The sequence below is a fragment of the Silurus meridionalis genome, chromosome 17, assembly GCF_014805685.1.
Source record: "Silurus meridionalis isolate SWU-2019-XX chromosome 17, ASM1480568v1, whole genome shotgun sequence".
NCBI lineage: Eukaryota > Metazoa > Chordata > Actinopteri > Siluriformes > Siluridae > Silurus > Silurus meridionalis.
Genome location: NC_060900.1, coordinates 19,439,830 through 19,511,918, shown reverse-complemented (window position 1 = coordinate 19,511,918; position 72,089 = coordinate 19,439,830). Strand labels below are relative to the sequence as shown.

At 38.1% G+C, this 72,089-nt stretch overlaps 2 protein-coding genes across 2 annotated transcripts in view; both read left to right on the top strand.

The window, feature by feature from the left end:
* Window positions 1-1,445, top strand: part of wnt2bb (wingless-type MMTV integration site family, member 2Bb) — a 14,498-nt gene extending 13,053 nt beyond the window's left edge. Inside the window, exon 5 of the mRNA XM_046872430.1 lies at window positions 278-1,445. Coding sequence (XP_046728386.1) covers window positions 278-507 — 230 coding nt within the window. The 3' untranslated portion in view covers window positions 508-1,445. The remainder of the gene's footprint in view (window positions 1-277) is intronic.
* Window positions 1,446-41,030: 39,585 nt separating this feature from the next.
* mov10b.2 (Moloney leukemia virus 10b, tandem duplicate 2) lies at window positions 41,031-70,656 on the top strand. The gene is given in 23 exon segments (XM_046872135.1): window positions 41,031-41,248; window positions 44,076-44,178; window positions 48,367-48,563; window positions 50,658-50,896; window positions 50,990-51,239; window positions 51,404-51,529; window positions 52,359-52,521; window positions 53,532-53,686; window positions 58,694-58,867; window positions 59,072-59,219; window positions 59,587-59,748; window positions 62,998-63,095; window positions 63,215-63,312; window positions 63,408-63,506; window positions 63,630-63,732; window positions 63,821-63,938; window positions 66,805-66,958; window positions 66,961-66,995; window positions 67,296-67,370; window positions 67,481-67,606; window positions 67,688-67,776; window positions 68,555-68,673; window positions 70,167-70,656. Coding segments are annotated over 23 exon segments (3,024 nt in total). The 5' UTR covers window positions 41,031-41,117; the 3' UTR covers window positions 70,229-70,656.
* Window positions 70,657-72,089: the final 1,433 nt, after the last annotated feature.

Sequence of the window (72,089 nt, the reverse complement as noted above, 5' to 3'; positions counted from 1 at the left end):
CAGGGAACAGGGTGACTCCAGTGACACTGATTCTTTTAGTGCAGGAGCTTCACTGTCCAGTGCCTGTTTAACCCTAAAACTCAATGAACACATAAAGCACACCCTTTTACCTGAGAGTCAGTGTAGAGGTAGAATTTAATAAAGGCAAACAACTGCACAATACTCTAAAGAGTTTGGCATGAATGATTTGTATCTTACAATGAATTACTTTGTACTCTTTTACAGATATTAAACATTTTAACTATGACATTTACTAATATTTTGTTTTATTGTGAAGGTTCTTTAGGCACGGCTGGCCGTGTGTGCAACAAATCATCTCGAGGGACAGATGGCTGTGAGGTGATGTGCTGTGGCCGGGGCTACGATACCACACGTGTGAAGCGCATCACCAAGTGCGAATGTAAGTTCAAATGGTGCTGTGCTGTTGAGTGTAAAGACTGCGAGGAGGCTGTGGATATACACACCTGCAAAGCTCCGAAACGAGCCGAGTGGCTGGACCAGACCTGAGACTCTGCCAAGTTCGGTCTTCCCCCGTCTTTTCAAGATCTCCTGTGAACGATGGTATTCTGGGATATAAAGTCCATCCTTCATGGCTCCTGACCCTGATTCCTATTCCTTGTTGCATGGCTTTATTATAACTCTCCGTGAAAGCACTACAACTAAAAAAAAACTCTGCATTTCCCATGAGCGTCTTGCACACTATGTCCAACCCGGCACATTACTCTGCCTCTCTCTTACTCTTTATTTTATGGTATTCATTTGGGCAGGAGACACGAAGAGTGTAAGAATGAGCTGTGTTGCAACTGTGAACTTTTTTTGTTGGTGTTTTTTCTATGTCTTGGTTCCTGTGAATTTCCAAAGATATGCTGTTCCTCGAGTAGTGTTTTGTGCTGCATTTAAAATGCTTTAAGGACTTTATAAAAGAACTCAAGGCCTCACTATAATACCACTTACCTGTTACTAAGAACACATCTATGTGCTTTGTACCAGTCATACCCCTATAACTTTGTCTGGCGTTGACTGATACAAATGTGAATGGAGGCAGCAGCGTGAAGAGAAGAAATCGCCTAGCGCTTTGCACACTTTTCCACTCACAAAGTGGCCAGATTTTGGACAGAAGACTTCAAAGGATTTTACAGAACTTTGTAAAAGATGAGGAGAAAGAGAGACCCGAAGTTTTTAAAGGATCGAAATCTAAAGATGAGCCTGCACTAAGAACACTATCTAACCAAAAATGTAAATATTAAAGCGTAAATCTACAATTAAAGAAATGCGTAATTGTATGAACTTTAATACTAAACATGTGGTCCAAAACATCTGTTCAAATTATAATTGGAATTAATTATAATGTGTCAGATAAATGCTGATGTTTTGGATCTTCTGTATAACTTCTGTATTCTGCATTATATTTAAACAAAAGTTCACATAAAATTATGAAGTATTAAGCTGTTGCGGTGTCTTAATGACAAAACATATCGTCTATAATGACACATAATGAAGCTATTAGTAAGCGTATTCTGTGTGTGTGTGTGTGTGTGTGTGTGTGTGTGTGTGTTTGTGTGTAAAGATTACAGGGTATCCCTCAGGACAGGGATATTCTGATTAACTAATATCCAGCTGATTATCTTAATAGCGGGAGAGCAGGACATAGTGACAGCTCTAAATTTTCGTCTCACAGTAGGGCTTGTGTTTGTGTGAATGTGTATCCTTTTTTTCTATGTATTTCAAAGCCAAGCATATCAAAGCACATAGTATTCAGCTATCCTCCCTGTCTTTCCTCCCTGTTATTAGATATAATGCTTCATTTTGTTGGAATAATTGTTCATAATGAAAAAGCTTTTACAGGCAATAATCTTAACTCAAGTGACTGAGAGGGATGAGATTTTGGGTGCTGATTTAGGCTTACCTAATTATAAAGTGCATTAACAAAAGTACTCTTATACATCGAACAGAAAAAAATGCTGAAAATACAGTATTCTTTCAGTAGTAAAGCTTAAAGTATTTAAATGGTAAATATTTTCTAATAACTTAAATTCACTTATATTTGTCTTTTTAAGTTGCATAGACTAAGCATAACTCTCTCTCTCTCTCTCTCTCTCTCTCTCTCTCTCTCTCTCTCTCTCTCTCTCTCTCTCTCTCTCTCTCTATATATATATATATATATATATATATATATATATATATATATATATATATATAAAATAGAATACCCATCTATTAGGGTTTGCACCCTGTCAAAATGTCAGTGTTCTTGGATAATACTTTGCTATGAGCGGTTGTCTCTTTACATAACACGTGAAAATACTATCTAAGCAAGCTATGTATTCATGTGCGCAGCAGGTGTTGGGCTTCAGAAACAGTGGTGCACGCAATAGATATAGTCATACATCATCGTAAATTAAAAATTGTTTATATATCTATATATCCTATCATATCTACAGTATATATCCAAAAGAAAAAGTGTTGGTTGGGAAACTTAAAAAAGACATGTTTTTCATTAGACAATATAAACTTCCAGTCCCTGTCTGTTTTTGTCTTTTTTTAACCAGGCAGTAAATGAACTTTATGCAAGTGTCATGGCGTCAGTGGCTCGTGCACCTTAAGGTGCTTAAAGCTTAAAGTATTTGAACTGTGCATGATTGTGTCTCAAATATTTTCCAATAACTTAAAGTCACTTATATTTGTCTTTTTAAGTTGCATAGACCGAGAGAGCAACCCTTTCATAACTATACATATATATGTGTGTGTGTGTGTGTGTGTGTGTGTGTGTGTGTGTGTGTGTGTGTGTGTGTGTATTTCATTCTTAATTTCTTGGAATTCATTCTAATAAGACATAAAATGGGTGAGATTTATTGGAAAATCACAGTCTAATGAGTGCTCATATGTTTAGAATGATTCATAGGAGGATTAATGAAAGGTTTTTCTTAGTTCATTCACATTTCCTGACCTTTACCATGATTAGAGTAGTAATAATGTGTATGAGAACTATAGGCTACAATGAGGTCACATTGTGTTCATATGCTACATTAACAGGGAAAGTTTTTTTCTATCACACAGAAGAGAACAGTGTTCCGTACTTAAGCCATCTATTTAGATTTCAGGTAGATGTAAATGTGCGGACACAAACAGATATTCAATTACATCAATGTTACAAGCATTAGTGTCACTGAAATTCAGTAACTGTGAGTCAAACAGCAAACCCTTGAGCATTCTGCATTTGCACTGCATCAGTACTTACAGGCCTGTTTTGCATCCTGCCATTACTGTCTGACTTAATGTGCTGGTGTAGGTTTGGTCTCATATGGCAACAATATGTTATCAGACCTTCTAACGATCAGTAACTGCTAAGCCTGGAAATCACTCAAGCTGATCCGGATGCTATGGACCATTCTACCAGCTAATCATTGTCGTTACGTAATAAAGGGAAATTAGAAGCACTCTTTAAAAGCTTGTAATGTGACCCTAGGGACAGGGCTTTGATGAAGGGGCGCGTGACTATACAGAGAGGGAGTCAGACAGAGGCAATGAATCAAACAGAGGCAACGATAGATAGAGGGATAAAAGGAAAGAGAAAGACTGTGTTTACGTCACCAACCAGAAAATAGTCATCCTGGCATTTGGCACATGTGGACTGACCAGTTTGCCATATGCCCTCTCTTTAAACATGATTAATGGAAGAAATCAGGGAGGCTGTGACATGCACAGTACATGTTCAATTCATAGACTTGCAATCGCGGACAGTTCGGAGAACTTATATTTGTCCATGGAACTTGTGTTGAACCAGCAATGTTATTTTATGTTTCTGAACAGAGTCCAATCTAACTGTATTAGGCTTGAACATTTTTCATAAGTTGTTTGTTTCTTTGCTGGCTTGCTCTTTTTATTCATCCAAACCATGCTGAATACTTAAAATGGAAATGGATATCTTTAATGTGATTCACTCTCCATTAATGTCAAAATCTCCGAAGTCCACATTTCAACATGTGGTTAACTAAATATTAGTAAATTCCCAACTTAAACTTTGTAATAACGAAGAAAGAAATAATTTCCTGTTATATAATTTCACTTACCAACATTAACAGAGTGCAATTGTGTTTTGGCAATTTAAAGAATAAAAAAAAAAAATGTACTTGGCACCAAAAACGGCAATTCCCAGCAATATGCTTGCTCATGGCGTGCCACTTCAGCCAACACCCGGACAGTTTCAAATCCCCTCAAATCCATGGATTCTAGCTGATTCCTCCCAAAATGAATCCCACATTCATTCTCATGTTTGTCAGAATACACCCCAATACAACATGGGGTCTGATTTTTAGATATATATTTAATGTGCTAAAGCTGACAGTAAAACCTATTATTGATATAGGACAAACATTTTTGCCAACACAAACATTCAGATGATTGGAGAACATTTTGTGTCATATTTCCTGATTATTATTTGATTGGTATTCATTGATAACTGTCCAACAGGTGGTTAGTTATATTTGATTGAAAATAGGTTAATGCAGCTTCATATGTCTGTAGATTTTCAGCCACCCAGTTCATTAAAAGATCTGATAAAATAAACTTAAAATAAGAGTAATGCATGCATTCTCAAATAAGTCCAACTTATCGTAGTCAATTCACCTACTGCATGTTTTGGGGAGGAACCAGGAAAGGACCTGTTAAAAAACTCCACACAAAAAGAAACCTGAGCTTTGGATTGAACTTGTGTGCAATGGCACATGATCCTCTGTGCCATTGTGCCACACCCATAAGTTTCTCTTATTATTTTTGAAAAATACTTCTACTACATGCATACATAACATGATTTTTTTTTAAAGATTTTTGTAAGATATTTGTATTATATTAATGTCATGTGTAGACCCTTTGGGAAGCCCAGGTTTATGTTTGTATACTTAACAAGCTCGGGGATACCCACAGAATGATGTGTGCAAATATAAATACTATTATGCATTTTTGCTAAAGATAATGACAATGACTAACATCTAAAAGCAGATAAACTGTGTTCTGGGTCATGTCAGGACAGAGCCCCACCAAGAGTGAATAGTGCAAAATGAACTACCTGTTAAATTACTGGAGCTGCATAACATTGTGGTGACACTAAAAGCCCATTACACATAAACTTCATATGAACTTGAGAGAGAATTATTTTTCTATGACATGAGTAACTAAAAAGTAGGGTATTGCTCCTTCCCAATATTTTCTTTCGGCTTCTCTCATTAGTGGTCGCCACAGCGGATCATCCGCATGCTTGATTTGGCACATGTTTTTACGCTGGATGCCCTTCCTAACGCAACCCTCCTCATTTATCGGGTTTGGGAGCGGCACTAAGGCTTGTGCAACCCTAATGGCTGGGGCAGTTCCCTGACCGGGGATCGAACCCGGGCTGCAGCGGTGAGAGCGCCGCATCCTAACCACTAGACCACCAGGGAACCCGGTATTGCTCCTTCCCAATAATTAACATAATTGGTCCAGAATTTCATAGGTAGAAATCCATAGCATTTGCAACTCTATTCATTATTTTGCACGCATACACAAAAAAAAATACATATTTGACTTAAACTACTGTACGGTTGAGCTGATGCATATAATGATAAAGTTGTTTATAGTCTAATTCCCTGAAAGGCATTTTACTTGGAACCTTTTATGTAAAAGAAACATGAATAGTATTTTTTTTTTAATAGAACCATCCAAAATTATATTAGTAGTTTAAGAATGTGTTTATTTGTGTTATGTAAATTAAACTTACAACTTGGTTCAACTTAAGCCCAAGATCTACAGATTTCTAAATGTAGCAGAACATGAACAAGCATTTCTTTGGCCTGGAATACTATAATTGTTTATGCAAATGGGGTTATATGTAATATACACCAATAGAATGAGACTCGCTCAACACCTACTAATAATACCAGGTACTTATATAATGTATCTGTGGCAATTACCAAGGGGTTCATAGAACCACAGTTAAAATTATGACTAGAGATTTATTTTACCCTCCAAGCCACCAGAGATAGTAAGAAGAACAGTTTAGACATAACTAAGGTTAGCAAATCTCACTGTTCACTTAGGACAGTAGATCTGTTTTGGAAATTACAAAGACTACTTAGTCTACCTACCACAGTTGAAAGCATGACTAGAGATTTATTTTACCCTCCAAGCCACCAGAGATAGTAAGAAGAACAGTTTAAACATAACTAAGGATAGCAAATCTCACTGTTCATTTGGGACAGTAGATCTGTTTTGGAAATTACCAAGACTACCTAGTCTACCTAGATGGTTCTGTGCAATGTGGGATCATTGGTCTTTCAAGCTTACTTGAAGGCAATTCCAAGAATCCTTGCCTAGTTGCTGAATTCTGTCTAATGTTGTAAGAATCAGCAGTACTGGAAGAAATGCCTCCCAAACTCTGCCTCAGCTCTAGATTAACACTTCATGGTGTGAAGTGCAGCCACTGTACCATTGGGCTGATCCAGTAAATAAGTTGCCCTCAGTGAGCTTAAGTGTGAATGGGCTCACCCGAAGGGTTCTGTGCAAGAGACACTAAAATGTGGTATGGTGTCTCAGGTTCACTAGTAGGTAAAAAGTCTGTAAGTTTAAAATAGTCAGAAGACACAGTGTTCTAGGGTGATGCGGGGTGTTCCCAGGATGCAGTTATTAGAACCCAGAGAAAATAGTCCAAGAAAGGTAAATCAATGAACCAATAACAGGATCATGGGTAATCAAGGCTAACTGATACATATAGACAGCAAAAGCTAACCCATCTGATCTGATAACATACTGTAGAAGAGCTACTGTAGCACAAATTGCTGAAAAATGAAATGCTGGCTATGATAGTGTCAGAGAACCACCAGCCACGCCTCCCTCCATGGCTCACACTCTCACTCAGCCATTTCCTGCTCTAATCACCTACACCTGTTCCCCATTTACCTATCGCCTTTATAAGGTTTCCATTCCCCCTCACTCACCGATGGATCTACTAGTTGCTACCATAGATCACCTGGACTTCCTACCACTCGTGTTCCCCGTACTTTTATGCTCCTGGCTAAGCTTTGGATGAAGCACTCTTGATAAGTCTGTGTTTGCATGTTGAGTATAAATAAAGACATTTTGTTGTAATCCCGGTTCCTACGCCTAGTCTATCCTTGACAGATAGAAAGGTATAGGAAGACAGTGTATGGCACCCTACTACACATTGGAATAGTAGCTGCAGACCAGGCTGAGTGCCCAAGCTGACTTTTGTCCACTGCTGAAAGCATCTACAATGTGAACTAGACAATGGAGCAATGTGATGTTCTAAGCAATTTGCTGTAATAAAGCTTGGTTCCTGACATTCATGTTGATGTTATTTTGATTTGTACCAGCTACCTAAAGGTGTACCCCTTAATGGCAATAGTATTTCCTAATGACAGTGGCGTCTTTTTAGCATTAAAATGTGCCTTGTGACACTGCAAAACTGTTCAAGAATGGTTTTAATAACATGCCAAAAGTTTAGGGTGTTAACTTGGTATCCAAATTCCCCACCTCACAACTGGATTTAATGTTGTGGCTGATTGGTGTACTCAGGGGATATTTGTTGGTGGTGAAAAGAAAAAATGGAACTATGACTTGTATCTAATATTGTATGTAATACTATATTACAATGTGAGTTTGCTGAAAAAGCATAGTAATACCTATAGCTAACTTTGAAACAAGTAACATTTTTATAAATTGTGTAATCCTCATTATAGTATACCTGATAAAAAACCTTGTAAGCAAAAGAGTTCCAAAAGTGTGTGGCTGCGGGTGATTGAACTATATGCTGTGTGACTAAACTGGAGTGTGTAGGCCACTGAGATGGATGGGAGATAATGATGGAGCCTCAGGGTAGGGGCTGAACAAGACATAACTTGCACAATGCTAGGTAGAGGAGAGGAGAGGAAAAAAAAGAAAGGAGGAGAGGAGAAAAGAAGATAAAGGTAGAGAAGAAAGGAGCAGAGATGAGAGCAGAAAAGAGGACAGAAAAGGAGTAGAGACAAGAGGGAAGCAGAGAGGGATATAGACAACATCAGGGGAACAAGAGAAAATTATCTGGTTGCGGACTGAGGAAAAAAAGGAGAGAGAACAGAGAGGGACGGAGAAAGAGCAGTATAGAGTTACTGAGCAGCCTCACGGGCACATTTATCAGCAGGCATGATCTTAAACTGGGAGGGAAGAACAACTCCTAAAACACACAAACACACACACACACACACACACACACACACACACACACACACACACACACACACACACACATATGCACGCACAAACCAAATTCTCACACACATAAAATGCACGCATTTAGTTACCAATCAAGCCTGAGTGTAACTGAATTTGAATGAACACACACACAAAACACAGGCCATGTGTATGGTGTCATACTTTTGGTCATTTACATTTATATACCCTGAGGCTGGAGATATCTGTATCAAGGACCTCCCATTGTGTGTGACAACAGCCAATCATTTATCTCTCTCAAAGTGCTGGCATGTCAACAGATTTTACTGACATGCCTTTCAATCCTGTGTCTAACTTTCCTCCCTCCCTCTCCTTCACCTCACCCTTAACATTCTCTTCCTTTATCTCTTTTTCTCCTTTGCTTTCTTTTCACTTCATCCATCTCTCCTTTGACCCCTCTCTACTCGTTAACTCTGATCTGTCCCTGTTCTGTCCTTTCTATCTGCCTCTTTCTCCTACTATGTGCTGAGTCTCAGGGTTAATTGCTTGATGGTGGCTTCATTGTGTGTGTGTGTGTGTGTGTGTGTGTGTGTGTGTGTGTGTGTGTGTGTGTGTGTGTGTGTGTGTTTATGTTTGGTTTGGGGTGTCACCGTCAGTATTGATGTTGCCCTGGAGCATTGCTGAGCTCGTCTTTAGGATTTCTGAATGACGCTGAGGTTGAAAAGGTCAGATGGATTCATTATATCACTAGCATTTTGCCCACACACATAAACACAGACATACACACACTCGCACCCCAGAGGGAAAAACACAATGCTTAGACATGGAATGTAGACAGAGATTAAACATACACACAGGTCACCCAGAACACCCCCCCATTTCTTTGTTTCTTTTGTAACAGAGATTACATGTCAGTCTGTATACCTGTCATGTCAGATATTAAACCTATTCGTCTGTCCCATTCTGCTGTCCATCTGACCATCAGGGGCAAACCATAGTAAATTCTATGTCAACGATATATAATATAACAGACTATATTGTGGATCAACAACTTACATGAAGAAAATAGACAATGACAGGATGATGCAACAGATGATGCAACAGATTGTCAGAATGACAGGATGATGCAACAGATTGTTATTGGTAAGCATAAAACTAATAAAATATCCTATTACTCTTATTACTTGTATATCACAGCAGTCTGGCAACTGCCAACAAGCAATAGCTTATTAGCGTATTAATACTATATAAACATGTGATTTGATTTACAGCCGGTGATAGCATCAGAGACGTTCCGCTACAGAAAATAACCATGCATTTATACTAATATACTGTAAGAAATTTTTCTAGCAAAGCCAACAATAGCAATTTAACATGACCAACTAAAATTCCCAGCCAGGTTCTGGACCAGAATCAGACTTCGCTAAATCAGGCTAGTTTTTATCTGTGATAAACGACCCACTATTAAACTGTAATGTAACACATTAGTAAACAAAAGTGTAATTCATTGGCTTGTCATCACCAACAGGTGCTCAGCAGACATTTTAATTATCTTTGTTTTTTTCCATGATCAAATTATGAAGAACTCATAATAAGGCCATCTTTCTTAATTCTACATCTCAGGCTTACAACACCCAGACATGCCAATTGGCCGTACATAAAATGTCTAATCGCATAATGGTTAGGTTAGTACTCAAAAGCGAAGCATCCAGTTTTTGCCTGGAATTATGCAGTTTTTCCACAAATACGGTCCCACCCATTTAAAATAACACATGATTGGATGATTTCCTTGTTACTTTGTAAGTATTTTGGCTGGTAATTAAACATTTGTATCTTTTTGTCCAGCTGGAATTCCTAACAAATGGGTATGATCGGCTGGGTCCGTTTAGAGACCAGGAAACAATTCTGCTTGGGTAATATATTTAGAAACGCTTAATAATCTAAACATCATATCATATCACTTTTCTTTCCTTTTTTTTTTTAATTAAGTACAAGCCATTGTTGGCTGTAATAAATACAGATTATGCAAAATTGGGTGATTGTACAGTGGTTCCAAAAACATCAATCCTCCCATTCATGCATTTATTTGTCTGCTATATCTCTCCTCAATAAGTCTTTTTTTGTCAGCACTTGCTGTATTATTACAACTTTACAGTTTTAAAATTTGTCTTATTTTTGTACTTATTGGCTGATCTATTAATCCAGCATTGCCCTAATATAACATGACTTTTTGGGCTACTCAAGTATTCATAGCAAGATTACCGTTATTTCCAGACTATAAAGCTGAATTTTACAAATATTTTTATTTTTAACATGAATAAGCTGCACCTGTCTATAAGCCTCAGGTGTCTACACTAATGAACTTTACACAGGCTTTAACGAAAGACACGTTACACATGGTGTAACGGGTGAAATATGTTGCGCTTCCTTTAAGAGCATAGCGGTATTTTCATGGTATTTTGCATAGCATGCCACTGCATTTTTCCGCTATTACTGCGTGTGTTCAAGACGAGGATTATGTCCTTATTATTTTCTGATGCTGATTTCTAAGTTTCTTTGACTAACCCTTAACGCTGTTGCCAAGAAAAATAAAAAGGAACAGGTTTTGGAAACCTGTCTGTGCTTATATGATTTCTGTTGCAACTTAAGTTAGCGAGCTATCCCATGACCCAGACTCAACGCGTTACAACGGCTTGTATCTAAACAGTAAATCAAGAAAGTCATTGTTCACTGACTTCCTCCTTCCTTTCACAACAATTTCTTTTGGGAGTTTATCTTTTGGCATCGTCGTGCGTTTAAAAAAAACGTTTTTTTCTCCCAATGCCGTGCAGCTCAGAACACAGGTGAGGTGCATTTTTGTTACCATTCCAAAATGTCATTGGTCTAATGATATGTCGCTCAGTTTTTTGGCTTAAAGTTTGTGAAACCGGGAAAAACCCAGGAAAAATTAATTAATTAGGTGATTCGTTGTTTAAGCCGCAGGGTTCAAAGCGTAGGAAAAAAGTAGCAGCTTATAGTCCGAAAAATACGGTAGAATATATCCTTCCAGATAAAAAGTTAATAGCAACTCTTCTGTGATGCTGGTGATGTGACTGCCACTAATGCTTTCTACTGGAATGTAATATATAATACACTTAAACCTAGGGGCGTATGAAGTACTATTACTCTATAATGCACAATGACACATGTACAGAGGGTGAGGGTGTGTCTCATTATAATGTAGGACTGCAGATTTATAGTTAAACTGTTAATGTGAAAGCACGGGTGTGACCAGTAAACACAACAAATAGTCCATTACTACACCTCCACACCAGAAACAAATATACAACCAGCATATCCACACACCAAATCCCTCTGAGTCACAGGACCACAAAATAGGATGAAGTGTCCTGTCCTGTCCATTCCGGTTCACTCTAATTAAAACATTTCAGCACAAGGTGCTCTGAGTCAAACTGCATCAAAATTCCCCTTTCCAGACCGCAACTGCCATAACATTAGCTCATGCACAGCTCATAAATAATATGCGACGCATCGTTTAGATCAAGTGTAGTATATGCATATGTATGTGACAACAGATTTGTGTAAACAACAATGCTTTGATTAAAGCGAGTGCGATAACCGAAGTGCATGGCAATGTTTTGATAAGTGTATTTTTTTCCTTCTTTCTGTCGTGTTTATGTATGTGCTGCCTCAAGGCCTTCGGGGGTCAAATGCACAACATTCCAGCCCTGTGCAAAGGTGTGACTGAGTGAGCCAGAGACAAGACATTTCGAGATGCACAGAAACAGCAAAATGGACAGAATTTAATTAAAAAAGCATTAGACTCAGATTTAGGGACAGTACTGTAGAACAGACAGTGCTGTCGGAGGACATGGCAGGTGGTTTTGAAATTTTTTACTGATTTTATATTCACAGAGAAACAAATATTGGTAAATAGGAATGGAGGTTAAATTCCAATAAGAATTCCAAGGGTGAATAGTTTAGGATGGAGACAACAGGCAGAAAAAGATGGAGGAGAAGGAGGCACTCAGGGTCATTATACACACGCACACACACACACACACACACACACACACACACACACACACACACAATGAATTACAAAGGTATCTTTTGCAAAGCTTATACAAATGTATAATTAAGCATAAACATTTTAAGCTGTTGTCTTCAATTTTAGTGTTCTGTTGTGGAATGTGTCTCTACCAGAAAATACATATTAAAGATGTAATGAAGTTCTAAAAATGGCAATGATTTATTATATATGTATTTAAAGAAAGAAAAAATAGGTCCCTGACAGGCACACCATTAGGCAGAACGAAGCAAAGGAAGCTCGCTGTGCTAAGAGGAAACAGAGAATGTTAAATGCAAATGGTGCCAGTTTATTGTTAAAACTGGCACACGAACACATTCCGTTTTAAAAGATTCAAGGTAGTATAAAGTATATTCATTAGTTGGAATGGTAGCACACTTTCTAGAATGTTCCATCTCTTAGATAGGTGAACACTGTGTACCTTGTACCTTTAATTATCTTTTAGTGTAATGCTACATGCCCTAGCTGTACATACAATGTAAGTACAAAGTTCAAATACTTAAAATTCAATTTTGTGCCTTTAATTCTTTATAAATGTATAAATATACGTACAGGTACAACATCCACTTAGTGATGACTTTATTTTTAAGAGTGTGCAATGCCATTTTGTTGCATCCAGTGTTGGTACAATAAATTGCATGATAAAGCTGTCATGTTTTCTCATCTGTTTGCCAAAATAATGAGTATTTAAGTGCTATTAAATCCCAGAGAGTACATATTTGTGAGTGTGTGGGTGTGGAAGTGCATGATGTAATGGGCTTTCAGTGCGTTTCTGCTTTTTGTGCAAACTGTAGGTTTGCAGCCAAGGGTGCCTACTAATGCTCGCACAACTCTATCTGTGTTAGACTTCATAAATCAGAGCCACGATTCTAAAACACGCCTAACGTACCTGTACGTGTACACACACGCACACGTTCACCAATTCAACACACACCAATCCAGCACATACTCCCACGTGTCCTGAGTAATGTAGCTGCTGAAACAGTCCCTCACTTAGATCGTTAACAGACATTTAGTGCCAGACCTTTATCTGCAGTCATGGAGTTCAACCTTATAATTCATAATGCTTATTTTATTCCTAATATGGAGCCCCTACATCCTGCTGCTAAGCTCTGACACAGTTTTAGCATTAACACTGCTAATTTTATGATTTCCATGACTAATAAATTCTTAGTCACACCTCATGAAACATGCACAGAGACACACACACACAGAGCTCAGATCCAAGATTCGGTCTATCTGACTCCTGTCTTTATTTGATGTCACCTTCATCATCAGCATCATCTCTACCTCCCAACTCATGTGCATGGGTCTATTGGGCTCTACAAGCAAAGGAATCCACAAGTAAAAGAGACAAACCCAACCATGGACATGTGAACAATAGCTTCCTCTGGACCCAGTTTACAATTTGCATCTCTAAAAAGTGTTTAAACTGCTGCAGATATTTAACCATAAACAGACTTTTAATGTGTTTACAAAGTCATATGTTCTACCTATCAACAGCTGCGGTAGAGACAGTCAGTAAGAGAGAGTTTGTGTGTGTGTGTGTTTGTGTGTGGGGGGGGATTAAAAGAAAGACACAAAATATAATTCATGCACACATACAATGTGTATGTATGGTATGTATAAATGTTATATGCATTTGTACATACAGTACATACATATATATATAATAAGACATATCCGGACAAAAAATATTACTATTAGCATCTGTTCAGTGCTCCAAATATTCATTTTTGTATCTGTGTTCACATACAAAAGTGTGTGTGACCTTAACCGGTATGTGAGGAGGTGACACATTTGCATTTATTATATTTGTTTGTACTTGCTAAATGTTCTTTCATTATTTTGAGAATATTAGAAATAACATTTTATTTTAATATTTTGTTATGAATAAACAATTAACCTGATTTAAAACTACCGTGACTCTGACTAGGTAGTTACAAAGTATTGAGATATATTTCAGTGCTTACATCCATATTTACACTTACGTGCCAAACAGTGGTAGTGTGGGGGTCCTGGGGTTTGAACTTATGACCTTCAGGTTAGAAGTCTAATGTCTTCATGTGACCTTTCTGTATAGTTCTGATCCCAGTTACAAATACTCACCAATAGTCTTAACTAGATACCTTCTGAACATTTCTGCTATTTCTGGTAAGCTTATATTATGGTAGCTCAATGGTTAAGGCGTTGGCCTTTGGATCGGAAGGTCACAAGTTCAAATACCACCAAACTGCCACTGCTGGGCCCTTGAGCAAGGCCCTAACCCTCCCCTGCTCAGTTGTAAGTTGCTCTGGATAAGGGTGTCTGCCAAATGCCATAAATGTAAATGTCAATTATAAGTGTATGGTTTAGCTAGCAGACGAACAAGATGATAGATATAAGATAAATAATGATGAAACAAAAAGTGAATATATAAAATGTCAATGTGTATGTTGAAAATACTTGTGGCTGTGTTCCATGGATCTGTGTGATGTCCTGAGTAAGACCGTAAAAGCACTCGGTGAAAAGGACAGTGAGTGGGAGAAGGAATTTGGAGAAAAGACGGCATGTTTGAAAGGCTCAGTAAACATTTCAATAAACACCCGTCAACTCCTCTGGAGAAAACAACACAGGAATCATGTAGCACAACATTGAGACAGCAACACAACACAAGCATGACAGACTACTACTGCTGTCTTCCCCTCTGCTCCCTGATTCACTCCCAGCAACACCGCCACCATTTTATTTCTGCTAAATTCAAGGCTGATTTCTTTTCATGGATCAATAATGCCCGAAGTAGAAATTATATTAAGTATTCGAGGAAGGGCACTATCATTTTGGAGCAGCTTTGGGTCTCCTAGTTCAAGTAAAGGGATGAAATACAGTTGTACAGGTATGTGTATTTTTATTTCACATTTAATTCCAGTTTGCTCTTATAATTCCTTCCACTCTTCTGGAAGATGTTCCACTAGACTATAAAGTGTGGTTGTGGAGATTTGTGCTTATTCAAACACAAGGGTGTTAGTAAAATCCGATACTGATGTAGGTGAGGAGGCCTGGGGTGCAGTCAGCGTTCTAATTAATCCCAAAGGTGTTCAATAGGGTTTATGTCAGGGCTCTATAACAGAAAATCTTCCACTCCTAACCATGCAAAGTATATCTTCATTAAGTTTGCTTTGTACATCAGGGAATTGTCATGCTGGAACAGGTTTGGGTCTCTACTGCATCCTAAGACACCTTACACAATTGTGTGCCTATAGCTTTGCAATAACAGTTTGGTAGAGTACCACATATGACTGGGAAAGCCATATATATATATATATATCCTGCAAATTGAGATTTGGTCAGCACTAGTGTCCTCAATGCTGACAAATACAGACTGATTGGCCTCCAATTTATTCTGCAGGAGGACAGCGACACCAAGCATACAAGCAATGTCATTAAGAACTATCTTCAGCTTATAGAAGAACAAGGAATCATGGAAGTAATTTGGGCCCCACAGAGCCCTGACCTCAATATCATGGTGTCTGTCTGAGATTATCTGAAGAGACAGAAAAGGTAAGCCTAAATAAACAGAAGATCTGTGGTTTGTTCTTTTAGATGTTTGGAAGAACATACCTGCCGAGTTCCTTCAAAACCTTTGTGCAAGTGTACCGCCAAAAGCAAGAAGAATTGATGGTCACATTAATATATAAGGGAGTCACACTAAAAATGTATTTGATTTAAATAATTAAAAAATTATTGTATGAGGATTGATGATTTGTCTGTTAGTCATGATGACATACAATTTAAAAAACTTTATTTCAAATTTATTCCAAATCTGGTGAATTTTATGAATTATTTAAATCAAATAGATTTTACCTTAACTCAATATCTTATTCAGTTTTCCTGCTACAGTTATTTAGCCATAAACACACCTCTAATGTGTTTTGCTCTTCTTTTCCTCTGACATATGTGGTTGGCCCACATGTTGTATTCCTGCTGCCTTTTCCTAATGGAGCAAAGTGCAAAGCGAGACAGAAGGCTGCAGGGTTTAGTGTTGTAGTGTTGTCCTTTCTCGCATCTATCTATGTTCTTGTTTATGTTAATTCTTAGACATTTTATTGCCTAAGTGTGTGTTTTTTAAAGAGAGTGAGAGTGAGACAGAGGTCATTGTCTTGAGGAAACACTTCAGTACTCTTCTTCCAGACCACCATGTCATGCACCAAGCGCTGCATTCCAGTTCAGACTGAATTACATTATATTTGCCAAGTCTAAATCACACATGAGTGTGTAGCATTGATCGCACGCACTTCTGAGGGAGAGTGTGCTGAACAGCGTGCAGCTTTCTGATGATCTCAGAATTGTGGCTTTGCTGGGAAAATTACAAAAAGGAAGATTTTGCATCCTGCCGTAAGACTGTGGAACAGATGTGAATATAAATATGAGTAGGTATGAAATGTTATATGGCGATAAACCATGAAATCTGCAGAAAAAAAAACAACTCTTCTGGCACAGTCAGGACAGTATCAAAGTTTCGTTTCATTTCAGTGATAGCCAGTCATGTGACCAGGAGTGATCTCATGGCATGTTACAAGAGAAACCCAGAAAATGTTTTTAGAAAGTTAGAGATTGTTATTTCACATATTCTGATACTTTCATGCTGGTGGCTGGATGACCTGAACATCACACTAGTGTTTTTCTCTGTGTATGGATGTGTGTGTTTAAATAGATGGTAGAATCACTAATACATTTCATCATTATATGCATGGAAAAACTTGTAGCACAGTTAACAAAGTTCAAGGGATCATTCAACAGAGTATTTAGATGCTGAGATCCCCAGCTATTAAAAAAAAAAACAGAGGTTGGAATAAGTCATTGTTTTTCAAATACCAAGTAAAAGCCTTGACGAGACTTACACCAGAACAGATAAGTTGAGTTTCAAGAAAGAGATGTTCTGGATCATAATTGTCTTGAGTGCAGACCTAAGTCACTATGGCCAAGTCAGAGTCAAGACAGACTGTTATGAGTATAGTTCCAAATCAACACACAAGTCCCAAGTTAAGATATGTCCTGATCACAACAGACATAAGTTCTGAGTCAGTCTTGAGTAAAGACACCATGGGCGTAAAGAGAAACTATTTAAAAATTATCGCACTCTCCATTGTGAAAAAGAAAAATTTTCTTTAAGTAGTAAAAGAAAAACCCCGCAAAAAATGCATTTAATTTAATTTAATTTGTTTTAATTTTCCATGAATCTGCTATATTAGCGATTAAAATATGACTTATCTAGTTAACGGTAGCTTGTTTACAATAGCTTGTAGCATAGTGCACTGCAACTAACACGCCAAAGCCGTTTCCCATGCAGTGTTTTATTTGGGACGACTTGGCATAATGTTAACATAAACGGCCACAATTAGCATATTGTTTAGCTGTGCATTTACTAAATGAGCACTGTGCTACGTCCGATCTGACCCCACTGTATTTTTTTTGTATAATCAATTTCTATTCTGTTCTTAAACTTTCTTTCGGCTTCTCCCGTTAGGGGTCGCCACAGCGGATCCTCTGCATTTTTGATTTGGCACAAGTTTTATGCTGGATGCCCTTCCTAACGCAACCCTCCTAAATTTATCCGGGCTTGGGACCAGTACTGAAAGTGGCTGGGGATGGTTCCCTGACCGGGAATCGAACCCGGGTCGCAGCGGTGAGAGCGCTGCATCTTAGACCACTAGACCACCAGGGGACCTTTTTTCTAGTCTGTTCTTAATTCTCTTAATTAATTAAAAAAATTAAAACCTTTTTTTAATTCCTTATTTTGCTTTGTCATTGAACCTGAGAAAAACTTTGAAAATAACCATAATGACTCCATGCTACAATAATAATGATAAAAGCTAAGTTTTTCACTGTGGGGACACTGTGTCTTTATAAATACAATTTGACTGTATTATTTGTGTCCCCTTCAAAAATTGCTCATGAGAAATTATATATTTATTGTCCTCCCCCTTCTGTTAAATGAAATTTACGCCCATGTAAGACACACATGTCCTGAGTCAAGTTTAGAGTCAAAACTGATCCCCAGAGTTAGGCCTGAGTTAAAACATGTCTCAAGCCAAATCTAAAGTTGACAGATATAAGTCCTGAGATAGGCCTGAGTGTAAGTCATTGTTTTTTAATAAGAGTCTTGACATTTAAGTCAGGGGTCGAAACAAAGCAGTCATAATGAGTTGTCCTGTGTTAAGTTTTATATCAAGATACAAGACCTGATTAAGTTAGACATGCCCTGAGTTGAGCCTTGAGTCTGGACAGAAGAGCACGAACTGTAGAAGACAAGACAGACATGGTTGTGCTTGAATCTGAATCAAGACAGTTCTGATTCTCGACAGATATTTGAACCGAGTCCTTAGTCAAGACAGTCATTTCCTTAAAATGCTTAAAGTAATCACATTTATAATTTGAGTATAAATAAAGTCAACTGACTTAATTCAGCACCTTTTTCTAAGAGTGCATGTAGTTATTAGGTACTACAAAAGCCTCTGTAATGCAGCCAATCAATTAAAACTGTTTAAATTGAATTTAAAACAAAGTAAATGTTAAGTGTATTAAATTCAAGATTCTGCTTTATTTCTTGTCTCTTTTCAACAAAAAAAACAACCTTGAACTTTCTGTCCTCATAGGTCATGACAGAAACTCTGAGATTTGGCCCTCTGATCACACACACTTCATGCGCATGTGCATAACTAATTTAATTGAACGTATGGAATTCATATCTATCTTGAAGGGATCTCCATCAAACTTCCTTTCAAGTTTGTGTTTTCCATGCCTTCATTAATTTTTGTATGAACATATTGGTAAATGAACCTGTAGCAAAACTGAGACACTGCTATTAGAGTCTATAAACACTGCTTTTAGTCATTATGGCTAAACCACTGGAATATAAATCTTGGTGTTGGCTGAAATATCTTCATATGGTCAAACAGGACCATACATAATCAACATTATTAAGGTTTAATAACCATCAAATGGAATTAATTAAACATAAAGCCTGATATTTAAACACAGGCTGGTAAAAGTTTGTGGCCATTCAGTAGTGTGCAATTGAGAATCTCCATCACCCTATTCACTGCTATTGCAGATTCAAAGGTGACATCACACCTCGCACTACACCACGCTGTCTGAGATCCTCCAGCACTGCTTGACTGGTACCACCTTCTCTCAGAATGAGAGGTAAGTATACTTCAAGGCTGTTCTGGCACCGAGGTGGTGGAATGAAATTCCCCTAGATGTCCGAACAGCAGAGTCCATGGCTATCTTTATGTGACGGTTGAAGACCTTCCCCTTCCTAAAACCCTTAAATTAGCACTTTCCAAATTTGCTTTGTAAAAAAAAAATATCAAGAGTTGTAGTCTGATTTATCTTAAGTTTTTAATCTAGCATACCAGTGTAGATTTGTTCATTGCTAGAGACTCAAAGCACTTTTGTACGTCGCTCTGGACAAGGACGTCTGCAAATGTAAATGTAAATAGCTGAACCGTTTTGAAGAAATGCATTATGTCAATACAAAATACTCATACTACACAGATGCTATTTAGATCCAAACAGGTCAAAGCCATAGCATTGCAGGACAGGATCTTCCCAAAGATGAAGAAGGTGTCACCATTAACATGTTTTATGTCTATTCCTCTGAAATAAACCCCTTTAAAACCACAGGATGTACATGGGTTACCACATAAGGAGTTAAAAATAGAATATTTCCAGTGCTGATTTAGCTGAAGAAAAAAAAAAAAGAGAAAGCTAATTAATTTTAATTGAAAAAGAGACTAGGTGTACCACTGTACAATACAGACAATGTACAACACAGGCTATGCTGTGAGACTACAGTAGACTACAGGAGTTTGGCTTCCCAAAAATCTCTCAGATTATCCCAGATATCTCACGGCAGTATCATGCTGTTCTTCCTTTCAACCCAAATCCTGAAAGTCTCCCATAAAGTCCCAACATAGAGTTAATACACACAGAGGGAAGCCTGTGTCTCAATTACTGTTACTTAATCTACATGTGCATTTCAATTAGATGAAATATTCATAGTCGTTGGATCACATTTTTTTTCTGTACACAGAATTAATTAATTAATTAATGAAACATCCACATTTATTATAAATTGTACTTTTCATTTGTACCAGCTGAATGCTCCTCTATTTGATGCTTGCTAGACTTTTCAAAGAGACAGAACCTCACAATGAACTGCTAATCACAGAAAAAATAATTTACGTCTGACATCTGTAATTTATTAAACATGACAGGGTCGGTTTTAATCGCTTGAAGGCTGCAGTACTAGTGAACTAGTACAACTAAATAATTTACAACTTTAATAGTTGTAAATTATTTAAATACATTGTAAGCCCATGGTTTTGTTTGTCTGTTTTGTTATTTATTTTGTTGTTTAGAAATCACACACCACATACCAAGGCCCAATATTTTAATTCAGGGATTATTAGTCAAGGAGGAAAAGTGTCCCTTTAGGGTGAATTGGAACACTGACTGAGCCCTGGCCTTCTCATCCTACACTAGTACCTGACTTTACTAACACATTTGAGCACAAATATCCACAACCACAAACCAAATGGTGATTTAATGTGGATTGGGATTTTCAAAAATATTATTCAAAACTTGCTCAGGTGTCAGAAGGATTATATATATGTGTACGTGTACGTGTATGGGTGTGTGTATGTATGTGTGTGTGTGTGTGTGTGTGTGTGTGTGTGTGTGTGTGTGTGTACTGCCACTGAAATGGACCTCCTACATTCATAGATTCATCATATCTTACAGGAAAAGATTACTCAGCATCCTTTAAGCACTTAAACTCACTGTTAGTCATAAAACTAAAGAAAGTGGGCTCTGATAGTTGCTCTTCATTATAAACACAAGCCTATAAAATGCAGGTCCTGTTAAGCCTGAGTGACCAGCAGCCTTTATTGGTGACCATCTGCATAATGTCACAAACGTTGTGCCCTTACTTCTTCATCTCCTAATAGCCAGAGAGAAGGTCACCTTGCTTGAAGGTCACCTTGCTTGGCCTGGAGCTCACAGCAGTCCTAACGTGATTTATATTCTCCAAGATTATTATTCTGTCAACAGCTAAACTTGTTTTTGTTTTGTCTTGTCCCCATGAAAGTAATGCTTTCTTCTCTATCTTCTCTTATTTCCCGTCCCTGTAAAGAAGACGAGCTCGTAAACAGACCCGTAAACATGAAGAGACCTCATAAACAGCAAAGGAACATTATCAGGCCAAGCAGAGCCAAGAGTAGGAAGCCATCAAAGCATGTGCGAGAGAGGAGCACTTCAGCCCAGTCGGTCATCTTTTTAAAGAGCTAGAATAAACACCCACACACACACCCACACACACACACACACACACACACACACACACACACACACGCACACACACACACACACACACGTGGAGCAGCATGAGTCTGGAGCATTCCTAATGAGAGGAGACAGATAAGAAAGTAATGAGCGAGTGATGCTCTCCTCTCTGGGACAACAGACAGCTGGAGAGGTCTGAGAGCCTTAAACAGGAGGAGATAAGACCTCTGCAGCTAACTGGAGAAACCTCTTCACTACAGATGAACACACTCTGACACTGTCAAGCACTTATATCACACAGCAAGAGAGTCTGGCTGACAGACAGCTAGAGAAAAGACAGACCCAATCTGATATTACCTCTGTAAGAGAAAAAAAAGACAAAACAAAGATGGAGCTAATTCCTTGTTTCATCTAGAGGAAAAGAAAGAAAAAAGAGAGACAAGTGACAAGCTGTTAATTGTAATTGTAGTCAGGTACAATGTGAATCTAATTAGCTCTGAATGACTTCAGTTCCAGTCATCCCCAAGGAACTGGTGCTATACTCAGAAGTTAGTACCACATATAGTTGTGTAGAATTGTTTGGTGTTGAGAGCCTCTAAAGTTCTCCAGGAATATTTTACACTAGAGAACTACGTGGCCTATTTTGGTGCTTGGGAGCTCTTCATGAGTTCACTCTTAAGCCGAGCACTATCATCTATGTGAGGAAGGTACTGTAGACATCTACCAAATGGCCTGCTCATTGGTGGAGGAGCATGAGACATGGCACAGCCTCTTGTAATCTCAAGAACACCTGTGGTGCTTGAGAAAGGCTAAAGAACTTTGAAATGAAGTGGATGTCCATGTATAGCAGCCTCAAATAGCCTGAGTTACACCTCATAGTTTTGTATGCTAAGAGCACATAAGGAACCAGGTTCATACATACATAAATGGACATAAAACATTGTTTAGTCTTCTGAATAGAAAAAATATGCTAGTAGAGCTCCTAGTTTTGAATTAGTGTCTTTAATTTCTAAACATATATTCAACAATTATAGACCTATTGTTCATTTTTTTTTAAAGCTGGCTAAATAGTGTGGCATACTAATGTAGTGTGTGTTAAAGTGTGGGGAAACACTTACAAAATCGCAGTTTAAATTAACAGACCATTAGACTTGGAGGATATGAATAAAAAAAAAGTAAACAGAGCCCTGAGTGGGAAATTAAAGGGTGACTGAGGGATACTGGCTTCTGGCTCAGTTTTGTTGCGCTTAAAGTGCAGGTGACATAGTGGTCTAGAACAGTGCTTTAAAAAATCTGGATGTGTTATCCAGAGGCTCTTTATTGAGGAACATGGTGGAGCGGGTTTAAAAAAGAGAGCCGAGAGACAGCATACACAAAATGATCAAGAGCATAGTGAAGGAAACCAATTTATATGCATTTTAGCACAGTCCAGATTAGCAAAGGAGCAAATAATCATGGTAATAACCATCCCAGTCTCACAGCATTTCATGATATAGTGACGAAATGTAATCTATTGATTGTGTTCATAGACAGAAATTTTTCTTGTCACTGATTATTTTTAGTGCCTTTGCCAAAGTTCTCTCTCTGCCACTGGATACCACAGATGCAGTATTGTTTTTTTCTCATTTCTTATTATTTTTTCTTCAAACACTATTACTTAACATTTAAGCAGAAGAGTTTATCCTTGTTTTTACTGCTTTATATTCGGTAAGCTACTCGCTATTATAAACCATCATCAGTGCTTCCTCCCAGGCAAAATACAGTAAATATATTCCTTCACTTAATTAAGGAGACCACGTTAATAAGAGACACACATTTATTACAGTATAACCCCAACCCTTAGCCTAACTATATATTTTCTGCTTTATTCTCTGATAAAAATGGGGAAAAAATTACATTTGGCATTTCTTTAAGCATTACCCATGATCCTCATCATTGCTATAGAGACAGAGCCCTACAGAGGCAGTCATCCTGCTTAGTGACACAGAAAAAGAGGTGTCCATGAGCACGAATCAATTGATTGAAGTTTGTGACTCTATCACGAAATGCCATGAGACTGTGTTGTAATGGCATGTGTTCACAGACCTGCACCTGTGGGTTGCTAGATGTGGAAAAAAGAACGCAAAACATAGAGGAAATTATGAGTGAAAACAAGGCCATATATACAGTAGGAAAAATATATGTTGCATATATGTTTAGATAATATGAGTCTAATATAATAATAGTATATAATATAATAATAATATGAGATTAGGAATCGGAATGATAAAACCTATAGCTTTATTATGTACATGTGTTCAGCATATAAAAAGTGAGAAGAAGTCATTCCAAATATTGCATCATAGCCACTTTGTGACTTTGTTGAAAGGCTTCAGCTTGCAAATGTGCATGGTATTTGCTTAAAGTTTGCTTATTTACGAGAATGAACATTATTGCATTTTTTTACAGTGTATGGCACCAAAATATTAAACAGAAAAGGGTATTTTCGAAAGTATGGTTTATTAAATGTATTTGTTCTGGTTATTTTGGCATTGTTCTGGTTATTTTGTCATCATTCTAATTTTTTTTTTATAATGATTAGACTTCAGCTTCTACCATTTGGAGCATTTATCAGCTTAAAGGTTTGGGGACTTTTATACCTAAAGAATGTCACAAAATGAAACTGGAACTGGTGAAAACAATCAAGCAAATTGGCTGCATGTAAGGAAAAAGAAAATGTTTCCAAAAGGGAAAGCACAAGAGCCAACTACAGATAGCAAATATCTGATAGCTCACATATCACTAAGAAATAATAGTGATGAACCCAGCTCAGCCTGGCTCTTAGTACAGAGCCAGAATTTAACCATGAAATTATATGGATCATAAATTATAGATCGGTCACAAGCATTACATATGTTTGATTACCTTTGAACCATCTTTGTCCCATTTTTATCAAAACCTTCAACAGGGCTCCTTACAGACTTGTTTAAGATTTGATTTTTTTTATTTTTATAATATTAATAAGAAAATTATATATTTCTTTATATACCTAAATTAAACCATACTTTCGGCCTCATTAGGTGCTATTTGATTACAATTATTGTAATATTTAGAATCACAAAAAAAAAAATACTTTTTACATTTATAGCATTTGACAAGAGTGACATACAAAATAATAAACAATGGCGAATATTGAGGCTACTTTGATGCTCTAGATGTCATACTGTTCCTGCACAGATCATGTCCCTGCTAATTTGTAAAAACAGGTATACAGCGCCATCCATTGGCTGAGTTTGCTTACTGGTGGAGGGCACCTACTCAAAATATGTCGTTATTTTTGTCAGTCCTACAGATATTGTCACACTATATTCTGATGCATTATAATAATTGATTAATTATAATTGTGAATTATATTTGAACATTGTGCCTGTAACAGTGTGTGGTTCTTTAGCAATTAATTTTGCTGCAAATGTCATCACTAACATCACCATATCCCAACATGAATTCAGGAACCGTATAAAGGTGGATTTAGGCAAAAGGTTTTGTGATTTTAAAATATTGAGTCATTAAGTTTTGACTTGACTACAATTTTTCATGTTAATTTACTTTTATCTAACTTTATGTTAAGAAGAAAAGGCAAACACATTAATTATTTTACCTTTAGTAAGCCTTTTATCTTGAAAAGCATCATAGTAATAATGCTTACCAAGAAAATAGAAAATGGAAAGAATTCACTTTGGAAGAGGTGCCAGTCCATTACATGATGCCATGCACACATTAATTCACAGTGAGGGACAATTTAGAATTTAATCAATCCTGTAAAAGTAATGCACAAAGTCAGACAGTTAATCCAAGTATAAGATCCAATATGATAATAGACAAGAGCCAATATCTCCTTAAATAAGGAAATCAACAGAAATAATTCATTAAGGAAAAGGGGAAAGAAATGGCTTAAGGTAACATAAAAGACCAGGCAAAAACAAATGCAACTCACTTGAGAAGGAGAAAAACACCTAACAGCAAGCAAAGATACTAAGAAATAATGGAAAATTAATTACACAAGGAAAGAGATAATTCAACAAACTTTTCAAGCAGATCTTTTTAATTGAGTAGTTTTGGAATCATTTCTAGAATAAGCATAAAAATATGTACTAAAGCGGTAGCAAAAACAACAACACTTGATTTGAAACTAGCATTTATTTGAGAAAACCACAACTCCTCCTTAGCCATTACTATAAAGTTGTTGTCTATTATAAAAAAAATAATAATAATATATGCATGTCATTAAACATTTTAATGTAAGATTTATTTGTATTTCAACATTTTATTCTACAGGCCCTAGTTCAGGAATCTCTTATCTATATTATAAATAAAACAGGAAAAATATAATTAAAAAAAAAACGTATATAACACTAAACCGCATGAAAAAAATTAAATACCACTTTTCAGTGAATGGAAGCATTTTACAATGAGAAACAATCCAATTTATTTACAGCGCTGATAAAATGCGCCACCTACTGGGGAAGCCCAGAGACCTGCGAACTTGAAGCACTATACATACACGCCTGTCACACAGATGTGAGTTTTACTTACTCAAATAAGTTCTGAGGGCAGAAAGGAAAATGAAAGAAAACGATAAAACATGATAAAATGATAAAACATGCACATTTCCAATGTTAGTCCACAGTTTATGAAGATTATACGAGCGGCAATAACTGGTTCAGGTCTCTGTGATATTTCGTCGGTCAAACTTCCGCGCTAGTGCTGCTACTATTATTAGTGTATGTGCGCTGCTCTCAGAGCAACATTACTTAATACGCTCATATTACTGCTTCTATTATTAGTGTATATGTGCTGCTCTCAGAGCAGCAGTACTTAATATGCTCATATTACTGCTTTTCTTGTTAGTGTATATGGGCTGATCTCAGAGCAGCAGTACTAAATATGCTCATATTACTGCTTTTATTGTTAGTGTATGTACGCTGCTCTCAGAGCAGGAGTACTCAATATAAGGTCATATTTCTAAGTGATATCGTTCTGCACAATTTATTCAGGACATATAGGCTTGTATGTTTAATTTGTATTTGGCTCCTAAATTTTTTTCCAGGTCAATGAAAATATTTGAATTGAAGGGATAAAATGAAAATTAAAGAAATTAAAGGATGTTAGAGTGTTAGGATGTCATCTTTAGGTCCCCTGTGTCAACTCATAAGAATATTTTTACTCTGCATGTGAAAGATCAGCCAAAGCAAGTGGAAAAAGTGAAGGAGAACCAACAAAGACAAGAGCTAATTATTGCAAAGCATATGTGTCATTTAAAATCCTCAAACATGGTAGTTTCACAGGTGCTGTGGTACACAAAATGCTTCAACACTGCGGTCATCATGTATGCATGAAAAAAAAATTATTATTAAGCTTCATTGAAATGTGGCTTGATCAAGGACTGTAAATATCTGAAACACTTTTAAAATGTGTGGACTGGGCAGAGCGGCATGGACATATGGACAAATCCAATCGGTCAGTGTGCCAAATGCAGGACACCAGCAAGGTATATATTATGTCTTTAATAACAAAAAAAAAACATTTCAGGCTAAACACAATGTCCTTGCAGAACAAAAGGGCACAAAACCAAAGTGTCAGAAAACTTACAACCGGCAGGCTGAAATAGTCCACGTATGAAAAAAAACACAAAAACAAAGCGTCCGAAAACTTATGACCACACCGCGCCACGTGGGGGTAAGGCCGAGTGAGAGAAACAGTCTGTGTCTTGAAAATATCAAAAAATCAAAAACAATCTGAAAAAAACAGAAGATCCAAAACCAAAACCAAAGGATCCGGTAACCAAAACGAGGGGCAGGAAAGCCTCAAACAAACAGGAAGGCGACGAGACAATCTGGCAGAGAACGCGTGGAATTCGCGTCTATTTATGCAGCGGTAAGATGGCGGCCAGGACAATTGCAAGTTTGCGCTACCCCGGAAGTGGAAGAACTGGAAGTGCGCGTGCTCCAGACAGGCGGCTCCAGACGGCCCACCAGGTTGGTCCTGGGGCTCCTGGTGGAAATGAGAATTGAGGTATGAATCCAAAATGTGAAGTGCAGGTACCCATGAGTGTTCCTCAGGACCGTAGCCTTCCCAATCCACAAAGTATTGTAAGCCTCTTCCTCTGCATCTTAAGTGCAAGAGACAGTGCACTGTAAAGCCTTTAATGACCCGGGTGGGTGGAAGGGGTCTAGTGGAGAAAAACAGGGAGCAAACTTAGACCGGTTTGAGGCAAAATGGTAGGTGGGGTGGACACAGAAGACTCTGGAAAGGCAGAGGCAGACTGCCACAAGGTTGAGGATCTTGGATATAGGAAAAGGTCTAATAATGCGAGGGGCAGGTCCTTAGTATAGAGCAAGACCCCCTGCCTGGGAGGTAAGCGGGTGCTGGTCTGCACCTGTGGTTGGCTCAGCGGGCATAGGAGTGGAAAGCCTGAGGAGAGCAGCCCGAGTCTTATTCCAGGCACGGTGGCAGCGACTGACCAAGGCACCTGCTGATGGTACCAAGGCCGGGAGAGGCCGGTGGCTGAGGATGGCAGAGTGTTATGGACATATTCAGCCTATATCAATTGTGAAGCCCACAAGGTGTTGTCATCAGGGAAAACATGCTGTAGCAGGAGCTGGGCAGTCTCCTTGGCCAAGGGCAATTTAGGAAGAGGTATGAAGTGGGCTATCTTGAAAAACCGATCTATTACTGAGAGAATTGTGCTTTGGCCAGCTGAGGGGGTAGATCTCATTCTTGATCTCAGCGTTGAGTCCCCGGATGAAGGCATCGTAGAGAGCTGTGGAATCCCACCCACTCTCTGCCGTGGCGGTGTGAAAGTCTGTGGCGTATTCAGCTACAGATCGCCTGGCTTGGGTGGTCTGGAACGGGGGTCCTGCCGGGGGTTGGGCGAGTTGAAGATTTTGCGTTGCTCTATGCCATGGCACACTGTTTGGCCTTACCCAAAAGTAGGGAAATCACATAGCCATCTTGGTGAGTTCATCCGGGAAAGACAAAGGCGGGAGCTGAAAAGTTATTTTACAGTTCAACAGGAATGGCCTGCACTCCCCAGTTGTCCCACAAATCGCTCAGGGGTCGGTAGATGAACCTCAGACCCAAATGCAGGATGGCAGCAAGGTATATATTTAAAGTCTTTAACAAAAAATTATTTATGGCAAAACACAATGTCCTTGCAGAACAAAAGGACACAAAACCAAGACCACACCACGCCGCTCGGGGGTAAAGCCGAGTGGGAGAACCAGTCTGTGTCTTGAAAATAAAAAGATCAAATCCGAGAAAACTAAAAGATCCAAAACTGAAAGCAAAGAATCCGGGAAGCAAAACGAGGGGCAGGAAAGTCTCAAATGGAACAGGAAGCTGACGAGACGATCTGGCTACAATGACTACAAGCTACAGGTTTTGCCTAGCCAAAATGGTTATTTTTTTCCTTTGTTGCTGCTACCCTTTTTGTCAATGACTGTTGTACGGTTGCTTTGTATAAGAAAAAAGTGAATGAACAAATACTGATTATTTACAATTATTTCACTGAAAGTTTTTATTAAATTGCCTATTCTAGGCAACATTCTAACATTAGAATAAAATTTTAAAATACAATTATAACTATCATTTAAACTATCAAAATCTAATTCAACAAGTTCAATAACAAATTACAAAAAATAACAAATCTCATGAATTAAAGGTACTGTATCTATGAAACTCTTTATTTTACATGTCTTTCATTAAGAACTTAAGTGGTTTAATGTTGCTCCTTAAAGTGGTCAGAGGTGTTTGTATCCTGGCGGTTGCAGGATTTGAACCCACAAGCTTGTGGAGACCTGATCATCGGAAACCAATGCCTTACACACTGAGCTATCCTCTACCATGTCTGCAAGCAGTCATTAAGCCTAATGAACCAAAATGGCTTCTTTTCCACACTTCAACACCATGTAAATCTTATTAAAAGAAGGCCAAACAAGTCTTTTAAAAAAGACAAAGAAATAAAGCAATCTTTTATACAGGTCTCTTTAATTATCAAATAGATTTACAGTTTAATGTTACAAAGTAGACAAACTATTAGATTTCAAAAGAGAAATGAAAATGTGTTCTTGGCTGTTTCAGGGTTTGAACCCACAAACTTGGGGAGACCTGCTGATCGGTAAACCAATGCTTACCCATTAAGCTATCAGTTCCCATTTATGCAAGCTGGCAATAAGCCTAATGAACCAAAATGGTTTCTTTTCCATACTTCAACACCATGCAACTCATTAAAAAAAGGCCAAACAAGTCTTTCGAAAAAGACAAAGAAATAAAGCAATCTTTTAAACAGGTCTCTTTAATTATCAAATAGATTTGCAGTTTAATGTCACAAAGTAGACAAACTATTTGATTTGAAAAGAGAAACAAAATTGCAATCTTGGCTGTGCCAGGATTTGAACCCACAACCATGTGGTCACCTGCTCACCGGTAAACCAATGCCGTACCCACTGAGCTATCAGTTACCATTCAAGCAAGCTGTCAATAAGCCTAATGAACCAAAATGGTTTCTTTTCCATACTTCAACACCATGTAACTCATTAAAAGAAGGCCAAACAAGTCTTTCAAAAAAGACAAAGAAATAAAGCAATCTTTTAAACAGGTCTCTTTAATTATCAAATAGGTTTACAGTTTAAAGTCACAAAGTAGACAAACCTAGATTTCAAAAGAGAAATAAAAATATCATATTGGCTGTGTCAGGGTTTGAACCTACAACCTTGTAGGGACTTGCTGATCTGTAAACAAGGCCTTACACACTGAGCTATCCTCTTCCATTTCACTACCATGTAACTCATATTAAAAGAAGAAGGCCAAACAAGTCTTTCAAAAAAGAACAAAAAAAAAAGCAATCTTTTTAACAGGTCTTTTTAATTATTAAATAGATTTAGAGTTTAATGTCACAAAGTAGACAAACCATTAGATAAAAAAAAAATGTTTACCTTATCTGTGTCAAGGCTTGAAAACACAACCTTGTGGGGACCTGCTGATAGATAAACCAATGCCTTTACACATTGAGCTAATCTCTTCTATTGACACAAGCAGTCAATAAGCCTAATGAACCAAAATGGCTTCTTTTCCATACTTCACTACCATGTAACTCATTAAAAGAAGGCCAAACAAGTCTTTCAAATAAGACAAAGAAAAAAACAATCTTTATAACATTGTTTTTATTTATCAAATAGATTTACAGTTTAATGTCACAAAGTCAACAAACCATTAGATTAAAAAAAATAAATAAATAGAATAAAGATTTTTTAACTTCTCTGGGTCAAGGCTTGAACCCACAACCTTGTGGGGACCTGCTGACAGATAAACCAATGCCTTAACACATTGAGCTATTCTCTCACATGTGTGCAAGCCATCAATAAACCTAATGAACCAACATGGCTTCTTTTCCATACTTCACTACCATGTAACTCATTAAAAGAAGGCCAAACAAGTCTTTCAAAAAAGACAAAGAAAAAAGCAATCTATTTAACAGGTCTTTTTAATTATCAAATAGATTCACAGTTTAATGTCACAAAGTAAACAAACCATTAGATTTAAAAAAACATTTTTTTAACGTTGTCTGTGTCAAGGCTTGAACCCACAACCTTGTGGGGACCTGCTGATAGAAAACCCAACGCCTAAACACATTGAGCTATTCCCTCTCGTTTGTGCAAGCAGTCAATAAACCTAATAAACCAACATGGCTTATTTTCCATACTTCACTACCGTGTAACCAATATTAAAAGAAGGCCAAACAAGTCTTTCAAAAAGGACAATAAAAAAGCAGTCATTTAAACAGGTCTTTTTAATTACCAATAGATTTACAGTTTAATGTCACAAAGTAGACAAGCTATTAGATTAAAAAAAAAAAAAAAACATTTTTACCTTGTCTGTGTCAGGGCTTGAACCAACAACCATGTGGAGACCTGCTGATAGACAAACCAATGCCTTAACACATTGAGCTATTCTCTCCCATTTGTGCAAGCAGTCAATAAGCCTAATGAACCAACATGGCTTATTTTCCATACTTCACTACCATGTAACTCATATTAAAAGAAGGCCAAACAAGTTTTTCAAAAAAGACAAAAAAAAGCAATCTATTTAACAGGTCTTTTTAATTATCAAAAAGATTTACAGTTTAATGTCAAAGAAGACAAACCATTAGATTAAAAAAAAAAAAAAAAAAAAAGAAAAATTACCTCGTCAGTGTCGGGGCTTGAAACAACAACCTTGTTGGGACCTGCTGATAGATAAAACAACGCCTTAACACATTGAGCTATTCTGTCACATATGTGCAAGCAGTCAATAAACATAATGAACCAACATGGCTTCTTTTCCATACTTCACTACCATGTAACTCGTTAAAAGAAGGCCAAACAAGTCTTTCAAAAAAGACAAAAAAAAAAGCAATCTTTTTCACAGGTCTTTTTAATTATGAAACAGATTCACAGTTTAATGTCACAAAGTAGACAAACCATTAGATTAAAAAAAAACATTTTTTTAACCTTGTCTGTGTCAAGGCTTGAAAACACAACCTTGTGGGGACCTGCTGATAGAAAAGCCAATTCCTTAACACATTGAGATATTCTCTCCCATTTGTGCAAGCAGTCAATAAGCCTAATGAACCAACATGGCTTCTTTTCCATACTTCACTACCGTGTAACTCATATTAAAAGAAGGCCAAACCATTCTTTCACAAAAGACAAAGAAAAAAACAATCTTTTTAACAAGTCTTTTTAATTATCAAATAGATTTACAGTTTAATGTCACAAAGTAGACAAACCATTAGATTAAAAAAAATAATAATAATAATAAATAAATTACCTTGTCAGTGATTGAACCAACAACCTTGTGGGGACCTGCTCATAGATAAACCAATGCCTTAACACATTGAGCTATTCTCTCGCATGTTTGCAAGCAGTCAATAAGCCTAATGAAACAACATGGCTTCTTTTCCATACTTCACTACCATGTAACTCATATTAAAAGAAGGCCAAACAAGTCTTTCAAAAAGGACAATAAAAAAAAGCAATCTTATAAACAGGTCTTTTTAATTATCAAATAGATTTACAGTTTAATGTCACAAAGTAGACAAACTATTAGATTAAAAAAAAACAAATAAAAAACATTTTAACCTTGTCTGTGCAAGGGCTTGAACCAACAACCTTGTGGGGACCTGCTGATAGATAAAACAATGCCTTAACACATTGAGCTACTCTCTCGCACTTGTGCAAGCAGTGAATAAGCCTAATGAACCAACATGGCTTCTTTTCCATACTTCACTACCATGTAACTCATTAAAAGAAGGCCAAACCATTCTTTCACAAAAGACAAAGAAAAAAGCAATCTTTTTAACACGTCTCTTTAATTATCAAATAGGTTTACAGTTTAATGTCACACAGTAGACAAACTATTTGATTTCAAAAGAGAAATTGAAATGCAATCTTGGCTGTGCCAGGGTTTGAACTGGGCTTTTGACTACATTGAAACTATGACAAGATTTATACAACAAACCAAATAGTTACAAGTACACACATAGCCCAATTGATAGAAACTGTGTTTATTCCTTGTGTAGTAAAATCAATCAATAAATACACAAGATCCAGAAATAATCTTATTGCAGTTAAAATTGAAAAATGCCAGATAAGCAAACACAAAAAAAGTTCTAAAGTTTGGTCTTTTAAACATAAGATCACTTGCACCGAAAGCACTCATTGTAAATGCTCGATGCACTCTGTCTCACTGAGACCTGGATTAAACCAAATGATTATATATTATGTACAAGTCTACACCATCAGGATATGCTTATAAGCATGAGCCCCATCAGACAGGTCATGGGGGTGGTGTAGCTACCATTTATAGTGCCCTTCTTAATGTTAATCAGAGATTAGGATTTAGGTTTAAATCATTTGAAGTGCTAGTTCTTAAAGTTGTACTTTAGACATACATAGAACACCCCCACTATCTCTTGCTCTGGTCCCCGTATACAGACCCCAGGGCCCTACTTTGAGTTTGCTCGTTTTCTGTCAGACCTCTTGATCAATTTTGATAAAGTGCTGCTTGTAGGAGATTTTAATTTTCATGTAGATGATGCAAATGATGACCTAGGACTATAATTTGTGGATTTATTAAACTCTTTTGGGGTTAAACAAAATTTTGACCAAATAAATAATCACAAACTAGAATTAATAATATCCCACAGAGCAGACAACATTGATATAGAATTTTTACCTGAGTGATGACATTACAGACCATTTCCTCATATTGTACACACTATCAGCAGAGCATATTAGCAGTGTTTCACCACTATTGTTCTGACCACTAAAGACAGATTTATAAATAACCTGCCTGATTAATCTCAATTTCTCATTAAACTCCTAAATGCTAACAATCTTGATGAAATGGCTAACAACATGGACATTATCCTCACTAGCACATTAGACACTGTTGCCCCAATCCAATTAAAAAAGGTTAGAGGAAAAAAAAAACACCTGCATGATGGTATAATAGTCATATGCATGCCCTCAAGAGAACAGCCTGTAATCTGGAAAGTAAATGGAGGAAAACTAAATTGGAGGTGTTTAGAATTGCGTATAAAGGCAGAATGCTCAGCTACAGACAGGGGCTAAATGCTGCTAAAGCTGAGCAAACTCATAGAAAACAAAAAACAATCCCAGGTTCCTTTTCAGTACAGTAGCTTCATTAACAACAAATTAGGTATCTAAAAAATGTATTCCATCACATTTTAGTAGTGGGAACTTCATTAATTTCTTAACTGAAAAAATGTAACGTATTTAATAAACAGTTGTTGAGGTTTAACATCTGACAGCATCTCCTGATCCAATCTCACTTAAAACTCCACAACTACACTGCTTTACACATATAGGACAGGAAGAGCTGTATTATGTTATTACCAAATCCAAATCAACAACATGTCTGTTAGATTCCATTCAAACTAACCTACTGAAAGAAGTCTTGCATACAGCTGGTGATCCTCTTCTAAATATTATTAACTCCTCACTATCTTTAGGTCACATCCCTAAACTCCTCAAGTTAGCAGTTATTAAGCCCCTCATTAAGAAACCTAATTTGGATCCAAACACACTATCAAATTACAGACCCATTTCAAATCTCCCATTTATGTCTAAAATTTAAAAAAAGATTGTGTATGCCCAGTTATGTTCCTACTTACAAGAGAATATCACTAGGTTACGTATGTAACCCTAGTTCCCTGAGGGAATGATACGCTGGGCTGAAACGACTCGCGTTGTTTAAACTCTCAATCACGTGTAAAATCCGCCAATAAGCAAGTTATGACATCATTGGCGGGCGACATCGCATAAACCAGGAAGCTACAAAATGGGTGAATAATCGTTGCGACATTAGCTTCTGTAAAAGCAGAAGGTAAGCTGCAGGGATGCATGGCCTGTTGACGCAGCATCTCGTTCTCTCAGGAAACTAGGGTTACATACGTAACCTAGTGAAGTTCACTTTCAGGAACTCAAGCTGTGCCAAAATGCTTTGGGAACTAGTGTCCAATCATGCCATTCTGATCAGTCCCTGCCTAGTGTGTCTGAGCACAACCGGCATGCAGGACAGAGGAGCCAGGAGTGGCTCTGATGTTGAAGTGGTAGAACCTGACAAAGGTCAGCGGGGTGGACCAACCTGCAGTGTTACAAATGTCTTGGAGAGAAACTCCAGCTGACCAGCCCATAGTGGTTGCCATACCCAGGTGGAATGAGCCTTGACTACGAAGGAAGTGGAAAGACCAAAAGACTCATAAAACGAAATTGCATTCACAATCCATCTGCTGAGCGTCTGCTTATTGGCCAGAAAACCTTTTCTATGACAGCCGTAGCAGACAAAAAGCTGCTCCAACTTTCTCCACGGACTTGACCTATGGAGGTATGTCTCCAGTGCTCACACTGAGGGCCTAAAGGCCACCTCAGCCAAGGGTTTGAAGGGGGGCTCAGATAGAGCCACCAACACAACGGCCAAGTCCCACACTTGGCCTCCGGGTGCCATGTAGGAAACGTGTCACGAAGGGGTGTTTCCCCAGTGACTGCCCCACAGGCGGGGTACAATAAGCTGCGATAGTGGATACGTAAACCTTTAGGGTTGATGGAGCCAATCCTGTGGCAAACTGTTCCTGCAAAATATCCAGAATTGAACCAACTGGGCAGTTGACTGGGTCCAACTGGTGGTAAACAGCTACCATCTAGCGGCATACAACTGCCTCGTGGAGGGGGCTCTGGAATGGAGGATGGTCTCCACTACCTCAGTAGAGAGACCAGCTGCTAGAAACTGTGCCCCCTCAGGGGCTACAGACACAGCTTCCATAAATCTGGGCGGTGGTGAACCAGGGTTCCCCTGCCTGTGAGAGGAGATCCCTCCTGGTAGGAATTTTCCAAGGAGGTTCCTCAAGGAGGGACAGCAGGTCCGTGAACCAAGTCTGCCTGGCCAACAAGGTGCCACCAGGAGGAGACGAAGCTGTAGGAGGAGAAGAAGAGGAGGAAGAAGTCTACAGAGACAGCAGGGAAAGGAGAAGTGGAGGAGAGTGGAGGATAGGGTTGGTACTTTAAATGTTGGTACTATGACTGTTAAAGGTAGAGAGTTAGCAGATATGATGGAGAGGAGAAAGGTAGATATGTTGTGTGTTCAGGAGACCAAGTGGAAAGGGAGTAAGGCCATGAACATTGGAGGGGGGGGTTAAACTGTTATTTCATAGTGTGGATGGAAAGAAATGGTGTAGGGTTGATCCTGAAGAGAGTACAGTAAGTGTGTAGTGAACGTGAAGCTGGAAGTTGAAGGTGTGATGATAAATGTCATCAGTGGTTTGTTAGATGGAGGAAAAGGAAAAAGTGAGTAAGATGAAGTGGTGAAGATTGTACCTAGGAATGAAAGATTGGTGATTGGGGCAGATTTCAATGGGCATGTAGGTGAAGGGAACAGAGGTAATGAGGACATGATTGGTAGGTATGGCTTCAAGGAGATGAATGTGGAAGGGCAGATGGTGGTAGATTTTGATAAAAAGATAGAAATGGCAGTGGTAAACACTTATTTTAGGAAGAAGAAGAAGCATTGGGTATAAGAGTGGAGGAAGGTGCACACAGGTGGACTATATTCTATGTAGGAGATGCAACCTGAAAGAGATTGGAGACTGTAAGATGTTGGCAGGGGATAGTGTAGCTAGACAGCGGGTGAAGAGGGATGTGGCTAAAGCAAAGAAAAAGGCATAAAAGGAGCTGTATGAGAAGTTGCACACTGATGAAGGAGGAAAGGATTTGTACCGATGGACCAGGCAGAGGGACCGAGCTGGGAAGGATGAGCTGCATGTTAGAGCAATCAAGGATGGAGATAGAAATGTGTTTAGTGAGGAGAGGGTGTTGAGAAGGTGGAGGGAGTATTTTGAGCAGCTGCTGAATGAGGAAAATGATAGAGAGGAGGTTGGTTGATGTGGTGATGGTGAACCAGGAAGTGGATATTATTAGTTAAGAGGAAGATGTTTAGGAGAGATGGCAGTGGAGTTTTTAACAAGATTGTTTAACAATTGTTTAACTTTAAGAATAAGAGGGAGATGTGCAGACCTGCAGTAACTACAGGGGGATAAAGTTGATCAGTTACACCATGAAGTTATGGAAAAGAGTAGTGGAAGCCAGGCTGAGAGAAGAGGTGCAAAAGTATGGATGCAACAGTATGCCGAGAAAGAGCACTACAGACACAATATTTGCTTTGAGAATGTTGATGGAGAAGTATAGAGAAGGTCAGAAGGAGTTGCATTGTGTGTTTGTGGATTTAGAGAAAGCATACAACAGGGGGCTGAGAGAGGAATTTTGGTATTGTATGAGAAAGTCAGGTGTGTCAGTGAAGAATGTGAGGGTGGTGCAAGACATGAGGACAGTGTGACAGCAGTTACGTGTGCAGTAGGAACGACAGGCTGGTTCAAGGTAGAGGATGGACTGCATCAAGGATCGGTTCTGAGCCCTTTCCTATTGGCAATGGTAATGACAGGTTGACAGACGAGGTCAGACAGGAGTCTCAGTGGACTATGATGGTTGTGAATGATATTTTGATTTGTGGGGAGAGTAGGGAGAGATTCAGAAGAGAGGTGGAGGTATGTGCTGGTGAGAAGGGTAATGAAAGTCAGTAGAAGTAGGACAGAGTACATGTGTGTAAATGAAAGAGAGGGCAGTGGAATGGTGCGGTTGCAGGGAGAAGAGGTGGAGAATGTGGAGGAGTTTAGGTACCTGTGGTCAACAGTGCAATGTAATGAAGACTGGGTTAGAGATGTAAAGAAATGAGTGCAGGCAGGTTGGAGTGGGTGGAGAAGAGTGACAGGAGTGATTTGTGATTGAAGGGTATCTGCAAGAGTGAAAGGGAAAGTTCATAATACTGTGGTAAGATCTGCTATGTTGTATGATTTAGAGACAGTGGCATTGAGTAAATGACTGGAGGTGGCGCTGGAGGTAGCAAAGCTAAAGATGATGAGTTTTTCATTGAATGGGGCGACGATGGACAGGATTAGAAATTAGTTTATTGGAGGGATAGGGCATGTAGGACGTTTTGGAAACAAGGTGAGGGAGGTGTGATTGTGATAAACATGTGTAGAGGAGGGACATTGGGTACATCAGCATTATATTTCACCTCTCTTAAAAAGTAAGCTATATATAATATATCAGTTGTAATTGATACATAAAGTTGCCAGTTGAAAAAAGTGTATTACTAAAGCACAAAAAGTATCATTTGCATATTTAAACATAATATTTTCAACTATATATATATAGTTAAAAACAAAGGGTTTTACATTTTTCCCTGGAACCTTACCTAATAAAGGAATAAAAAAAAAAAACATTTAAAAATACAGTTCTGGGGAAGCCCCAAGGAAAAAAGTTAAACACAGGAAGAATATGACATGCTTACCATTCATGTTGTTTGTAATCAGTTGTTCCTTGTTTAAAGAGAAAAAACTGAAAAACATAACAGATTCAAATTTATGTAGTACTGCTGACCTGGTAAATGCGCATATTACAATAAAAATAACAATATTGGGTACTACTGACAGGGTTTTTACACCTTTTCCAGTCAAATTCAACCATTGTATGGCTCTGGGAGCAGAACAGTACACTTAATAATAGAAACAGTAATATGAACATATAGAGTACTGCTGCTCTGAGAACAGCACATATATACTAATAATAGTGCAGTAATATGAACATATTGAGCACAGCTGCTCTGGAAGAAGCACATACACTTATAATAGAAGCAGTAATATGAGCATATTGAGTACTGCTGCTCTGAGAGCAGCACATATACTGTACACTAAAAATAGTACAATAGTTCATTTTCTTTCATTTTCCTTTCTGCCCTTAGAACTTATTTGAGTAAGTAAAACGTAAAACTCCCATCTGCTCCAGGTGAGGGACAGTGTGTGACCACGTCATTTAGTTTCTGCAGCACACACAGAGAGAGAGAGAGATAGAGAGAGAGAGAGAGATTTAAATGTTAAATTTAAAAGTTAAATGTTGTGTTTCTGCTATTGAAGTTGTTGGTGTTAATTCCTCATACTGGTTGTTGCTTTAATTTCTATTTTCTCCATTTCGTCAAAATAATATAATGTCTTGGCCCATTTATCACAATTGCCAAATTCAACATGTTACATAAAACTCAAAAATAATCATTTTAGTTAAGTAAGGTAATTAGGTCATGTTTATAACAGCTGTCTGAACACAAAGGTTTGTGTGGTTAAAGTTAGTGGTGGGCTATGTGTTTCAATCCCACCATTGTATGTTTTTGTGCAAATTCTACAGAAAAGAAAATGCAAAAGTATAAATGATTCTTAAAAAAGCTTAACAACTATTTTGAATTTTTTTTAGCTGACCTTTTCTTATGATGCCCAGCTTTTCTTGAAAGTATCTTAAAAAGCAAATCTGTGACCAAATCAATTTCTTTTCATTATGAAATGGAAAAAAAAACTTTATACAACACAAATATTTTTGAGCTGGTGCAGTTTGCTACAGATTCGGTTTGTACGGTGGCCAAGAAATGCAAAACACATTAACAAATCAGAAAACAAATGAACAAATTAGAAAACACTAACAAAAACAAATGAACAAATGCAAAAGCAGATTAACAAATCAAAAAACAAAATAACAAATCTGGAACAAATGAACAAATACAAAACAAAATACAAATCTGCAAACACAACGACAATTCAGACATACCGGAAAAGGTGGGTATAGTTTTGTGAATGGAACACGATCATTGGATGAGACACCTGTCATTTAAAATATACAGGAAGTATGAAATCATATAACTATGTTTCTTGTCCATGTTTTTTCGTATTTGTTAACGTGCTTGTGATTTTGTTATTTTTTGTATTTGTTCTTTTGTTTTTGTATTTGTTATATTGTTTTCGGATTTGTTCATTTGTTTTTGGATTTGATCATTTGTTTGGCATTTGTTATTTTGTTTTCGGATTTGTTCTTTTATTTTGAATTCGTTAATTTGTTTTTGGATTTGCTATTTGGTTTTTGGGTTTGTTAATTAGTTTTTTTGGATTTGTTATTTTGTTTTTGGATTTGCTATTTTGTTTTTTGATTTGTTATTGTGTATTGTAATTTGTTCATTTGTTTTCTGATTTGTTATTGTGTATTGTAAATTGTTCATTTGTTTTCTGATTTGTTAATTTGTTTTGTACTTCTCAGCAACCGTAGGTTTGTAAGTTCTGATTAGTGCGCTCTCTGACCATCCAATCAAAGGTTGAGAAAATGCCAACATTATTGTACGCCTGCTAGATGGCCCCAGAGTCACCAATTCGAAAACAGAATGGTTCTAGCAACAGTTTCATTGTTATGTATTTAAAGCTAAAGGCACCCTTATTATTGATTCTGAAGATATCCAGGCAGATTTCATTACTCCTGGCAACACATGATGGCTGAATTATGATTGGATAGAAACTCTGACATAAACTGACACTAATGGAAGCAGCGCAACCGAGAGAAACGGTAGGAAATGAAGAGAATAGACTATTGTAAATAATTCAATATGTATCTGTGGAGATAAAATAGATCCAAATATAAGCCAGTGATTCTGATAGTGTTTAGACAAGTAGAGAACGGCCCGCCTGTAGCGTCCTGCTTTAACTGCTAGATGTCGCCCTTGCTATTGTTTCAGAATGTCCCGGAAAACTTGAAATGCTAAAATAATCAAACTTGATGTTTTTCCCAGCCAAAATGTTTTAATTAATTTACTTTTAAACATGTTAGGAAATCGAGAATAAAACTGTATGTGTTCTGCAGAGATAAGGAGCCATGAGCCGGAGCTGTAGTTAAGTTTCGTTTCTCCGGTATGGACGGGGCTTGTGAGGAATAAGGCGGGTTTGATGCAAAGCCCAATCAGTTATTGACTCTGTGCCCCTTTGCATCCGCAGTTTCACACTGACTTCACTGTACTACTGGAGCTCTTTTCAATCTTATAAACTATGCGTCTTTCTCACTCTGAGATCCGTGCAATCGGACTGGACTTCATCGAGTTTTTACACGAGACGCAGAAATTCAGTGTGACTCAGAGAGACGAGCTGCAGCACATCTACAACACCGAGTTTAGGAACAGGTGAGACTTTGTGTTGGCCTGAATTCACTGTGAGGACAGCAGTGTATGTGTTTCTGTGGAAAGTGAAACATACTTATCTAATCATACATAAAAAAGTGATACTAAAAAAAAGCGTTTCCCGACAAATGAATGAACCACATGACAAAAAGGGGAAAAAAAGTGTTTACTAAATTTTTTTTTTACAAACTTATTTTACTGTTGTTTCTGTTTTTTTATTTGCACTTCTTCATTTTTACTGCATAAAGGTTGAATAAGTTCCTGTGCAAACTAGCTGACAGGATGTTGAGCTGAAGTAACTGAAGCAACAGAGAGCTGAAGCAACTCTATCATTTATGTATCAAAAAAACAAACAAATATATATATATATATATATATATATATATATATATATATATATATATATATATATAACTTCCAGAATCAGATATGTCTGCAATCCCTATGATTAAAATATATAATTTACATATCATGTACAAAATACTGTATAATCTAATGTTTACTTGCTAATGTGAGATAAAACAGCAGGAACAATGTTACATTTGAAAGGAAACTTTGGTTTCAAATTTTTACTGATACCCGAATGGTGGTGGTGGAGGTCAGCCGAAGGACAATAAAATCTACCTGTGAAAATCTTTGAAAAAATCTTTTTTCTCTTACTGCTTTATGAGTATACTGTTGATTGCTTTATGTAGAGGAAGTACCAGTAAATGACAGAAAGTAAAACCTGGTAAATTGAACTTAAAACTGTTGTTCAAATTAAAACAAGAACAAATAGAGAATAATATAAGATAGTAAATAGATAAGATGGTTTTTTTAGGAATCGAAACAGATGATGCAAAAATAAATGTGTCCACCTTGATTTATTGTCTGCCATTCCCACACTAGATAAGACAATACACACACACACACACACACACACACACATTTTCACCAAACCAGTGTTTTCACTTCATATCTTTGCTTCATGAACACAGTTTGCTTTCTATGCTGAATAAATGAGCAGCTGTTAATCTATCTTGTTAAACTTCTAAACTTCTATCTATCGTCGAGAAAAATATTCTAATCCAACATGTTATCTTATAATTAGCATAAAACTTATTAGACACCATACATCTAACATAAATAGTTTTATTAAACCTATTTAGCCTATATTTTAATGGAACTTATTTAACCTATTTACTTTAAGAAGAAGATAAACTGTTATATAAGCTGTCTGATACTAACATATAAAGTAGACTAGGGTTTGACTGACACAGTGAGTGTGCAGGTAAAATAAAACAATCACGTATGAGGCAGATTAAAGAAGTTTATTTGGGGAAAAGGAATTTGGTGGCCTTAGAGAGTGGAGAACACGTGGGAGAACAATTAAGGTCAGACTTGGGAGAAGGTATAGGAGGATACTACACAGGAGGAAAAACAACAGTGGGAGGTAGAATGGGGGAAGTTGGAGAATATTAGGCAGGATAGGGAGAAGATGTGGAATGTGGAGAGAGAAGGAAGAGCTGATGCAGGTGCTCGAAGGTCATCAGGATCTTCAGTATCAGTCTGCGTCTCCTGATAGGGAGGTCTGGCAAGCTCTGTGTGCCCATATCATGTGTAGAAGTAAGCTGCATGATGCGAGGAGGCAGGTTGGGGTTATCTGGAACAGATGGGGTAGATAGGTGCTCAATGAATTGTGCAAACTCAGATGCCAGGGAGAGGAGTTGAAACTGGCGATAATGTTTTCGAAGAATGCCCCTAAGATCTGATCAGGAATGTCTACGGAAGGAAGCTGAATAAAAAATCCAATAAAGAGAAGTTAGTAAAGGTCAACATCGCAATAACCAGGCATACGATGTAAAGGACAACGTCACAAGAACTAGACATAAGATTAATGTTTGCAGGTGGCAGAACTAGAGAAGAAACAAGCTAGCAAGCCTGTAAATATTATCTCTCTAAGCAACATATCCTGCACTCAAGGCCCATATGACACATTCAGCTCTAAGGCATACATAACTTAAAATACTAACATGAATATGTAAACAAATATTTAAACATATATGAACATATAATCCATGTAGGGAAATATTAGCTTAACTTAATAATAGTAGAATAGAAACAGCAATAAAAAGAAGAATAAAAGCAGAAACCTACACATTGTTGTATACACATGTTATTTTTTTTTTAATTTCTAACCGGACTAGGGGTAACTGAGGGAAACAGGAATCATAAGAAGGAGAGGACCAGGTGTCAGAATATAATTGGAAATGAAAAATGTAGGAGGGGAGAGATGATCTATGAAATAAGGGGAATTTGGCAAGGAAGGGAAATGCAAAGAAAAAATGTGGACACAACAAAGAAATGCTAAGATGTGGCATATAAATATAAATATGAGAACTCACAGAGATTCTACACTCTTAATCATTTTGCTTGTGATTGAGTGACCACCTTCAATGAGTTCAATGGAATGTGACTGATAAAGTTTGCTTTTCCTCATCCAAGGCTGAAGATCCTTCATTTGTTTTTAAGGTCTATTCTATTTTATTTTATTAATATTAAGTGTGTTACACAGGGAATTAACTACAACTGAGAATCCACCCATGATTTGTTCACTTAGAGAGAGGTTTTGAGTTCTGACACCATCTACATAAAAAACAGTTCATAGAAAATTTTTCAGGCCTCTGTGGTAATTGACATACAAATCATATATATTGTATTTATCGTGAAAATACAAATCATATTTTTTGCACCATGATTTATTTGTAAAATGCAGATGGGTGGCTATTATGTATGCTGTATTAGACCCAATTGCAAAGTTTTAATATGAAATTGTACCACTTGCCCACAGACACGGTGGCAGAGATCCCAACTTCTCCTCATTGCTTTTTGTCCTGAGGAAGAACAACAGAGTTCGTGTCACCCGGAGCCGTCACGTGTACTTTAATGCTAACGTAAGACTGACACTTTAGACTACATTTAATAATTCATCACTTTATTCATTTATAAATTCCATCCAGTGCAATGTGTTTCATATCTTTTGTCACCAGTCTGTCATTCCTACTACACACTTCACTGCTGTCACACTGTCCTCATACATGTCCTGCATTACCCTCACATACTTCTCTGACACACCTGACTATAATGTTAAGCGGCATAAACTGAATCTGCATCGCTCAAGCACTCATGTACATATCATGCATAGCCGCTGAAATTGTCATATTACAGTTAAACTGTAACTAGGTCAGAAGGAGTTGCATTGTGTGTTTGTGGACACACAATTTGTGGACAATGAAGTATAGAGAAGGTCAGAAGGAGTTGCATTGTGTGTTTGTGGATTTAGAGAACGCGTACGGCAGGGTGCCAAGAGAGGAGTTGTGGTATTGTATTCTCATTTTAACACTGTTAAACAATCTTGTTTAAAACTCCACTGCCATCTCACCTAAACATCTCCATGCTTCTACCAGTATGTCATCTGGTCCAATCCTCTTAATTGCTGCTCTCATTTCCTCCTTACTAATCCTATCCACATTTCCGCTTCACCAACTCCACACCATCCAACCTTCTTTCTCTGTCATTTTCCTCGTTCATCAGCTGCTTAAAATATTCCCTCCATTTTCTCAACACACTCTCCTCACTAGTCAACACATTTCCATCTCCATCCTTTATTGTTTTAACTTTGCAGCACATCCTTCCCAGCTCGGTCCCTCTGCCTGGCCAATCGGTATAAATCCTTTTCTCTTCCTTAGTGTCCAACTTCTCATACAGCTCCTCATATGCCTTTTCCTTGGCTTTCGCCACATCCCTCTTCACCTGCTGCCGCATCTCCTTGTACTCCTGTCTACTTTTCTCATCACTCTGTCAATCCCAGTTCTGTTTTGCCAACTTCTTTCTCCTTATGCTTTCCTGCACTTCCTCATTCCACCACCATGTCTCTTTGTCTTCCTTTCTATTTCCAGATGTCACACCAAGTACTTTTCTAGCTGTCTCCCTTATCACTTCTGCAGTAGTTGCCCAATCATCTAGTACCTCTTCACCACCACCGAGCCCCCGTCTGGCCTCTTCCCTGAATCTTTCACTACAGTCTTCCTCCTTTAGTTTCCACCATCTTATTCTTCTTTCAGTCCTTACTCTCCCTCTTATTCTTTACCTCCAAAACCATCCTACAGACCACCATCCGATGCTGTCTAGCTACACTGTCCCCTGGAAACACCTTACAGTCTCCAATCTCCTTCGGGTTTCATCTCCTACATAGAACATAGTCCACCTGTGTGCACCTTCCTCCACTCTTATAAGTCACCCTATGATCCTCCTTCTTCTTAAAATATGTATTCACCACTGCCATTTTCATCCTTTTAGCAAAATATACCACCATCTGCCCTTCCACATTCCTCTCCTTAAGACCATACCTGCCCATCACCTCCTCGTCACCTCTGTTCCCCTCAACTACATGCCAATTGAAATCCGCCCTATTCACCAATCTTTCATTCCTAGGTACACCGTCTACCACTTCATCCAACTCACTCCAGAAGTTTTCCTTCTCCTCCATCTCACAACCCACTTGTGGAGCATAAGCACTGATGACATTTATCATCACCCCTTCAACTTCCAGCTTCACGATCATCGCCCTATCAGAAACTCTCTTCACCTCCACTACACACTTACTGTACTCTTCCTTCAGTATCACCCCTACACCATTTCTCTTTCCATCTACACCATAATAGAACAGTTTAAACCCACCTCCAATGTTCCTGGCCTTAGTCCATTTCCAGTAGGTCTCCTGAACACACAACATATCTACCCTACTCCTCTCCATCATATCAGCTACCTCTCTTCCTTTACCAGTCATAGTACCAACATTTAACGTGCCCACCCGAACCGCCACTCTCCTACACCTTTCCTTTCCCTGCCGTTTCTGTAGACGTATTCCTCCTCTTCTTTTCCTCCTTCAGCCAACAGTAGCTTGATTTCCACCAGTACCCTGTTGGCTAACGATACCTGTGGCGGTCGTTGGTAACCCGGGCCTCGACCGATCCGGTATGAATTTCTCTTTCGTGATCGGCATATTTGATTTGGCACGTTTTACGCTGGATGAACTTCCTAACCAAACCCTCCCCATTTACCTGGGCTTGGGAACGGCACTAAGAGTGCATTGGCTTGTGCAACCCTAATGGCTGGGTTAATCACAGCCTTTGCCTTAACACTCAAAATTGATCTCAGGTGCGTCCTGTTACCACTGATCATCCTTAAGATGTTTCTACAACTTGAATGGAGTCCACCTGTGGTAAATTCAGTACACACCTGTCTATATATCTAAGGACCTCAGACTGTGGCAACGGCTTACAGCCAAGATAACAAAGGTGTGGCTACTCGTTTTTTTATTTTTAATACATTTGCAAAGATTTTAAACAAACTTTTTCAGGTTGTCATTATGGGTTATTGTTTGTAAAACATCAAAGAAAAAAATTAATTTGATTTATTTTGGAATAAGGAGTCACGAATAGACCACACGTCAGAAACCTGGAGTAAAGTAGAGTATTTGCCTTGGTTATACGAAGCAGAGTGCTTCCAGAAAAGCGAAGCCTGGAATCAGGTTGAATGCAGAGCATAAGGTAGTCCCTGTGAAGATCTATTGGGTAACCTGTAGATCGGACAGTGAGTGAGGGGAAACAGGGACCTTATAAAGGGGAATGTAGATTGGAAACAGGTATGGGTGATTAGTAGGAGGAAGGCGTGGCTGTTGGTTCTCTGACATGAGGTTGTAACATAACAAAATTTGGAAAAGATGAAGCTCTGTGAATACTCCTATATGCACACTTTTAGTTAATTACTTACCCTTCTATCACCTTGTAAATTAAGCCTAAATTTGCTATTATTTAAAAAAGCAATGAAGAAAAAATTGGGACATTTTCCTGGTAACTATGTAACTAAGATTGAAAATAGATTAAGAAAAAGTAAATTGTTCTACTTATCAATTTATGGCCTACCATCACTGTGAGTGGAGAAAATCACATGTTGTCATATGTTGTTTAGTTTATACTTTAATATTATTTGATTTAAATTACAATTACATTGTTTTTAAAAAAAAGTTTCATAATTATTCAATAGTCACATGATTCTTACAACTAATTCATTACATTTTATTAGTTTAAGTGCATTTTTGGGTAGCAAATTTAAGCAATGACCTGTCAGGTCACACAGTTATTGTGGCCTACAAACATGGCCGCCTTGGACTACATATTTCTCACCTCACACACACACACTTCACGGGTCTCAGGTGCTTTATTATTGCTGTTTCTCATGCATGAGCCATATGAAGAACTGTTATACATTGCAAAGTATACTGATCTCAGTTGTTCTTGTGCCTCTGTTGATAATAAAGTAATAACGCTGTGTTTGCTAATCCAGTTCCTGTTTTTGTCTCTTTCTATTTATAGTCTGACCCAGTGCTTGTGTTTTGCTTAATGTTAAATGTTTGCTTGGTGTATAATGTTAAGCTGCATTAACTGAATGTGCATCTCTCAAGCCCTCATGTACATATCATGCATAGCCGCTGAAATTGTCATATTACAGTAAACTGTAACTCAGCATAAAGTCATTTTCAGACTTTTGGTTGTCCAAAATAGCCCAATATATACCTAGCAGTGTAACCATGTAAAAAGCTAATTTAAAGTGTGTACAGTATGTGCTGGAAGTCCAGAGTTCATATAAAGCACACCCAGTAATGGCTATTAATCTAGTAATCAACTAGGAGTTTAATGGCATGTTAAAATCTGTCTGTGTGTGTAATAGACTCTGTGTGCATTGGGCAGATGTAAGATGAAGAAAATTATAATTTGAGAGATAACAGCATATAACCTTATCACTTGACCTATAGTGACATTTATTGGCAAAAGGCCACAATTCTAAAACACACATTGTTTGTCAAGCTTATACGGTACACATGTACTGATACTGATATCGGAGTCCTAGAAATGTCTTAATGTTGTATAAAGTGTCACATAATAAAATACATTTGTTTAATGCATAATATGGTTTTGAAAACTGGTGTTACCACATGCTTTGGCTTAAAAATAAATACATAAATAAAAAATAAAAGACAGCATGGAACTTAAATGTAATTTGTGCCATTGCTCCCACAGGTACGGGTGTTAAAGGACCAGTGGTGGAGACCTAGAGACAGGCAGCCAAGTGCTAGTGCTGCTATTCTTAAAGTCTCAAGATCTCCACCATCTCATGATGCTTTGCAAGCATCCTCTCCACCTCCTGGACCTGAGGGTGGTGTTAGAGCCAGAAGGAAACTGGCTCATGAGATTATAAAGAAGCTCACTAATGAGAGGTGAACACACACACACACACACACACACACACACACACACACACACACGCACAAAACTAAAACCAGGGGGTAAATTTTAGGTATTTAACCTACAGTAGCAGGAGGTTTACTTTAATTTTGTGATGTGAGCTTACAACAACATGTGACTAACAGTGCAAGACATTATCAATATTAGTATTAATATTAATGCCATAATGGTATATACATTTTAGTATAGTATAAGACTTTACAGTATGTAAACTGTGTACTGTGTGCTGTACAGTATAAAGCAGTGGTCCCCAAGTCTATCAATCTATCAATATTCTTGTTGAAACAGTCTGTTTTTACTTGTCTGTCTATATATATATATATATATATATATATATATATATATATATATATATATATATATATATATAGTGAGGAAAATAAGTATTTGAACACCCTGCTATTTTGCAAGTTCTCCCACTTAGAAATCATGGAGGGGTCTGAAATTGTCATCGTAGGTGCAAGTCCACTGTGAGAGACATAATCTAAAATAAAAATACAGAAATCACAATATATGATTTTTAAACTATTTATTTGTATGATACAGCTGCAAATAAGTATTTGAACACCTGTCTATCAGCTAGAATTCTGACCCTCAAAGACCTGTTAGTCTGCCTTTAAAATGTCCACCTCCACTACATTTATTATCCTAAATTAGATGCACCTGTTTGAGGTTGTTAGCTGCATAAAGACACCTGTCCACCCCATGCAATCAGTAAGAATCCAACTACTAACATGGCCAAGACCAAAGAGCTGTCCAAAGACACTAGAGACAAAATTGTACACCTCCACAAGGCTGGAAAGGGCTACGGGGAAATTGCCAAGCAGCTTGGTGAAAAAGGTCCACTGTTGGAGCAATCATCAGAAAATGGAAGAAGCTAAACATGACTGTCAATCTCCCTCGGACCGGGGCTCCATGCAACATCTCACCTCATGGGGTCTCAATGATCCTAAGGAAGGTGAGAAATCAGCCCAAAACCACACGGGAGGAGCTGGTCAATGACCTGAAAAGAGCTGGGACCACCGTTTCCAAGGTTACTATTGGTAATACACTAAGACGTCATGGTTTGAAATCATGCATGGCACGGAAGGTTCCCCTGCTTAAACCAGCACATGTCCAGGCACGTCTTAAGTTTGCCAATGACCATTTGGATGATCCAGAGGAGTCATGGGAGAAAGTCATGTAGTCAGATGAGAACAAAATAGAACTTTTGGGTCTGAATTCCACTAAACGTGTTTGGAGGAAGAAGAATGATGAGTACCATCCCAAGAACACCATCCCTACTGTGAAGCATGGGGTGGTAGCATCATCTTGGGGTGTTTTTCTGCACATGGGACAGGGCGACTGCACTGTATTAAGGAGAGGATGAACGGGGCCATGTGTTGCGAGATTTTGGGGAACAAACTCCTTCCCTCAGTTAGAGTATTGAAGATGAGTCGAGGCTGGGTCTTCCAACATGACAATGACCCGAAGCACACATCCAGGATACCCAAGGAGTGGCACTGTAAGAAGCATATCAAGGTTCTGGCTTGGCCCAGCCAGTCTCCAGACCTAAACACAATAGAGAATCTTTGGAGGGAGATCACACTCCGTGTTTCTCAGCGACAGGCCAGAAACCTGACTGATCTAGAGAAGATCTGTGTGGAGGAGTGGGACAAATTCCCTCTTGCAGTGTGTGCAAACCTGGTGAAAAACTACAGGAAACATTTGACCTCTGTAATTGCAAACAAAGGCTACTGTACCAAATATTAACATTGACTTTCTCAGGTGTTCAAATACTTATTTGCAGCTGTATCATACAAATAAATAGTTAAAAAAATCATACATTGTGATTTCTGGATTTTTTTTTAGATTATGTCTCTCACAGTGGACATGCACCTACGATGACAATTTCAGACCCCTCTATGATTTCTAAGTGGGAGAACTTGCAAAATAGCAGGGTGTATAAATACTTATTTTCCTCACTGTATATATATATATTTTTTTTTATTTTTTTATTAATTAATTTATTATTATTATTATTATTATTATTATTATTATTATTTTTTTTTTTTTTTTTTTTCCAGATCAGAGTTTGTGTCTGATAAAAATGGAATCCAGGTCAGTTCTGAGATAGAGATGAAGGATGGGAAGATATGCTTTAGTGTGGACAATGCAGAGGTTTATGAGTGGAAGCTGTTTATTGAAAACACTGGCAAGTATGTTGTGGATTTCAACTACTACTCACCACTGCACTGGATAAACTGCTTCGTGTTTGAGGACTCCAGGAAAGTTACACGCACCAATCCACTGACCCTTCATCCTGGTGAGAATCAACCCTTTTTTTTGCTGGACAAAATTTAATTCTAGATTAATGTGCTACCTGCAGGTGTTTGACAGTACTTGTTGTGTCCCCCAGGTGAATTGTATGAGGTCATGATAAAGTTCCACTCAAATCATGTGGGTATATACCAGGTTACGGTGGCCTTCGAGTTCAAGTTGAGCATGGAGTCAAACTCCAGGCCATTCCACATTGTGCGCTATATTGAAGCTGAGTTTAGCACACAGCTAGCTAAAGAGCTGGCACCCATCGTGCCCTACACACCCTTCAGACTAAGCAGAAACCAATCTGATCATTTTGATGTAGATGAAGGAGAGCGTCCTGACAAGTATGGATCATACAGTACTATTACGATAGATTTGATTTAAATAATAAAAAAATGTTTTCTGGATTTAAGACGCCAACATTCATAGACTGTTTTCAGTTGTATTGTATTGACATTGTAATCAAGAAAAAATCTCACTGTCTCTGTCTCTTTGTTGTCTTCGGTAGTCTGGCCATACAGCATCTTCAAACTGAAGTCTTATTGTTGCAGTATAAATGCCCAGACTATATCAATGACCTGATTGACTTTCTAAAAGCCCCACGTTCCCACAACGCCTATCTGTTGCATAAAAAGTAAGTAGGGTATACTATTCTTTGAGAACGTACACTAAATATTACTTATTAATAATTCATCATTACACTACACCACTATTGAATTGCTGATAGTTCATTTGTCAGGCAAATTATAGGTTTGTAATAATGTGGATGTTCTAATAAATTATTATTTCTGAAGTAACCCCCATTCATAGATATATATTTTGGATTTATTTAACATTTATGTTAGTAAGTGTTCTTCCCTTGGAAAAGACTTCAGGACAGATAACTTAATTCCTTTGTAGTATGAGAAACTGCAAACAGCCTGTGAATGACTGTGTATATCTACTATAATTCTAGCTACTGTCATTTTACAAATATTGCACAACATGAATTGTAATGGATTCTTTTATTGATAAAATATGCAGAAGTCGTTTGTGACCATATGTTTGGGTGGAGTTGGAAAGCAGAAACAACTATACAGCTTAAAAAAATAATAATAATAATTTGAGAGCCTTGTCATTGCTTATGCTACAAGGTATAATAGTGAATTAAATTTAAATGTAGTTTTTCTCTTATCTCCCAGTCTTTGCCATAAAAGATAAGTTGTTTTCAGCTCAATTTGACAATGCTGTCTTTACTGTCCTGTCGGCATCTCAATTCCAAAGCATTGGGCAGCAAAGCTCTTGCCCTAGTGGGTCTTTCTCTAAGCACTTGTTCCAGTTCCTTTTTAACAAAATTACTCTTAGCTGGTATTGCATGACTTTTTAGAGTTTATAGGATGTTCCTGTGTAATTGTGTGTGTGTGTGTGTGTGTGTGTGTGTGTGTGTGTATGTGTGTGTGTGCGTGTGTGTGAATGGTGATTAGGTCTCTACTAGAGTCTCCTCTGGATTTTAATAACTACACAGAGCGGTTCCAGCTGTTACTCTACCTGGAGGAACGTCAAATGGATGTGGACATAAAGAGATATGAACAGCAAAATGTCACTATGAAGAAGGACAGCTTCAACAAGAAACTGTTGGTGCTTGAGGTAATTGGATAGCAGTGTTCTAGCTTCATTATCCTAACTGCTAATGAGCTGATTTCTGTAGTATGTAATTCTAGACCAGATACATATCTTATCTGTGGCAATGCAACATGAACAAATCAGTCCGACCAGAATCCCTGTTTCTTCTCCCTAATGTGTGCGCACATAGACAATATTGCCAAAGGTATTGGTTCACCTAGTCATAAATATGGTATGTGATTTTTGAGCATTACATTCCACATTTAGTCCCAATTTGATCCTATAATTCCCTCCACTCTTCTGGGAAGATGTTCCACTAAACTTTGGAGTATGCTTATTGATATTTGTGTTCATCAGCCACAAGGGTATTACGAAAGGCAGGTACTGATGTAGGTGAGGAGGCCTGGGGTGCAGTCAGCATTCTAATTCATCCTAAAGGTGTTCAGTAGAGATGAGATCAGAGCTCTATAGCAGACCACTCAAGATTTTCTTTCCAAAGCATGTAAACCAAGGAGCTCACTTTGTTCACAGGGGCATTGCCATGCTGGAACAGGTTTGGGTTTCCAAATTCATCTGAATGCTAAATTTTATTATAGTGCATACACTAAAGACGTCCTATATAATGGAGTGCCTCCAGCTTTGTTGTAACAGTTTGGAAAAGAACCATGTATAGCAGGAAAGGTCAGGTGACCCAATACTTTTGGCAATATAGTTTATCACTGTTGTCACCATCAAGTGTCAGCAGTGTGGCAAAATAGCAATGGAGGCCAGTAACAGAAACGATTATATTTTGGGCAAGGTTGTGGAAATTGTTAATTTATTGTTATTTTGATTCACATGTATTCAGGAGAACAAGATGGAACCTATTAAACCTTAGAAAAATAATACAACTTTTCAAGAAATCCTAGACTTTAATTATAATTGTGGACTGCCAAGTTGAAATACTATATATGCAATATATTTTCTCTTACTTATTTTAGAGTGTGAGGACAAGCATGCGTCAATTCTCCACATATGTACCATCCTGTTTGCAGGTTCCAGGTGTTTCTGAAAACCGCCCATCTGTGTTAAGAGGAGATCATTTGCTGGTGACTAAGGCTGCTGACCTGAATTCACAGAAGATCACCAAATACAAAGGCTATGTGCATCGTGTGGAGCTTGATCGACTCAAACTGGGTTTCTCACAGAGGTGAGGCGGTTTCCTTCTCTGTTGCTCTGTTCTGCAACTTGTGGTTTCCATAGTAGCTGTTTCCATGGTGTCAGCTCTCAGTGCCAAATCTCTTTGCAAAGTCTTATTGTGTATTTTAGGCTTTAAATGCCTGTATTTCCTGTATTTTGATTAATACCTGAGTCTCTGAATACGTAATTCTGGATTACCAACATGAAATGTTCAACAAAGCAGGAGTTCAAGTTAATTTTAGGTTATTATTACATCTCAGTGGCACCTCACCCACATGCAAATTGTATCAACATAGTGACGTATCCATACGTCATGTAGTACGTCATGTCCTGTGTGTGACAGGGAATATATATATATATTTTTTTGTTAATCGAGCGAAATGTTTTGAAGCAGGTCACGTTTTTTTTTTAAATAGGTTTTTATATATAGAATTACCAGGAAATTGCTGTGCAATTACACTCTTCTGTGTCATCATGTTGAGTTTACTTTGCCACTTGTGTTTTTTTTTCTGTTTTGTTTTTATGTCCTGCCCCCATGATGTTTTTTTGCATTTATATTTGCTTATTGCCTGCACCTGCTTTGCTATTTAAATAGTTTGTGTATTTACACTACATACGACTGTTCAGTGAAAAGTAATGTTCCGCGTTTTGCCACCTGACCTTGCTGAGCCGTTTGTTCCTTTTTTTGTATATCATCCCAGTTGGTTATCTATTTATTTCTCATAAATTCTCATCTATATTTTTGAATCATATTGTCTGTGTTGTTTGTTGGTGACCTGTCCTTTGCCCGTTTCGAATTCATGAGTTGGATTTTTACAATTTACATTTGTCTGCTTGCTCCTTTAATTATTACGCATTTTAATTTAATTGCCCGCATTAAAATGACATTATATTTCTTACAGAGAAAAGGCCATATTGATTCATCATGTGTGAATGTAGCTGTCTAAATGCTTGTAAATTAAAACAAAAGAAATGCATCAGCTTTACACAAGGAAAAAGGAATACACACTGATTTTTGTACTCATGGACGTTGATGTCCATCGTAAGTAACCAGGCACATGTATAGGATTACAAATAAATGACAAAAAAAAAAACACTTTGTTTTTTACCACAGGTTTTTATTAATTTTACTCATTATATAGGGGAAGTACAGTAATACATTACATACAGAGAATAAGGACACACCAGATTGGTCAGTTTTATCCAATAAATTGCTAGCTATAATAAATTGTTGCACAGTATTTAAAGGAGATCTTCTGGCAAACTAAAACTATTTATTTATTGAGTCATAGCAGCGCATCTTCCTTTTGTATTGCTTTATTTTTTTTTTAATTCCTAAATGTATTTCTCATTTACAGATTTATTTTGACTTTTTAATTTTTGAATGTTTGCAGAAAACTTAACAGCGTTTGTACATAATTTGTATATACAAATGCAGTAACTCCTGGCAAATTAATTGATTGAAGCAGAATGATCGAGGTTTACATTAATTCGGCTATTTATACATCCTCAGTAGCAGGATTAGGGTACAAGTTTTTCTAATAATTTCATTAATATCCAAAATCTGGTATAACTGCTTATACAAATGATGTATGAATACATCCATTTACTTAATAAACAAATCCACCTTATTCTTTTAATAAATGAAGGACAGTATTCAGAGAGAGTAATAACATGGCATAATAATGATGTGACAGAGAGAATACATTAAAAAAGAGGTAGCTGTAAAGGCGCAGTGGTGGAATGTTTAAGGATATAATCAATTTTATAATTACCACTGTGTTTTTATGCTGACTTTTATCCTCCTAACTTTGTGATTACAATGGTTTACTTCCAGTTTTTTGTTGTTACTACCAAGAGTATAGTTGAATATATTCAAAATCTTGTTAACAGCAATGCTAAGGCTATATCACCTCTATGATACTGACTAAATCTTTCTCTTTTGGTGCTTAAAATGGCAATCTAGCCAGTCATACCAAGCATTTGAGAAATGCCTACTGTACATGTGGAGTCCATTTTGATTGTTCAACAGAGACACCTTAATTACTTGTTGGAGCCTTGCTGTACAACTATGTCCCATAGATACTGTGACCTCTGACTTACTTGTCATATCTTGTTTAGTAGATCTTTTTCATTCTGCTGGAGCTACTAGTCTGGAGCTACTATCTGTGCTATGTAAACATATTTTGAGTGCCTCATGGACAATTGCAATTAGCACTAATACAATCATTAGGGTTGCACAAACCAGTGCACTCTTAGTGCCGGTCCCAAGCCCGGGTAAATGGGGAGGGTTGTGTTAGGAAGGGCATCCAGCGTAAAACAAATAAAATATGCGGATCACGAAAGAGAAATTCATACCGTTTCGGTCGAGGCCCGGGTTACCAACGACCGCCACAGGTTTCGTTAGTCAACAGGGTACCGGTGGAAATTGGGCTACTGTTGGCCAAAGGAGGAGAAGGAGAGGAGGAAGATGTCTACAGAGATGGCAGGGAAAGGAGAAGTGTAGGGGAGTGGAGGTTCAGGTTGGCACTTTAAATGTTGGTACTATTACTGGTAAAGGGAGAGAGGTAGTTGATATGATGGAGAGGAGACAGGTAGATATGTTGTGTGTTCAGGAGACCAAGTGGAAAGGAGTAAGGCCGGGAACATTGGAAGTGGGTTTAAACTGTTTTATCATGGTGTGGATGGAAAGAGAAATAGTGTAGGGGTAATTCTGAGGGGAGAGTTTAGTAAGTGTGTAATGGAGGTGAAGAGAGTTTCTGATAGGGTGATGATCTTGAAGCTGGAAGTTGAAGGGGCAATGATAAATGTCATCAGTGCTTATGCTCCACAAGTGGGTTGTGAGATGGAGGAGAAGGAAAAATTCTGGAGTGAGATGGATGAGGTGGTAGAAGGTGTACCTAGGAATGAAAGATTGGTGATTGGGCAGATTTCAATGGGCATGTAGGTGAGTTGAACAGAGGTGATGAGGAGGTGATGGGTAGGTATGTATTTAAGGAGAGGAATGTGGAAGGACAGGTGGTGGTAGATTTTGCTAAAAGGATGAAAATGGCAGTGGTGAACACTTATTTTAAGAAAAAGGAGGATCATAGGGTGACTTATAAGAGTGGAGGAAGGTGCACACAGGTGGACTATGTTCTATGTAGGAGATGCAACCTGAAGCAGATTGGAGCCTGTATGGTGTTAGCAGGGGACAGTGTAGCTAAACAGCATTGGATGGTGGTTGTAGGATGGTTTTGGAGGTGAAGAAGAAAAGAAGGAGAGTAAAGACTGAAAGAAGAATAAGATGGTGGAAACTAAAGGCGGAAGACTGTAGTGTAAGATTCAGGGAAGAGGTCCTGGATGATTGGGCAACTACTGCAGAAGTGATAAGGAAGACAGCTAGAAAGGTACTTGGTGTGACATCTGGAAATAGAAAGGAAGACAAAGAGACGTGGTGGTGATATGAGGAAGTGCAGGAGTGCATAAGGAGAAAGAAGTTGGCAAAACAGAATTGGGATTGACAGAGTGATGAGAAAAGTAGACAGGAATACAAGGAGATGCGGCAGCAGGTGAAGAGGATGTGGAAAGCCAATGAAAAGGCATATGAGGAGCTGTATGAGAAGTTGAACACTAAGGAAGAAGAAAAGGATTTGTTCCGATTGGCCAGGCTGAGGTACCGAGCTGGGAAGGATGTGCCGCAAGTTAGGCCAATAAAGGATGGAGATGGAAATGTGTTGACTAGTGAGGAGAGTGTGTTGAGAAGATGGAGGGAGTATTTTGAACAGCTGATGAACCAGGAAAATGACAGAGAAAGATGGTTGGATGGTGTGGAGTTGGTGAAGCAGGAAGTGGATAGCATTAGTAAGGAGGAAGTGAGAGCAGCAATTAAGAGGATGAAGAGTGGAAAGTCGGTTGGACCAGATGACATAACGGTAGAAGCATGGAGATGTTTTGGGGAGATGGCAGTGGAGTTTTTAACAAGATTGTTTAACAGGATTTTGGAAGGTGAGAGGATGCCTGAGGAATGGAGAAGGAGTGTGCTGGACTGCATCAAGGATCGGCTCTGAGCCCTTTCCTGATGCAGTGGTGATGGACAGGTTAACGGCGAGGTCAAGTCTCCATGGACTATGATGTTTGCGGATGATATTGTTATTTGTGGTGAGAGTAGGGAGCAGGTTGAGAAGAACCTAGAGAGTGGAGGTACGCGCTGGAGAAAAGAGTAATGAAAGTCAGTAGGAGTAAGACAGTACATGTGTGTGAATGAATCGGAGGGCAGTGGAGTGGTGCAGTTGCAGGGAGAAGAGGTGGAAAACGTGGAGGAGTTCAAGTAGCTGGGGTCAACAGTGCAAAGTAATGGAGAGTGTGTAAGAGAAGTGAAGAAAAGAGTGCACGCAGGGTGGAGAGGGTTGAGAAGAATGGCAGGAGTGGTTTTTGATGGAAGGGTATCTGCAAGAGTGAAAGGGAAAGTTTATAGGACTGTAGTGAGACCTGTGATGTTGTATGGTTTAGAGACAGTGGCATTGAGTAAAAGACAGGAGGTGGAGCTGGAGGTAGCAGAGCTGAAGATGTTGAGGTTTTTGTTGGGAGTGACGAGGATGGACAGGATTAGAAAGGAGTTTATAAGAGGGACAGCACATGCTGGACATTCTGGAGACAAGGTGACGGAGGCGAGATTGAGATGGTTTGGACATGTTCAGAGGAGGGACATGGGGTATATGCGGTATAGGAAGGAGCAAAAGAGGAAGACCAAGGAAGCGGTTTATGGATGTGGTGAAGGAAGACATGCAGGTAGTTGGGTTGAAAGAGGCAGATGTAGAGGACATAGGGGTGTGGAGACGGATGATCCGCTGTGGCGACCCCTAGTGAAAGAAGCCAAAAGAAGAAGAAGAAAAAGGCACACAACATGCCACCAACATATCGCCTATCCGTAGCCCTTACAGTTTGTTGACAGAACATATGTGACTCTATCATCATATGTCATTTACATATCATATCATATACTGTATATTTATGTGAAGTGTGTATGATTTTGTAGGTTCTTGGACAGGTTCATAGACAACATGAAGTTTCAGGTGGAGTTCACCGTTAACCGGCTAACTCTAAGACTCCAGCATCGTGCTGTTGAGCTGGCTGTTCAGCACAAGCTTAAAGAAGTGCTGTTCCCTACAGAATCAAATGTGCCAACTCAGAGTTTACCACATTCACTGAGGTCAGAGTTACATTGTTATAATGTTTTTCTGCTGGAATTTGGTTAGAAATGCATTTACACTAGATGTACTGTATATATGTTTTCTGGTATAGGTTTTTTGTTATGTAAGATTAGACTATATTGCTGCTATAAAGTTACTTTTAATACCCTTTAATTTAAAAAAAAAACAAAAAAAAAATACTGAAAGTGTGTGTTTCCAATTAGGCTGTTTGACAGTAAGTTGGAAGCGAACCTTGAGCAATACACTGCAGTGTACAACATTGTAGCTGGTGTATCTAAGCCGGCGCCATACCTCGTGTTTGGACCTCCTGGCACAGGAAAAACAGTTACTGTGGTAGAAGCCATTAAACAGGTGGGACAGTTTTTAGCATCTGCTCACACAAAATGCTTTGTACACACAAACTCCATGAGCAGGATGCACTTGTGCTGTCATATATACACTCGAACACAGAACACAGGCAGTCATTTGGATGCAAATGAATAACTACAACACATCCTCTAGCAAATGCTAACTCACGGTATTTTGCATGCCAAGTACAGACCACATCCTAATCTAAATATCAGTTTCAGGTGTGGGCCTTCACCCAGACATTCGGCATTTCATAATTGCAATTGTTATATGACTCATTTTTTAGCCGCAATAATCATGATAATATGACATTATTATCTATAAGATTACATTGTCCTAAAAACGTTATTATATTTTCTGTTTCATCCAGGTGGAGAAGTGTTTGCCTGATGTGCATATCCTAGCATGTGCCCCTTCTAACAGCGCAGCAGATCAGTTGTGCGAGAAATTGCTGCTGCATGTTGACACTCACAAAGTGTACCGAATGTACGCAAGCAGCCGCAACCCCGAACAAGTGCCACCAAGTCTGCAGGTTAGTGTGTTAGTTTTTTTCGAATAGCAGCAGCAGGGGTTATTATGTCCGGGTAAATTATATAATTAATTGATATTGCCATTGCAAGTTATTTATTTTATATATAATGTCAGAAAACAAAGACTCTACTGCTTATTTTTCTGTGTGTCATGGACATGATTATGGTTTTTGTACCAAAGAATTTGTTGGTTTGTGTCCTGATTATTTTGTACCAGATGGTTAAGCAGCATTAGTTCTTGTCCAGGTGCAATCACGCATTTTCTTTATACTTTCGTTATAAGAATACATATATGTAACCTAATAGCAGTCAATTTCTGAGCCACTGAAATCTATTTTGCACCTAGTACACCCCATTACATTTATCCTAGTGTAGCTCTTTTTCTCCCTAAATGTGTTCCTCATTCCATCTTCATGTGCTCTTGTCATATCCTCATTCCTGTCTTCTGCGCATTCTAGGGCAAATCGGTTAATCTTGTCACCAAGTGCAGGCTTGGTTAAGGTTATGCTCTATTAAAAAACCCTCTGTGGTGGTACAGTGCATTGTGCTTTTTTTAAATATATTCCTACCCTTAGTAGTAGGAATGTAGGCTAGAGGATTCTAATGTATGGCTAAGCATGGGGGAGTTTGGTAAATAGTTATGGCTTAGCGTTGAGGAGTTTACTAAATGGGCATGACTTAGCATGAGGGAGATTACTAAATAGGTATGGCTTTGCGTGGGGGGTTGGGTAAATAGGTGTTGCTTAGCGTGAGGGAGATTGGTAAATATGTATGGCTTAGCGTTGGGGAGTTTACTAAATAGGTATGGCTTAGTGTGAGGGAGTTTGGTAAAAAGGTATGGCTTAGCGTGAGGCCATTGGGTGGGGGTTGTATGTATGCATGTATGTATGTATTAGCTTTTATTATCAGTCAGTCTGCAAATTAACTAATATTTGAAAGAATCAGAGGAATGTGCATGAGCTGTTGGCAGACTGAGATCACAAGATGGTCACCTATTTAGTGACCATCTCCAAAACCATCACTACTTACTCCAACCAGAAGCCGTGTATGACCGCCAAGGTGCGTGCGCTGCTAAAAACAAGAGACTCCGCCTTCAGAGCAGGGGACAAGACGGCCCTAACTTCCACTTCCAGGACAGCGGAGACACCCGGAGCATGTGGCAGGGCATCCAGGCGATCACGAACTACAAGACGACATCACCTGCCTGTGACCATGACACCTCCCTCCCAGATGCGCTGCACAACTTCTATGTTCGAGGTGCAGAACAACATGGTGGCGAGGAAGACCACCCCTCCTCCCAGTGACCAGGTGCTCTGACTAACCACAGCTGAAGTGAGAAAAACTCTATGCAGAGTTAACCCACGGAGGTCTGCTGGACCAGACAACATTCCTGGAAGAGTGCTCAGGGAATGTGCACAACAGCTAGCGGATGTCTTCACCGACATCTTCAACATCTCCCTGAGCAGCGCCATTGTTTCTACTTGCCTCAAGACAACGGCCATCGTTCCTGTGCCGAAGAAGTCTACTGTCTCCTGCCTAACCCTAACCCTAACCCTAGATAACCTCACCTGGTCACTCAACACCAGCTCCATCACCAAGAAAGCCCAGGAGCATCTCTGAGTAGGCTGAGGAAAGCCCATCTCCCTCCCCCACCCTGACTAGGTTCTACAGAGGGACCATTGAAAGCATCTTGAGCAGCTGCATCACTGCCTGGTTTTGGAACTGCACTGTCTCGGAACGCAAGACCCTACAGAGGATAGTGAGGACAGCTGAGAAAGATCATTGGAGTCTCTCTCTTCTCTATCATGGACATTTACACCACACATTTCATCCGTTGTTTACATGCCGTTGTGAGAGAGCTTATGAACTCGGAAAAAAGAAACACCACGACATGACAGGGTTGAAGGCAATAAAGCCACTTTTATTGATAGTTTTTATCTCTGGTGCTCAGTGCCTCAGCCACGCATCTCTGGCACACACACACACACACACACACACACACACACACACATCCTCGCGCTCCTCCTTAAATGCCCCCTCCGATCACTGAAAGAGAGAGAACACTCATTAGACATTATTTGCTTCAGTTAAGGCATTCCTGTGTCTACCTGCTCCCGGCCTCTCCCTCCATTCACAAACCGCGCTCGCCCACGCCCCCGCTGCCACAGCCTATTTGCACATCTTTTCTGGATTGCTGCAATTTGCTCTTTTGCACAAAATTTTTTTACTTTTTTGCTACTGTTCACTTTATGTCTCTTTACAACAGGTTTACTGGCGAAGCTATTTTGTATTTTGTGTTTTGTGTATTTGTCTTGCACTGTCAGGTTGCACACATGCACTTTATGTGGCAAGGACACTTACTAGTCCTTAGCCCTGTGTTTCTGTTTTCTGTGATTGTTGTTGTATGTAGCATCAGAGTTATGGAGGAACGTTGTTTCTGCAAAAGCAGAAATGATACATCAAAGAGTTCGGAAAAAAACTATTCTTAGTTTTTGCAGGGTTTTATTTTTAGCGCAACCCTAAACAGGCTGAAGCTAAATAGAATCAAAATGAGTGTACAACTCTTAGATGATGCACAAAAGAAAGAATGTCCAAGATAAAAGTTTGGGACATTCCAAACCTAATGGTAACCGGGAAGGCTCACATTTCAGGAACGTTCCAAAGTTAATGGTAATAGAGTGTTAAAGGTGGAGGCACATTATGCATAAATACTGATCATTTTGCCACTGATTTTCAGACCATCTCTGACATGTCATTAGTATGCTCTTGGGTTGAGAATGGAGTAACAGTAGTAAACTACTTTTTTCTTTTTCTTATTCATGATATGTTGGAGTTTTATTATTCTACAAAGATTAATTGAAGCAGCTTTGGACACAAAATTTTATTTTAACTATAACAAAGTCTTTTTTATTATTTATTTATTTTATTTATTACATGGAAAATAGTTATTAAATAGCAAATTAATTCACTGTCTAAGTGGGATCTTTAAAGTCTTCTCTGATTTGACTTTTGTAAATAACCAGACTTTAAAACTCTAGAATCTCTGTTTGATATGGTCCAGAAGAGAATAAATAAAATATAAATAAAACATATGTGTTATTACAATAAAATAACACTTTGTATATTAGGACATGGCAAAATTGGTAAATTGTTTTCCTTGGCTGCTTTTCAGTTTTTATTGCTTATTTTCTTCTGAATAGTGCAATAGTAACAACACTGGTCATGATCGGTTGTGTCTTCCGTTTCTTTAGGATGCTAGTAATTTGAAAGGCGATCTGTTCGAGTTCCCATGTAAAGAAGATTTGATGACCTATAAGATTGTTGTCACGACTGTGGTTACAGCTGGAAGGTAAACGCTCCTTCCAATGATCATCATTGTGGTCCTTGATTAAAATACACAAATGTGGTGCAATGCTACATGTTAAAAAGTTTCCTTAAATGCTTCACAAACGTTTCATATGTATGCAGGCTAGTCACTGGTGGATTGCCTGCTGGTCATTTTACTCATATCTTTGTGGATGAAGCTGGCCATGCAGTGGAGAGCGAGACCATTATTGCCATAGCTGGTAAGAAACATACTGCCTGATAAACTTGAATGTAAACGCTATGGTACTGTGCTTGGATTCTGGGTGTATATGGTTTGAATTGTGTGTTTGTGCAGGTCTTTTGAATGCAGAGGGAGGGCAGGTGGTGCTGGCCGGAGATCCAAGACAGCTTGGACCGATTCTGAGGTCCCCATATGCAATCAAATATGGCCTGGGTGGGGTTTACACTTAGAGCTTTACTCAATATATTAATTCCTTATTCGCATATTGATCACTGCAGTATTTACCTGTCTCTCTGTCTACCCAGTCTCACTCTAAGCTGTCTTTCTTATCTAAAGGTCTGTCACTTCTGCAGAGGCTTATGACTAAAAATCCGCTCTATATGAGAACAGATACTGGATTCGACAGTAACTATGTCACCAAGCTTCTGCGCAACTATAGGTTACGTCCAGCTTGTCTATATATCTCTTTCGAACAGAAACTGCGTAATTTTTTTTACAAAGGTGTGTTCTCCTCTAATTACATGCAGGTCTCACAGGGCAATCCTAAAAACTCCTAACGAGATGTTCTATGATGGAGAGCTGCAGCCATGTGCAGATGAATATAGTATCAACTTCTACTGCAGCTGGGAACACCTTCCCAAACCGGTAAGATACTGAAGTGCATTACTGCAAAATGCAGAAACGTACTATACAGTTCCGATGACCCCATCACGATGCCTGGAGACATGGCCACGCCAAACCAGGAATCTTTAGAAATGATCAGAATTCGGTAGTATACTGCAATTTGTTAATAATGTAACAAATTACAGTACATAATTTAGCAAAACAGAGCAATTTACATTACCATACTGTACAAACTATATAGTATATATGTGTATGTGGCGATGGGTGCATGGATGAGCTTCAATGAGTGGAGGGCGGGGCATACATTAGTATGTTCGCCTGCTGCGTAAAACGTAAAATATTTTTACAAATTTATCCCACAGGACATGACAGAAATTTAATTAGTTTTCTTTTAAATAGAGACTGTGTAAATTCAAAGAGAGACTGTGTAAATTTAAAGAAAGACTTTGTTAATACATAGATAGACTATGTGCAACATGAACATGAATGTGCAACACAGAATGATAAATCTTAAGCATTTTGAACTCATTACATACCTGCTCAGGTCTGAAGTGGCTTAAATTATGCTACTAGTTTGTTTAGATTTTGGGGATTGACAGTTAAAAAAAATATATATATATATTTACCGCTGAGATAGATAAATAAAACAGCAGTGTCTCTAGTTGTGATTAATTGTGATCTTGAGTGATGTAGCTAAGGTTAGGCAAATATTAGAACATTTGGAAGTAGGCCATGTCGAATTTAAATACAGCTCTAAGTATTTAGAGCGCATACAGACACAACTAGCGTCACTGCATTTCACCCCTATTATAGACACTACACTGTAATGATGCAGAGATAATTGCCTGCAAAGTTGCACCTATCGCACATAATGTGTGCAAACTCACACCGATGTATTTTTTTTTTTAACCTTGTGTGATTCCTGTCTTGTATACCGCTTTTGGACGTAGTTTTTTTAATTACCTTCAAAGTCTTTTTACTGTTGTCTTTTGGTACTATCAAATCTGTTTAATGTGAGGTTTGTTTTCATACTGCACATAAACAGTGTTAAAAGCAGGTGTGTTACAATGAAATCATCATTGAAATCAGATTACTCAGTGCAGTGTGTTTCTTAGGTTACACCAATGAAAATGCCATTGTAAGTAGACTACCTTTCTCAGACATGCTCAAACTTGTTATTCTGGTTCAGTTACTTTGGTCCAAATTATGTTCTTCGTGGTCTTAAAAATGCATCAGAGGAGGAAATGCACATTATGAGAGCACCCATTGAATGTGTCGATGAAAGTAATCTACCACGTATGAGGCACACTAAGTACGTTTATTGGGGTAAAAAACTCAGTTGATAACAATAGAGGACTGAAGAAAGCATTGGAGAGTAATCGAGGACAGACACAGGAGGAGGAAGAATATTCAGGGAGGGGAGATTTAGAAAAATAATCAGCAGTGGGAGATAGAATGGGGGAAGTTGGAAAATGGTCAGTAGGAGACCAGTAGGAAGGATAGGGAGAAGATATGAAAGTTAGAGAGAGAGAAGGAGGAGTTGATGCAGGTGTGCGAAGAACATCAGAAACTTCATTATCAATTTGTGTCTCCTGTTGGAAAACAACAGGGATGTCGAGTGAGGTCTGTGTGCCCATCCTATGTGTGAAAGTGTGTTGCACAATGCGAGGAGGCAGGAAGGGGTTATCTGGAACAGTTGGGGTAGACAGGTGCTCAATGAATTGTGCAACCTTGGCTGCTAGGGAGTAGAGAAGTAAAATTGCAGATACTGTCTTTCAAGAATGCCCTGGAATGTTTGTGATAAGAAGCTTAATGAAAAACAGATAAAGAGAAGTTAATGAAGGTAAACAATCCAAAACAAGACATAAGACTATTGTGTGCAGGTTGGTAGGACCAGAGAAGAGACAAGATAGCAAGCAATGTAATTGAGTCAGCTCTAAGGCATATGTAACATAAATACTAATATGAATAAGTAGAACAATAGTCAAACATATATGAACATATAATATATGTAGGAAGATATTAGCTTAACTTAATAATAGTAGAATGCAAACAGCAATAAAAATGAGAAAAAAAGCTTACACATTGCAGATGCAGGAAAGAAAAAAAGGGGGCAGCAATTCAATACAAATGCAGTTCTGTTAGTTTTTTAAACAGAACTAGGCCAAAAATAAGTGTAACTGAGGGGAATGGGAAGCCCAAATGTGGAATTTTAGGAAGGGGAGGAGGACCAGGTGTCAGAAGATAATGGGAAATGAAAAATGTAGGTGGAGAGAGATCCTGTAAGAAATAAGCGGACCTAGTCGAGGAGAGGAAATCCCCCTCAAAAAAAAAAAAAAAAAAAGATAAGGATTGATAACACAAACAAAGAACACAATAGAGATGCTATGTGGCATCAGGCTATATAGGTGAGAACATGGGGAGCTATTGGGCGCTTAAACATCTTACTCGAGATTGAGTGACCACCTTCTATGAGCTCATTGGAAGGTGATGGTAATAAAGAAGTTTGCTTTTCCTCAACCAAGGCTGAAGATCCTTCATTGGTTTTTGAGGTCTATTCTATTTTATTCTATTATTATTACGTGTGTTACACAGGGAATTAACTACAACAGAGAGTCCACCCGTGATGTCTCCGTTTAGAGAGAGGTTCTGAGTTCTGACAACAGCACTGGGGAAAATGAGAATCCACAGTCCTTATTGCTCACCAATTGCTTTGCATGCAATTTAAACATGCTTGTGTCATTCTTTCTGCCTGCTTTCCATAACAAGTGGACATTCTGTCACTTACACCAAGTAACATCAGTGTAAACCCTATACAGTATGTGCTTTTTATATATATTTATTTGTCAGTGTTTTCTCAATGTCATTTGCTTTATGTGCTTGTCAGGATTTCCCTCTGATTTTTCATGGTGTGCCAGGGAAGGATGAGCGCGAGTCAAACAGTCCATCTTTCTTCAACACCAGTGAGATCACCGTCGTAGTCGACTACCTAAAGAAACTGCTGCTGACACAAGCCAAGAAAAACATTGCCAAGATCTCACCGAAGACATTGGCATCATCACTCCCTACAGGAAGCAGGTAGGACCAACCACTCGCCCGCCAAGACTGCTGCGAAAAAGATAAAAAATTAAACTGCACAGAAAGAATAATATGATGAATAAATGTGAGTAGTAGGTTGTCAAAAATCTCTTTTTTTATTATGGTATGAATAATACATAAAAATCCTTTTAAAAAAATACTCAAATATAGTTTTTTTCAATAAGGTTAATTAAAATGTAGGATTCAACTACATCACTGAAGCAGATACAGAATGCTCACTTTTCTCATTGTGTGTATCTTTCCCTGTGTGTATTTGTGTCTTTATGTGTTGGGTTAAAGGTGGAGAAACTGCGAAAGGCCATCTTGAAATGTGATAAAGAGCTGAAAGACTGCAGGGACATTAACCTCCTGAAGGTGACACAGAGTATTTCATTTTAGCTTGTTGTGGCTTTGGTCCAGTCTTTAGAACCCCATTATCACTTCGCTTTTATAACACTTCTGAAGAGTGCATGTGTGTGCTGTAGGTGGGCTCAGTGGAGGAGTTTCAAGGACAGGAGAGAAGGGTGATCATTGTGTCGACTGTCCGCAGCAGCGGCGAATACCTTGAATCAGATTTCTTTTTCAACATTGGTTTCCTTAAAAATGAAAAGGTACCTCACACACAAACATAGATACACAATACAATCGCACACTGAAACTTGTAACACTTTCTCTCTTTATCTCATACATAGAGGTTCAATGTTGCAGTGACACGAGCAAAGTCCCTGCTTATCGTTGTGGGAAATCCTGTCATTCTCAGCACAGATGCAACCTGGTGCAAGTACGCACAAACATAGAATAGCCTTTATTTGTCACATATACATTACAGCACAGTAAAATTCATTCATTGCATATCCCAGCTTTCTCAGAAGCTAGTGTCAGACATGATACAGGGTTAGGGGCCTTGCTCTAGGGCCCAAGAGTGGTGTGTGTGTGTGTGTGTGTGTGTGTATATATATATATATATATATATATATATATATATATATATATATATATATATATATATAAACTATAAAAAGCCAAGTGTCAACTGTAAATTTGTGGTAAAAGCATTAAACCTGATCTCAGCATACATATATAAAGCTACATTGATGAATTTTCTTGTTTTGCATTCAAATTAATGTTTTGATTTTACTCAGTGTTACACTAATATAAATTAACTATTTGGCAAGAAATACGTTTAATCCAGTATCAAATTTGAAATGATTCCGATTACAGAGATTTGGAGAAAGTGTGGCTTGAAGCATGAGGCTCTGTTTCGCCTGTATATCTCGGTTTGACATTCCTATAACTAAATCACAATGTTTTATAGTTATATTTGTTGTCTTTATTATAGCTCAAAACAAAATAAATAAAACATTTTGCAACTTACCTACATTACATAAATAAGGCAACACATGATTTATATTTTTTTAATGTAAATTCCGAATGCTCAGATAACCAATCAATCAATCAATCAATCAATCAAATCTAAAAATACATCTTAAAAATCCAGAAAGGTCCGTGCTAATGCACATACTGTTTGTGTGTATGTATGTGTTTGTGTATATGTAAAGATTTATCGATTACTGCACTGAAGAGGGAGGATGCACTGGGTTCAAGCGCACCTCCGTAGAGGGCACAGAGGAGGTGGTGGCTCGGCTCATGGCCCTCCAAATCAATACAGAGGCTCAAGGTCAGTCCTGGACTGTTGATGGAAAACCTTCTGGATATATATATATTGTGGCTGTCAATCGCTTAAAATATTGAATTAACTTAATTTTTTTAATAAATTCCTGTTACTTAAATTAATAGTTAAGTGTGTGTGTGTATATATATATATATATATATATATATACAGTGGAACCCGGTTATGTCGATGTCCTAGGGGGTCGCCAAAAAGCGTCGAGATGACCGATGATGGAGATAAACGAAAATCAATATGGGGGAAATATATTAACGTGCTTGAAATTTCTTTATGTACATGATGTGCGTTAATAAATGAGAAATGAGACGTGTTTTTGGAGGAGTTTTTTTACACAACAGTGTTGCTGCGATTTGTTTGATGAAGGCATGCTATAAAAATTTACATACAGTACATGTTTATCTGTCAGGAATCCTGTCAGGAATCCAGGTGCTTTCTCGGCCGCTTTCTCTGAAGCTCCCGGCTTCAATCGCGCACATATGGTGCTCGTTTAGCATCATCACCAGCTCCTATTTAAACTTACACACTCTCACCGTTCGTTATTGTTGGTATATGTTGGTTCACGGCGGTCGTTGTTATCGCTCATGCGTATCCCGGTACGTGCCTTCCCACCGGCACTCTCTCAACGGCTGCTCTTTTCTTCCCAAAGCGCATCACGGATTCCCCCCCGATCCTGCCGGTGTTCATTCTATGCTTTTGCTGCTCATCCCACGTTCCGTGCTGCGCTCCTACCAAGCGCGGCTTTCGCCTCCCATTCATCGCATAACATTTAACAACAAAAGGCATATGTGCACTAACTAACAGCAGAGATTCACCAGTATACAATACAACACCTGTAGCAGCTGTAAGCCTTGATTTTTCCGCCACTTCCGCGAGTTCTTCTGCAGCTGCACAGCGCTGATCGAGAAAACTGACGTTAAATGGCAAAACGTTTTTTCCCCCCTTGTGCTCAAGATATTAGGGTTATAACCGATAAAAATGCTTAGACAAAGCGAGAATTTGGCAGTTCCACTTCAAAAACGTCGATTTAATAGGGTTGTCGAGTTAACCGAGGTCGAGATAACCGGGTTCCACTGTATACATTACAGACCAAAAGTTTGGACACACCTGCTCATTCAAAGAGTTTTCTTTATTTTCATGACTATGAAAATTGTAGAGTCACACTGAAGGCATCAAAACTATGAATTAACACATGTGGAATTATATACATAAAAAAGTGAACTGAAAATGTCATATTGTAGGTTCTTCAAAGTAGGCATCAAGAGAATGCCAAGAGTGTGCAAAGCAGTACTCTAAGCAAAAGGTGGCTACTTTGAAGAACCGACAATATGACATATTTTCAGTTGTTTCACAATTTTTTGTTATGTATATAATTCCACATATATACATATATACCATATTCTGTTTTTGAGATGCAGAAAAAAAGAAAAAAATGAAAATAATTGTTCAATCTTTATTTTTATCTGTTTCTCATACCCCTCTAGTGGAAACTGAGGAAAGTGCCATTCAGCAGTATGTGAACCCTGAATGGAGGAATGAGCAGTAATCCAGAAAATCTCTCTCTTCCTCTCTCTCCCCCTCCTACCTCTAAGTTGTTATTTTTTTCCCTAACGTGTTCTTTGGATTTCAAATTTCCAAAATCTTGCCCTGAACATTACTTTCAGTTCATTCTAAATATGTCAGAATTGACAGATGTGAAGGCAAACTATTCATTTCAAACCCTTTAATTTATATAGCACTTAAATGGAGATTTTCAAAAAGTAGCATTACGGAAAATCGAAAGCATAAAGCAATGAACATTCCCGGGCATGTTTTTGGCATTGCTCTTGCATGGCTATACTGAAGGTATACTTACTATCATTAACTAATCATTAATATCAATCATCTACTCATTCCAGCCTCCACCTAATCAGTGGCAGATTCTAAAATGATCTACCAAATCTATGTAAATAAACAAAGTGGATTTTTTTTTTATACTGATGTCCCAAATAATGAGTGTGTGTAATTTGCATGTGCAATCAGATAAACTGTGTGTGTGGTTAAGGAGCATGTTGAGCATAGTGATTTACTATAAAAAAACTGATAATTTCAAATGCAAAGCAGTAACAGAAAAATCATCTATTAAAGAAATTCTTTACAGGCTACAAACATAACACAAATATTTAACATCAGCTTTCTTAATATGTTGTGATACTGGAATATAATATTTGGAAAACTTTATAAAAGCACACAATAATGATATTGCTAGAGTTTTCACAATTTTATTAACTGCCTTTTGGAAGCATCAATTTGCATTGTTTATTATATTTAAATTTAAGTTTCAAGCTTAATATTTTAACCAGAATTAACATATTTTCTTATATATCCTTTAAATGCTCTAAAACAGGAGTCTCTAACCTCTTATATACCACAGACCAATTTCTTTTTTTTAAATTGTCTCAGACCAGCTGTGTGTGTGTGTGTGTGTGTGTGTGTGTGTGTTGGGGGCTGTTTATATCAAATCAGAATTATCATTAATTTACTTATTTAACATTTAATTTACATGTAACCGGCAAATGATGTCTCCATAGCAACTATATACAGCAAATTAAAACAATTCTTTTACAAATGTTACCTGTTGCACCCATGCCACATGTACATTTGGATTAAAGGGCAAAATGCACAAGAAATAATACAATATCATATTTATAGACATTTTCCCAAAAACATTTTTGACCTGCTAGCAACTCCTCCACAGATTTTTTAAATGTGCAGATATTTATTCTGAGCTTTTTTCATTCTTTCTTTATTTTCCGCTAAAACCATTGCAATAAATGTGTAATCCTGCATTCTAGTGTCATTCATAAATGATTATGATTTATGATTTTTTTTCCACATAAACAATTTAAAATTATAGAAATGCCTCAGAAATCTTGACAGTAAATAAAGATCATTAAAATTTGTTAAAATGCCATTAAGAGCACTGACATTTGCCATCAGTGCCTTCAGAATTCAAATTTTAAACTAAAGGTAGCACAAGAATGAAAGACGAATGTCATTTTCAAGGGAGCTTTCTAAGAGTATATTTTTTTATAAATGTATTTGAAATTAATTTGTAATTCGTATTGCAGTAATAAACGATTATAAAATTGTTTATCAGTTGTTTGTATTTGCTTTAACTAAGTTTTGTATTTCGAAAGATTTTAAGGTTGATTTTAAGGACTAGACCCAATCTTCCACAGATTAAGCCATGCTATTTTGTAAAAAAAAAAAATAATAATAATTATTTCATACCCAGGTCTTAGATTTCATTAGTCTGAAAATGTCTTTTCTCCTCATTTCCAACTCTCATCTGCTCTTTATTCTCCTTCTCATATTATCACAATGGTTTCCAATAAAACCTAAATATCAATCAACTGGTTAAAATC